The sequence below is a fragment of the Lytechinus variegatus genome, chromosome 3 (assembly GCF_018143015.1).
Source record: "Lytechinus variegatus isolate NC3 chromosome 3, Lvar_3.0, whole genome shotgun sequence".
NCBI lineage: Eukaryota > Metazoa > Echinodermata > Echinoidea > Temnopleuroida > Toxopneustidae > Lytechinus > Lytechinus variegatus.
In genome coordinates this window covers 6793715-6850961 of record NC_054742.1, presented here as the reverse complement: position 1 = coordinate 6850961, position 57247 = coordinate 6793715, and the positions used below count along the sequence as shown (strand labels likewise).

Sequence of the window (57247 nt, the reverse complement as noted above, 5' to 3'; positions counted from 1 at the left end):
TCAGATCAGAAAAAGGGATGTTTTGAGGACTATTTTTCAAGGAATCCATTAAGAGTATACAAATCTCACCATAGTTATCTAATGCGAGTGCAAAGCGCTTGCTGATTTTTTTTAGAATTACATCTAAACACATGAAGCACTTTTTGTAGGCATTGTAACCATGATTATCATATGCATCTCACTAATGAAATCCCAATGAAATATTGCGAGCGAGAAGCGCGAGCTGAAAATATAGGAAATTCACACCTGAAGAGGGGCATTCTAATGCTTGTTTGTAGGAATTCACTAAGACCATACGTATTTTACTAACCAAATGATGCGAGCGCGAAGCACGAGCTGAAAATTTTTGATATTTAAATCAGAAAAAGGGACATTTAAAGACTGATTTTAGGAATTTTATGAACGAAGCAGATATATCTCACCAATCCTTTAATGCGATCATCAGCACGGACAGGAAATGTTGTATATTAAGATCTTAAAATGGGGCGATCACTTTAAGTAGTCATGAAAAAGAAGCATATATATGTCACTACATAAAACAATAATAGCTCGAAGTGCTAGGAAACCTATTTGGTGTATATTGACTTGATTTGACAACGTCACGTCTCTCAAATATACTTGAAAACTATAGTATTCCGAAAAAAAGTATTTGATCTATAGACAATGCGAGCACCAAGAACAATGAAGACATATAGGCCCTGAGCAAATTATGTTTCATAAAATTATTACAAAAAAGTTCATTAATTTTATGTAATATACAGTAATATAACATAATTATTCTTCTTTCCCACTGCGTTTCTCTTCCTTTCTCCCTCTTTTTCTCCCTTTCCCCGTTTTTTTTTTGCCAGCCGATTGGGGGGAGGGCACGTGCCCCCATGCCCCCCGTAGTTACACCACTGATGATACCTAATTAACCATATCCTATTCATGATTTACAAAAATAGAGTGTCCCGTTTTTAGGTCTGAAATCTCAATTTTCTTCCTCTCGCGCTTCTCGCTCGCATCAATTGTTTGGTTACATAATCTATCCCATTTGTGATTACAAAAGTGCTTTAATGAATTATCATTTTTAGGTCGGAATGTCAAATCTTTTTTTTAGCTCGCGCTTCCATTATTGAAATATCTACCGTTTTCGTGGGTAACTGTAAACACAGTCCTAATTGACAGGTCCCTTATCGATCATGCTATAGAACAGTTATCAAAAATTTCTGCTCGCGCTCGGTGTTCGCAGTAATTATCTAGTTCAGGATCACAAATTACATTGCCTAGAATATTAAATTTTCAGGACAAAATACGTGAAATATATAATAAAATAATTCGCTCGCACTTTTTATATAGGGCTAATAAGATTATTTCATATTTATGTTGTTTATACGAATAAAGCCCCGGGGGGGGGGCACTCGACCAAAAAAGTGGTGGGGGTGTGCCGCGGGCGAGACAAAAAACGGGGGCCTTGGAGCGGGCTTATTGTAAAAAGCAGGGTCCTCGGAACGGGCTTCGGAACGACAAATGTTTGTGAAAACGGGGGTCCTTGGAACGGATCGCCAGCGTGTGAGCGCGTATGCATCCCTACGGAACGGTCATGCACGTGCATGATGCAGCTAGCGCGGCCTCCGCCGGGGAGCTCTGCGGCCGCTTTTCACCAAAATTGCAGCTCATTCAACGCGATCGGAGCGGCGTAACGAAAAATATGCGAAGCTTTGGAGCGGATTTCTCTCTTCTTTTTTTGCGATAAGAAGAAAATGCTATGCCTTGGAGCGGCTTTCTTTGTTCTTTTTCTCAACAAGGCAAAAATGCTATGCCTTGGAACGGAAATTTGAGTGTAATAATGGGGGTCCCCTCCGCGGCACATATATACCCACTATGCATTATATACTGAGTGCCCCCCCCCCGGAATAAAGCTAAGAAGTGAGTGATCGGGGGAAATATAGGTGAAGATAATTTTGGGCCTCACCCCCTTTTGGCGAAAGTCGGATCCGCCCCTGTGACACATACACACACACAGAAAAAAAAATGTTGTACCCCCTGAAAAAAATGCGATAAAATATGGGGATAATATTTCATAATTGAAGTACACAGCAAAAACTGTGGTGTTAACCGGTGGACATAGAGGACCACACCAGATATTTTACTCTGGTGTTAAATTGACTGTGTATTAGTTTAACACCTAGGTGTTAACACACGATCGCGGTGTTAAGGGTGTAATTTAACATCTCATGGCGTACAGTACGTGGTCCTAAGGAGACCCCAACCGGTGTCAGTTTTAACACCACAGTGTTTAAAGTGTAGTTGTCAGGGAGCGATTGCCCATGGTCTCTTATTATTTGACCTCTCGATGACATTTTGATCTCACTAAGATCCTGATCATCACACCGCGGGCTATCGGACCCGCGGACTAACGGACCCGCGGATTATCGGGCTGTACCATTTACCAATGTTACATAAGTCCTATACGACTATTGCAACACCGTGCTTTCTTGTTTGTGTATATTTGGGATGTAAATCATCGATATAAATCATCTATTTCTGTCTGGATTCCCCCTGTTATTAAGAATATGAGATGGCAACCTCGACATGTATAAGAAATTTAACGAAGTCGTTTTCGCAACGCAAATTAAAAGAGCTGGGAAAAAGAAGCGTGTGTTCAACTAGTTCATTCTTAGCCGCACCATCAACAAGGGTAGATATAGGTGTGAACAGGACTGGAAAAACTAAGGTGAGTTTTGTGAAGGCAGTCAGAGTGCATGGTCTGACTGACACCCCGGGTCTGACACACACAGTGTCGGATAAGGGGGATTACTCCCTTTATAATGTTATTTCAAATGTCAGGATTACAAAGCTGTAATTACAATTTACATTTGAGAAATGTGCACGTTTATATAATTCACGATGAGTTTACTCGCTCAGCTACAGACTCAACACAGTCTGAATGAATATGGTTAGTAAACATGTGTAGTATCATGCAGAAAATGGTTCCTGGCAATTCGCAGGCTACTCTAATATACTTCTAATGATTTTGTTTCTTTTTACTGTTCTGCAATTGTTGCCTATATTCATAAAATTTTACCACTTTTTATTCACCTTTATCAATTTGTCATATTCTGCTGTTTTGGTTGTATTCAGTTGTGCCTAGATGTAGTACTTCTAGTTTCATTAAGTTAAGGTGAAGAGCAAAAAGCTTTAAAGTGATCTGCATTATCTTTACTCTGTTTCATTAACGAGCTATATCATGCTTGACATGATTATGAAACTTTGCATGGCCTTTCAGAAGAATAAAATGTCTGCTGAGCTGGTAATTGAATAAATAAATGAAACCTTGAGGTAGGCACAGTACTTGAATAAATAAATGAAACCTTTTCTCTTCCAGTTACTTTATTCATGTGTAACAGGTCAGAAAACTATTATTTCTAGTGTTTGCTGGACATAATAAGTTTGTTACGTGTTGAAAAAGGGTATAGGGGAGTGCTAGTTGGGTAAATAAGGCCATGGGGTTAATGAGTTAGTTTTGTTTAGCTCACTGTTCAAGAATGGTATGGCCAAATGGATTACTGTTTGTTCAGTATTTGAGACAGTTCCTTTGCACAGATTTTGAGTATAGAGAACATCTCACAGCCCAATGCACAAACCCAGCAGCACCTCAAAATCAACATTTTGAAAGTAGCATTGCCAGTTTAGAGAGGCGAGTACTGTACCCAGTAATGTGTTTTCTCTGAGCATGTCAGAACTGTAGTAAATTTCACCACTTTTTCTTCTTTTTTCTGACTGGATGCCAATGAAAACAACATGCCTGATGGGGCAAATAAGGCCAACCGGATTAATACTTAACTATATGGTAACATTTGTTCAAACTTTAAAATGCAGTGGAGACATTTTAAATATATATGTCCGCTACCAATAAAACAGGTAGATACATAATAATATATCTGTGACAGTAGAAAACACAATCTGGGAATCTTTTTGTTTTCCATAATACTGGATAGGATTATTAAATTAATCCTAAAATGGGAGTGTTTTGGTATAAATGTTGATGTGATTGTCTCTAGTAAATGTTAAGTGATTGTATCAAACCATCTGAACTATTTTTACTCGAATACAGCAACAAAAAATATAGGTTTTAATCAGGTTGCCTCATTTTGGGCAAATAAGGCCACCAGACAATTCTGACATTGTCAATGGATAATGTTGGTCTTCTCTAGATCTAGTACTAGACATCTGATCATTTTCTGCTGCTTTACATGAAAAAGATACAATCGGAATTATGAAAAAGGTGGCCCTATTTACCCCACTCTCCCCTATACTCTGTAAGACAATAAACTAAGTGGGTAAGGCACAAAGAATGTTCTTCTGAGTTCTGACTTGTGTAGGCTTACTAATTCAAACTCATAGCTACTGCACTGTACAAGAGGGCCTAGTTGGCTCAGCCTACAACTTGTAAACTTAAATCAGGGTTCGACACTTGCAGTGGCCCGGGGCAACCAAAAATGAGAGTCGGGCCACCAAAATTCTGTAAAAACCCACACTTGGTGGCCCGATTGGGCTACCAAAGTTTTGATCAATTGTAATGTTTTCTATTGTTTTAGGGCCACCTAATTTGCTTTGTGGGCCACCAAAAATATGAAATTGATGATTTTGGTGGACTTATCAGGCCACCAAGAAAAAAGCTTAGTGTGGAGCCTTGCTTAAATAACTATAAAACATGAAAGTGTTTTGATTTTGAATTTCACACAGGTACTATACGATGGGGAATGTCCACTTTGCATTCAGGAGATCAAACTTGTGAAGTATCTTAACAAGAACAAAGATGTTATCCACTTTGTTGACATCTCTCAACCAGGGTACAATCAGATGGAACATAACAACATACCTTTAGATGAAGCCTTGGGTATCATGCATGTTATAGGACCAGATAACACAGTAAGACTTACATGTACTCTTTAATTAATTAGCTTCATTGAATCATTTACAGAATCATGAAACATTATGGTAGATATGTTTAGTAATTGCTCATCTTCAATTCTTTGTACGATGTCGAGTTTCAACCTCATCCTTCATGATTTTTATCTTGCTTTCACATTAAATATCTCCTACTCTGTTCTTTTCCTCCCAACAATTTCTATCCCACTATGATAAAAGTCATAAGATGACAGCAATTTGAGCATGACTTATCATATGTTCAAACCTTTTATATGATACCCTTTCCAAATGAGCTTTTGTAAAGTAAAAGTATAAACAAGGTATTTGATTGAATTCATTGCTTTGGGGCAATCATGTTTCAATACTGTGACCCCTTTAATTTTCTGCTGGGGACATGTATAAAATAACAATAGATTTTAATAATGATGTAAAAATGCCTTAAAGGTCAAGTCTACCCCAGAAAAATGTTGATTTGAATAGAGAAAAATCAAACTAGCACAACACTGAAATTTCATCAAAATCAGATGTAAAATAAGAAAGTTATGACATCTTAATATTTCGATTTTTTTTCACAAAACATGAGACAGTTGATGTCCCTCACTCACTGTTTCTGTTTTTTTATACAATATTTCATTTTTTACAGATCTGAAAATAAGGACCACATTGACTGCACCATATAGTATCAAACACTGCAAATTCCATATCTTCAGGGAGAATCAATCGTTGTTTCCCTTGACAATGAGAGAAAATTAGAATATTTCATATAATAAAATACAAAAGAAATAGTGAGTGGATGACGTCATCAGTCTCCGCATTTGCATACAGACCAGGACGTGCATATATATTAACTGTTTTGTGAAATTAAGCGAAACTTTAAAATATCATAACTTTCTTATTCTAAATCCGATTTTGATGAAATTTTCAGTGTTATCCTTGTTGGATTTTTCTCTTTTTATTCAAATAATAAACTTTGTATTGGAGTGGACTTGTCCTTTAATAAAATTATAAATGAAAACAAGAATATATGGATTATGTGTGACTGGAATAAAACTTTGTTGTAAGGCTTATCAGGTGTAAATGTCAATGAATTTTTCAATATAATGTATAATAATAAAGAATAATGAAAATAAGAATAAGAATTATTAAGATAATGAGAATGATATTAATATTATATCATGATGTAACTTCCCTAAGCATAAAGGACTTGCATGAATGCATGTGTGTGTGTGGGGGGGGTGAGAGTGACCATGTTCAATTCATTTCTCATTAATTTTTTTCCTTCCCTTTCTTAGGTGCATAAGAAGATAGATGCTGTTGATGCCATGTACAGAGCTGTAGGTTGGGGTTGGGCAACCGGTTTCATGAAATGGCCAATATTTGCTGGATTATTTGATAGAGGCTACATGTGGTTTGCACGCAACCGACTTCGACTGACTGGTCAGCAGTGTAGGGAAGGGAACTGCAAGATTCCTGACGCATGATCTCTGTCGAATTTATGCTTATTTCACTTCAATTCAAATTAATTTCAAATTGGCTTGACAATAGCAATAATTACCTTTAGACATATTCAAATGATTCAATATGGAAATGGACATTCAATAAATCAAAATGAAATGAATATAAGATTGAAATATATGATCAGTATATACAAGATATCAATATCTGAAATGAATCTTTGTGCACTCTTGCTGCACATTGAAATGTGGGTTTTTAGAATGAAGCCTGTTGCCATATACAGTTTATGCCTTGCAATGCATTTCTGTAGATTTTCTTGATTCCCAAATTGTTTATGTGGGGGGGGGGCACTTACATATATTGGTGGTAAGGGGATGTGCCGCTTTGATGACCCTCCTTTTCAGACCTTATTTTCAGTTCTCTAGATACTCCTAATGACAAAAGTTAATTTCAGAAGCCACCCAGCCCCGCTTGCAAGAACCCCGTTATGAGACATATCAGTTCCCCAGCCCTGCCAAAATCAGCAGCGCATGTGAGAGAGATGCTCCTACCAGCTCCCTACATATAACCCCCATTTCGGAGTTTTGTGAGGCACATCCCCATCAAAAAATAATTTGAGGCCCCCCCCCCCCCCGGTGGTATAGGTAAAAATGATTTTGCAAGAAAAAAAAGATGGTTAAGTAAACTTTCTTGATCTGGTAGATGTAAAGATCCAAATTTCCTGTAGTCACATCTTTTTCCTCGTTCAGACAGTATAAATTGTTTGTATAGGGAATCGAATGAGGCATTAATGCTTGGGGAAAATGAACAAAATGCACAACTTGGCTGAATGTTCATATTAATTAAGCAGAAAAGTAAGGTGAATATTCATCATTACTATTGAATCATCATGCATATATTATCATGCATTATGTTATATATCTCTAGAAAAAAAGGGAAAACTATTCTAGTGCATAAGCAGGAAACATTTGCAAAATAGCCTTTGATGTGGGAAACAATGAACTTTTAATTTTTTTTTTTACTCTAACCATTATATGATCTTTATTTTAAGTGCAATATTAAAGGAGAATGAAACCTTTGGAAGAAGATTGCTTGTGTGAAAACAGGAAAATCAAATAAACAGATCAACAAAAGTTTGAGAAAAATCAGACAAATAATGAGAAAGTTATGAGCATTTGAATATTGCGATCACTAATGCTATGGAGATAGCGAATTGGCAATGCGACAAAGATGTGTGATGTCACTTGTGAACAACTCTCCCCATTACTTTAGTATATATTTCACTAGAATTGCCTCTTTTATCACATCTATCCATAAATCATGTGTTCTGTCTACATGAGGGCATGTAATACATATTTTTTAAGAATACATCATGGATAAAGAGTTTGTATCATCATTAACAAAAAGCAAAGAGACATTTTGAGGGTATTTTATACTTCACCAAAGGGAAAGTTGTTCATCAGTGACATCACACATCCTTGTCGCATTGCCAATATGAGGATCTCCATAGCATTAGTGATTGCAATATTCAAATGCTCATAACTTTCTCACTATTTGTCCGATTTTTCTCAAACTTTCTTTATTCTTATTCTTTGATTTTTCTGTTTCTACACAAGCCTATTTGTTCTAAAGATTTCATTCCCCTTTAAGTTGAAACTGAATACGTTGGATTACAGGATATCATGCTGTTTTTGCATAATATACAAGGATATGATGCTATTCAACATTTCACTCAGACATGGGGTAATGTGGCTATAGCAACTTCATTTTAATATGTTAAATGAAACGAGCTTTACATTTAATTTCATCTTTGTCACAGGGCTGTATAGATAGGGATTGAGAAGGATAATTTTCATATCTTCACTCACCGTCATTAAAGAGCTAGAAGGATGCTCATGATATTAATACAGTGAAGCTGCATATTGCAGGTACGTTTTTATTAGATGTACAAGTATATGCTTCTCATACCAGTGTCTCAAGCCAAGAAAATTTGTTTACTTTTCATGACTAAATTATAATATGCAATGGACACTAAAATTAAAAGCATATTTCTTTCACATTCTTTGTCTGAAATGGAATTAAACTAAGAAAACAAACAGTTACACAAAGAAAAATCTTGATTTGAATTCTAATTGCAATTGATAAAGCCTGGGCAAGTCCAACTTAAATTTATTTGAATGAAGAAAATTAAATCCAACTACATTCTGTATAGGATTGAAAATAAAGTATGAACTTTTTAAATTTTGTTTATATTTACAAAGAAACAATGGTCAGTATTCAAATGAAGATAGAGGTACTATCACACACTCCCTATTTAATTTGTATTTATTACAGGCTATATATGAAATATATATGAAATTGAAATATACATATTTCATACCATACTATACAATGCAAAAAAAATTGCAAGTGTGTGACACAATCAGCTGCTGTATTTATATGTTGAAATGAATTTTGTATCAACCATAAAATTAAGGCTCAACACTGGCCACTAGTCAGACTGTCAAAGACCAGTAAAAATCTTTCTTGGTTACCAGATAAAAATGATTTTGTCACGGACATTAAAAAAAGATGAAAATATAGATTTACATGTTCTTTTAATATTCTTTATATTTGGGATAATTGGACACTAGTAAATTTTAGGCTGGATTATCGAAATAAACATCAGACCTGTTCCTGTCAGATCAGTAGAAAAATATTTGAATATTTTTTGACTGGTTGTGGTGGAATTATCACTAATCATATTTGAATTCTGAACATTCCTGGCGGATTGTCACAAATTGAATATCAAAGAAACATGAGAGCAATTTAGTCTTATTTAATTTATGTACTTAACATACTTATTCCTATAATAGATGCAAAAAAGTACCAAGAAAAATACAGTGTACAAAACAGTTTCTTTGTCTTTAGAAAATGTATGAATTCTGGGGCTTTTCAACCCCATCAGGAAGTTATGTTGATTACACTGTATGCAAAAAAAAAAAAAATTGAAATTGGTCATATTTACACTTATCTTTAAATGAAAGTTCTAAATATGATTTCCTGAACATTTATTGTTATAGCCTCTGGCAGTCTCACCTGCATTACGTGATTCAATATAGCAACAATGCTGATGTGGAAAACAATGAACAATTATTCATAAAAACACCATTAATATGATAATTTATAAGCTCACTGACCCAAAATGACCTTGATCATGTGGCCTGAAACTTGTGCAAAATTATCACTGATAATTGATTGTAACGTTTATGTCCAAGTTTCATGGAATAGTTATGGTGACATTTCAATATATATGAACGTTGGTTAAGATTTTAATGTTGTTGACACTGCACAAAAACATTCTTTGATGAAAATGAATAAATGATGAAGAACACGTTGAGGAATAATGTCTCTATATTCATTCATATTTGTACATGTTTTGTTTATCAGTAGAGAATGTTAGTTGATCCTTCTCTAAATTAACAACTCAAGTCTCATCAGAATCTACATGTATACAGATGCTTAGAACCAGAAGAGTAAATGTACACATAAAAAAAGTGGAACGCCTCTGGCAGTCTCGCCTGCATTTATGCGATTCGATGTAGCAGCAGTGCTGACTTTGAATACAACTATTGAATAATTATTCACATAAGATAACAAAAATTATGTCCATCAACCTAAAAATTACTTTTGACCATGATCATGTGACCTAAGACGTGTGCAAAACATTCATTCATACTTGATTACCCTTATGTCTATGTTTATAAAGTAGATCCATAAACTTTCTAAGTTTTGATGGCAATTCAACAATACCCCAATCACAGCCAAATTTTACTGATCTTCAATGACCTTCAATCTTGGTCATGTGACCTGAAACATGCAGGAGATATTCAGGGATACATGGTTGTTTTTATGTCAAAGTTTCATGAATTAGAGCCATAAACTTTTAAAGTTATGATGACAATTCCACAAATACCTTAACATTACCAAAGTTTGACTCTAAATTACCTTTGACGTTGGTCATGTGACCTGAATCTCACACAGGATGTTCAGGGATACCTGATTACTCTTATGTCCAAGTTTCATGAACTAGATCAATAAAAATTGGAAGTTAGGATGACAATCCACAAATATCCCGAACATGGCCAAAGCTTATGACCCAAAGTGACCTTTGACCTTGGTCATGTGACCTGAAACTCAGGCAGGATCTTATGTGATACACCATTACTCTTATGTCTAAGTTTCATGAACAAGGTCCATTTGATTTTCAAATTATAATGACATAATTTCAAAAACTACCTTGGTTAGATTTCAATGTTTTTCTAAATTAAGAACTCAAGTCTCGTCAGAATCTTCATGTACAACTGCAGATGCTTACAACCAGAAGAGTAAATGTACACATAAAAACAAGTGGAACGCCTCTGGAAGTCTCGCCTGCATTATGCGATTCGATATAGCAGCAGTGCTGACTTTGAAAACAGCTATTAAATAACTATTCACAAAACAAAACATTTATATAATAAAATCTATGTCCACTGACCAAAAAATGACTTTTGACCAAGATCATGTAACCTAAGATGTGTGCAAAACATTAATTCATACTTGATTACCCATATGTCTATGTTACATTAAGTAGATCCATATTAATATAAGGTGACATTTAAAAAAATTAACCCTGGTCAAGGTTTTGACATCGATTCCCCAAACTGTCTAAGTTTATTGACCCTTAAAGGACAAGTCCACCCCAACAAAAACTTGATTTGAATAAAAAGAGAAAAATTCAATGAGCATAACACTGAAAATTTCATCAAAATCGGATGTAAAATAAGAAAGTTATGACATTTTAAAGTTTCGCTTCATTTCACAAAACAGTTATATGAACGAGCCAGTTACATCCAAATGAGTCGATGATGTCACTCACTATTTCTTTTGTTTTTTATTGTTTGAAATATGAAATATTTTTATTTTCTTGTCATTGTCATCTGAAATGAAGTTTCATTCCTCCCTGAACACGTAGAATTCCATTATTTTAAGATTTTGTGCTTCAGGCAAGGAGGTCCTAATCATCAAATTCGTAAAAAATGAAATATTGTATAATTCAAACAATAAAAAACAAAAGAAATTGTGAGTGACATCATCGACTCTCTCATTTAGATGTAACTGGCTCGTTCATATAACTATTTTGTTAAAAATAAGCGAAACTTTGAAATGTCATAACTTCTTATTTTACATCCGATTTTGATGAAATCTTCAGCATTGTGCTTGTCTGATTTTTCTCTATTGATTCAAATCAACATTTTTCCGAGGTGGACTTGACCTTAAATGACCGTTGTCCTTGGACATGTGACCTGAAACTCGGGCAGGATATTCAGTAATGCTTGATTACGGTACCCTTATGTCCAAGTTCCATGAACTAGGTCCGTTTACATTTCAAGTTATGATGACATTTCAAAAACTTAACTTTGGTTAGATTTTTCAATGTTGACGACCCCCCCACCGCCATAAAAGTGGTGCCTATAGTCTCGTTCTGCTATGCATGCAAGACAAAACCACAGGTTTTCTGACACAAAGGTTTTGTGATAACACTCCTGATTAATTCGTGGTCAATGTTTTCAACAAAATACAAATACCACAATCATCTTGATTGGCCATTGTCATTGATTGCAAACCTTGTGTTACAGAGCCAAAGTCTTGTTCTGATATCACAACACCTATCTACATGTATTTGGTTTTCAAGTCAATGGCACAAGACACAAAGTGGTGTCAAGGCATGAGACATGTTTCCATATTTGCCTTACTGCAAATGGCTAAGGGGTCCTACCTACTGTAGACCAAAAAAGATTAATGAAAGTGCAAAGTATGCTATGTCACAAGTTTGAAATTTTGGTTCATTGGACCAAAATCTCAATTCAAAGATGTCATGTTAATGCACATATTCAATACTTGTCCCACTTAATCTTATCAAGACTTTACTATCTAGCATATCATAGTCAGACCAATACCATTTTAAAGGAATTACATTGCGAGCTCCAAAATCTTGATCTTGGCAACATATTTGATTTTATATTCATTTCTTAAAATACATAGGCCTACTGAAAATTAAGCAACAATTAAAAGAAAAAAAATATTTCCACAGGCTACATGTACATGTAAACAATAAAAAACAGAATGCACTTGCAGTATGGAAGTAACATACATGCAACACATTCTAATCCTACAAAGGCTGTGAAATGGCATAATCCAACCTTTAATGGCTCCATTTTATTAACAAAATTGTAAATCTGATCTTTCCTAAAAAATAAATAGGATGATTTCATGATAACTCTTGTTATTCACTTATGATTTATTATGAACACCAATACTGAAAATTAGTTTGTATAGCCTCAAAAGCTGCATGAGACTTTGCATGGAAAAGTAATTAAATCAGTGTTTTCTTTGTGCATTTAATAATAGTGGTACATTAAATGGGGTGGGGGCATCACAACTTAATACCTGCCTTGAAGATAATATTTCAACTAAAATTGATTTTTAATAAATAATCTAAACACAAAGAGGTTCTTCTTAATCCTGTCCATAGAAACTTTTCAACTCAATCTTCTTTCTGAGTAATTCCACATTCTTCATCAAAAAAAAATAATGTAAGTGATATTGTACTCAACATGTCAGTTGGAAATACTATGGAAGTGTCAATTTTGAGGAATTCAGATTAAAAAAGAAATCACACAAAGACGTTAACACTTATTTACTGTTCAGGGCAGTAGCAGATCCTGTGCAAGAACTATGTCTGTGCCATAAAACAGTCAGCTTTAGTGTTCAGTCACTAGCTCAGGTTCCAACTCATCATTCATGACCAGAAGAAATCTTGATTCCCAAGCAAATAGGCACAGCATAGTCAGTGTCGTGTCTAGATGATAATCGTATGAAGATCTACTCATTCTCCTCAGAACACTGCCTTCAATCGGTCTTTCATAAAGTTTCAGTTTCTGTCCTAATTGCAGGTAAAGCAGTCAGGAAGCAGTATTAGTTTATTATTGACAGCTCATGTCAGTGGATGACTGCATTAAGAGGATCAGCTCGGATGTTAGGAAGATCAAGACCAGTATCTACATCATCATCCACCTCACCTATAACAGCTCTGTCAAATTAAATTAGCAACAAAAAAAAGAATAGATAAACATATCTGATACAGACAACTCTCTAGACAAAAAGAATGGCAAAGAACAGAGTATAGAGGTCAATACAGAGCAATCTACAGTGTACAAAATAATAATGATAATATAACAGTTCTTGTATAGCGCATTATACCTTTCAAAGGTCTCAATGCGCATATATGAAAGAGTTATGAACAACATTTCCATCACGTAACATATGACTATATTTGCAACATATCATCAATTGTATAGATTAAGATTACAAGGACTTATAACAAAGGTACATTTAGAATGCACTAAACAAGCTACGGGAGAGAACTGACAGTCGGCAGGTCCTCAAAAAGTAGCTTCATTTATTCCAGCAAGGATTCCAGGGATATTCATGACAAGAGGCCAGAGGGTTTTGCATATTTAATGAGCAGGGTGTGGAACAAACACCTCTTTTAATTCAGTCATTACAGCTCTGAATATGTATCAAATTTCATGATTTTGGTATCATTATAAAGAGGAAGAATCATTCTTTCAGGTCATGTGTTTGTATTTTAATATTAAAATATTATGTAGGTTAAACGTTTAGATCTAAAACCTGCTACAAAATAATCACCTGACAAAAGTTATTTTCACACTTTATTTCTGTTTGAGCCAAAATATATGATAAAGCTGAAGATCTAAGCTTTAATATGATAAAGTATAAAAAGAGGTCTTGGAAATGGGTCAAGATCCACCTATTAATAGGCCAAGTACATTTGCAGCTTAAAAGCAAGAATACTTTACTCTCATTGGTCAAAGAGACTACACACCCACATTCAGCTTCTACTCCAAGATCACACCATGTGGTAATCTCTTCAAATTACCTGTGCATGTTGTTTTGAAACATTATCCAACCAATCAAAACTCAGAAATATTAAAAAATCTTGTCTTGTATCTTATTGTTATTTGCTGGATCCTGTCCCATTTCCAAGGTGCAACATCAAGAGTGACATTGTAAGAAAGTACAGAAAATGAGCTTTACGATAATATAGATATTAATTTTGCTAAAAATAAAAACTTTTTGCACAATGTGCAAGAGAAAACTGAGGAAGAAAATTCCATTCAAGAATTTTTTTTCAGGCCCAAAATTCACCTATTCATCAAATTATTTCATTCAAAACAAAGGACTATTATAAAAGAGTAACATTTACTCTTTCCAATGATGCATGAAAATGTGATTCCACTTGAAGATAAAGTGGATAAATTCTTTGAGAAAGAAAATCTCACAATTCATAAGATTCTACAACAAGGTGAATTCAGCCATGAGAGGGTTAGAATAAATCTTGCTTATTTGATCATTAGCATAGGTTCAATTAAACCAAATAAGTGGAATGCCTCTGGCAGTCTCGCCTGCATTACGCGATTTGATATACATGTAGCAGCAGTGCTGACTTTAAAATAGCTAAATAGATCTATGCTCGGCCGGTCGTGCGGCCGAGCATATGTATCCCCCGAACCCACCGCATCATCCGTCATTGCGATATATAGAGCTCACACAGAAATTTGACAAATCAATACAATTTTTACGGCGACAATGACCCTGGCCACATCTTGCCTGTGGGTACCAAACTTGATAACAATAATATGACGTAGCAGCATGACTCTGCAGAACCGAAAGTATTGTCCAGTATCACCTGTTGGGGAATACAATTATAGAGTAATCTGGAAATATTTTGTAAACCTAAACCCAACCCCACCAAAAATGATAGGCATCATCGCTTCACCTTCTAATATTGCTTTTGGAAAAAAAGCAGAAGTTACAGGTTTTACCAAAAACACAAACAATATTGTTACCATGGCAACCATGTCACCCACTCCAGAATCAATAGGCAGCTTTGCTTTACCATAATGGATCTTCATGACAAATTTGAAGATAATTGGAGAAGAAATGCAGCCAGTAGAGCACTCACAAGGAAATCTCTGCTATTTCCACAAAAACTCTTGTTACCATGTCAACGATGTCTCCGCCCACACCAAAATCAATTGGCTGCTTTGCTTTACCATAATGGACCTTCATGCCACATTTGAAAATGATCGAAGAAATAAAGCTGGTAGAGCACTCACAAGGACATCTCTGCTATTTCCACAAAAATTTGTTACCATGGCAACGGTGTATCCACCCACACTAAAATCAATAGGTGGCTTTGCTTTACCATAATGGACCTTCATGTCATATTTGAAGATGATCGGAGAAGTAATGCAGCTGGTAGAGTGCTCACAAAGACATCTCTGCTATTTCCACAAAAACTTGTTACCATGGCAACGATGTCTCCGCCCACCAAAAGCGATAGGCAGCTACTTTACGACATACTCAACCTTCAATCCAAACTTGAAGATAATCGTTGAAGCAATGCAGCTGAAAGGGCGCTCACAAGGAAATCTCTGCGGCGGCGGCACGACGAGGCCAAATCCATATACTCTTTTTACACAGGATTTTCTTAGCCCCAGACTATCACGAACCCCGGATAAAATGCTTGCTTTTTTTTCACACAAAAAACTCTCTAACTCTGGACTAGTGGTAGCTCATGAATAATCTCAAGCACACTGAGGGGTCATATCCAAAATGTCAATGAGGAAAGTATTAATCAAAACACGAATTCCAACTCGCTGACTTATGGCGCGTGCTTTTTCTCATAGCCTTGTTCACTGTTCATGAATATTCATTATGCTTACCTCTGATTGGACAACAGGGCCGGCTCTGTTGCGGGGCATGAATGGGAGCGCTTAGCCCACTTTCGTTTTACACTAGCGATCTTAACCCCGTACTATTGCTCTTAGCACCGCAATTGCTGGGATAACCCTGCTTTTTTGCAGGGCCAAATAATCCCATACTAAAGGTGGGGTTAGCCCACTTTGCAAATATGCTGTGTAAAAAGAAAGTGGGCTAAGCTTAACCCCGTACTATACATGTAGGTGTGGCTATATGGCAATAGAGCCCCACGGAAAGGACGGGGTTAATGAAATTTTAGTGTGTGTAAAAAGGGTAGGAAAGGGTAATAGTACCCTCCAAACTCTGTTCGGGGATACAATAATTATCCATGTAGAAAACACTCATATGATAATAAAACACTATGTCCACTGACCCAACACGACCTTTGACCATGTGACTCAGGTATGTGCAAAACATGCTTAATGACCCTTATATCTATGTTTCTATAAACTTTTGATGCCAATTCAACAATACCCCCAACATGGTCAAAGTTCATTGACCCTAAGTGATCTTTGACCTTTGTCATGTGACCTGAAACTCAGGTAGGATCTCCAGTGATACACTATTACCCTTATATCAAGTTTCAAGAACTATGTCCATATACTTTCTAAGTAATGACGACATTCCAAAACTTAACCTTGGTTAAGATTTCGATATTGATTCCCCCAAAAGGGTCTAAAGTTCATTGACCCTAATTGACTTTTGACCAGCAACTCAGGCAGGATGTTCAGTAATACTTGATTACCCTTATGTCCAAGTTTCATGAAGTATGTCCACTTACTCTTCAAGTTATGACATTTCAAAAACTTAACCTTTGTTAAGTTTCAATGTTGACGATGCCGCTGCTGTCGGAAAAGCGGCGCCAATAGTCTCGCTGTGCTATGCAGGCAAAACAAAAACCTGTACTGGCCAAACAGAAATGTTTTTAGCCTAACAGAGCACTAACAGTAAGTCCAGATACACATTCCTGATTGTGATGTCAAACGTTCATCCATGATGTAAACAAGAGTGTCGCTAAGGCGAGCACATGATATGTCCGCCTGTAACGTGGAAAATGTAGTTATTGGTCAAACAAGAAAAGTGGAATGTGGAGACTTCACCTTTGACCTTCTGACCTAAAAAATCAACAGAATTCCTGGGATCTATGCTAGTATCATACAGACCAAATTATATGAGCCTAGGTGAAGTTAAACTTAAAGTTATCGCGTTAACAAGGACTTCAGAATGGTAAGATGAAAACGTCACTGTGATCTTGAAATTTAGCCTTTTGACCTAAAAATCTATAGGATTCCTGGGATCCATGCTAGTATCATACACACCGAATTATATGGGCCTTCAGCCTAGGTTAAGTTAAACTAAAGTAATCGTGTTGCAAGGACTGCAAAAAGGGTAAGATGAAAACATGTCACTGTGACCTTGACCTTTAGACCACAATATTAATAGGCTTCCCGAGATCCATGCAAGTATCATACACACCAAATTATATGAGCCTAGGTTAAGTTAAACTGAAGTTATCACGTTGCAAGGACTGCAGAAGGGTAAGATGAAAATTGGCACTGTGACCTTGACCTTTGGACATAAAAATCAACAGGCTTCCTGGGATCCAAGCTAGTATCATACACACCAAATTATATCAGCTTTAATAGGTTAAGTTAAACTGAAGTTATCGCATTTACAAGGAAAAGTTAACCAACGGACACTGAGCATGACATTATACACCCTTTAGGAAGGGCGTATAAAAATGTATTGAGACGTTAGGCATTGCTGCCAAAATACTAGTTGTAACATGGCAAAGAACTATCAATTGCTAAATGAACTGACAAATCAATATCATTACATGCGCACTTGGTTTGAAATACTCACCAGGGACCAATCAGTGCGTTTAATTTGCAATCCATCACAAATCTTTGTGTTACAGAGTGCTGGACTTTAATAGGCTAAGGTCACAACTTCCAAATTTAGCCTGCTCAGTGACCGGGCGGCAAGTTTTTAGCCAATTTTGCCCAGGCACCGACCGGCAGCCGTCCGGGCACCACTGGTTTTGGGGGCACCGCTCAAGATTTAGCTTGCGAGTTAAAACCGTGGTGGCGCCTGCTCACTTTTCACTCGCCACCCGAAATACGCTTGGTGCCCAGTTGGTCGCTGTCCGACATAATCGAGCGGGCGCCTAAATGATTTAGGTTGAAAATTGAACCCTTTTGGATCAACAGCTGTCGAGGTGTCATCGGCCGTTAGCTCGTCGGTCAGAGATCGGTCAATGATCTCGTGGCGAACTCAAGATTGGACGGGCAATTACCTAAAAATAGGCTGGTGGGGTACCACCCAAGATTCGGTGGGTCATCAGCCAATCACCGTTCGGACGATTAACAGATAAGTTCCCCGACTTGACCGAAATTTGGCCTTGAGAAATGGGTAATTGACCTAAATTCCAGCAGCGCCCGAGCAGGCTACTAATTGGTCGGTCGCCGCTCTGAGTTGTGACTTAAGCCTAAGATTTATTTCTCTAATTAATACTTACATGTTATCACCTCTGATGATATAAAGTCCAAGAACCACTTGCTCCACTCCTGCAGTATTGCTGTATACCCTCTCATGGCTCTCATCCAAAATTAAATTGATAGTTTGATCAAACCCTTTCAAAGTTCCCTGAAAGTGAAATAATGTAAAACCAAACTCATATTATATAACAAGAAGTTGATTTGTTCTTCATTAATTTGAGTTTTTTGTTGGAAACAAGTGAAATTATAAGGTCACCGAATTATCTTTTTATAGTTGAGAATCTTTTACTTACATTTTCTGACAATTCTTCAGAGATGAAACTTTTTGACAGAAATAAACTGACAACATTGGAACATGAACTGTCAGAAAAATAAGTGGACGTGGGAGAAGTGAACATACATATTCTAGGTTTATTGCATAAGTGTTCTTATAGACAAAAACATAATAACATGTAAATATCCGTAAAACACAAAATTAAAAAAGGACTTCTTTTTTTTTTTTTACAGAATTGGCACGTTACACCTGCTCTGCTATGAAGGTGAGAAAAAAAAATTGATTTTTCTGTAGCTCCATGTGTTATCATTTTTCTAAAGGTCATGTCATAATGCGAGCATGACTGAGTTAGAACATTGGAAAAAGGAGCTGCCAAACACAAGCAAATCACAATTTAAGATTTTTCTGGCTTTTACTACTGGTCATCTGTTCGGAAAAACAAAGTTAACTTTTTCCTGAACATGCATCATTCATATTTTATGCTTAAGGTCTCATATAGAAGTAGAAAATATTCAAGTTATGTAAATTTATTTTCCAAATAGTAAAAGCCAGTAAAAACTCAATTTAAAATCGTAATTTGCTTATTGCAAATTTTGGGGGGCACCATTTTCCAATGTTCTAACTCAGTCATAAGTGCAATATGATCATTGAGGTGGACAAATTAATGAAATGACATTAAAAAAATCTTCACACAATTATGGTTTAGTTTTTTTCTGGAACACACTTTATTAGTAATAGGATTGTATACTTGATCCGAAAAATATAAGTCAGAAAAAATCTTGGAACTGGCAGCATTCGAACATGTCATGTATTGATTATCAGACAGTGAGTCTGCAACCAGGCCATAGCTGGTTCCATGGCACAGTCATGATGATAAAAGAACAAATACAGCAGTGCCTCTGATATTTAATCTGACTTGCTTTCATAGTCTGTCGTGGACAATGGAGTGAATTGTTATTATTGTACTAAATTTTGGCTTGCATCCAGTAATTTTTTTTAAACTGCAGTATTTGAACGGAACTCTAATTCAAGATACTCACCACAATTTGTCTCCCATCGTTGGTTATTACTGAGACAGTGTCTTTGAATAAAAATGGGTTAAGGATCTATCAAGTTGATGCTGAAATAACACAGGGCTTGTGCCTACACAGTATACCAAGACAAATTACAGGCACATCACATAATACTTGCCAACTCTACTGCCTTTGGCGGTAGTCTACCGCTTTTAAGCATTTTTCCAAAAAAATAAGATCAAGACAATACATATTGCTATATAATTGGAATGAAGTGTTTGAGTGGATTTCGCCATCAAAGCTAGAAATTCACAGGTACTTGTTTTGCTTGGCACGTTCATCTGATTTTAAACATGGCGGATGATGCCAGAAAGCACATTACAACAGTAAACGATGAAAAGTGAGCCAAAGTGCTTACCAACACCAAATTGATATTTTGTGGAGGTTCTGATGCAATTAGAGCACAATTTCCCTATAGCAATGATTTTCCAGTCATGAATGTTTGTCAATTTCAATGAAATCTAACTCCATTTTTATTTTTTTTTCCATTAAAACATTTCAATCTTTACAACTCATAATAAATACAAATAGTTTGGGTATCCAAAGAAAATAAATCAAATACACAGGAAGAAACACAATAGTATTATAGTTAAAGTAAGAATGAAACAGGGTCATTCTCAGAAAAATGCACCAATTGATGTCGAAAATAATTGTAAAAATGAAGTATACAGAATGGATTAAAAGATGCATATTGTGAAAGTAAAAGTACCAGAAAGTTGCAACAGAAAAAAGTCAATTACTGACCGGATTAACTCAAGCACTGTATATCAATGTTACAGAAGTCAATCATTAACATTGACCACAATATGTTACTCAATCATATCACTTTTGAAATGAATAAAATAGAAATGCACAAAATTCAGTTGAAGTGTGGTGTAAAAAATGTTATTTACTGAAGCTGAAATGTTTGCAAGATAGAAAAAATATTCAATACTGTTTTTCAGAACCAGTATACTACCAAATAACATATAACTAAAAGTACCATAAGAATCATTGCACATCTTTCATTCAGTTTAATGTTCATAATTTAAATGAGGCATCTTTAAAATAACTTTTAAGACAAAATACTGGAAAATCGTTTTATACATACTTAAACACCGCTGCGTAATTCGCCATTTTCGGCACCCCTTGTGCCTGCCCAATTGGCCACTCACCACCTCCTAACTCCGCTCACTTGGCGTGCGTATTCATACATGTACGTGAAGTTTTTCTTTTCTACTTTTTCTCGCAATTAGGAGTAAGATAGCTACAGTGTAATTTTCTTATGATTACGGTAAATGTATTAACAAGTTTTATAGACTATACTCTGTGTAAAATGTTCATATTGCAGAGTGTGATTATTTTTAGGGCCTCAAGCTTTTTGTTATTGATCCACGCTTATATCAATTATTCTATTATCCTCCAAAATTATATATTCCGTATTTTTATGAAATACATTTTTTGAAAGCCTTGACAAAATTTTCATTGATTTCCATTGTCTACATATATGAATATCATTTTAATCCATTCATGAATTTCATGAGTATAAAACCTTACCTATAAAGCTCTTTCAGCACATTTGTCATTCAAAATAATAATATTTGCCCCTCGTCCAACTCCTTCATTTTTGGATTCCTTTATGTACTGACATTCATCTAAAATAAGCTCATCATGCAAAACAATATCTATAATTCTTGGCCAAATCACCTAGCAGGTTTAAGTTCATATTCAAACTCCCATCAACAGAATTAGAGGAAAAAATGCACTCAAGAAAATTTAATTTTGTTCAAAACAAATTGGTCAATTTCAATCCTGTTCCGTTTTTAAACTCTAATGAAACATATTTAAAAAAAAGAAATCTTCAGAAAAATGACAAAGTTTCATCTATTTAAAATTAAAATCAATCAGGAATTACATGTAATTAAACTAGGCCTACTGACCGATTTCAAAAGGCCTATCTAGCCCTATCAGCGAGAAACTTTTTATTATTCATTTATTCATTCATAAAATTTTTTATTTCATATAAATTTGAAAAATTAATCAGATACAGGCCTAACGTACAGTATCATTAGGCTCATGAGTTATCACATAACTACCTCTAGTAATCCTTATTTTATCCCAAATTCCTATACCGGTACTTAATATTGGTAATCATCAAAATATGAATAAGAAACATTAAAAAATGCATTATACCAAGCCTTGAAATAAGCGGGCGCTGAGCGCAAATTCGCGCTCATAACGCCATCAATTGCGCCCATGAAGCCCCAAAATCATCAAAATTTTGACGACCGGGCGCAAATATTTTCCAGGTAATTGCGCCCGCCGTGAGTGAGCAGTAAGGCCATATCATACATGTAATTTAAATATCTGTAAAGCCAAAATCAAATAACTTTCAATTTACGATAAACACAGTTTAAAATTGCCAAGTGCGTCTCTTTTTCTGTACCATAAAAAGTGAGCTACGTCCGTCTTTTTTTTCCCTGTAATACATGTGCGCGCGTTCTTCCGGTAGCGGTTTTTCCATACTTCACCATGTGCAATTTCTAATGCACACATTTCCAGTCAGGATATCACAATTCTGTGATATAGTTATTCAAATTGCACAGGAGATAAATCCCTGTTCACAGCACATACGATGTGCAAGTCTTTTATCCTCACAGTCGCCAACCTTGCTTGTCAAAACGGAGCCTTAATAATCCAAAATAACTTAGCTTATAGTTGTGAATTGTAGCTTTTTAATTTCTTTCCTGGAGAGGGGTAAATATCAGACAATAAATGATCTAACAAGGCTCCATCAAAAAAAATAGGAGGACGCCGCATGCACTTGAGTGTGGTGTTATAGCAAGCCAGTTTTGAGCTCATGTCTGCCAGAGCTCTGGGTGAGAAATCTATCAGTAATGGCCTAAGTGATGGTGATTTTCCGTTTGAGATAGAGTTTAGATTTCATGTTAATTATTGAAAACTGCCAAAAAACATTATGATTTCTTCATTGTGATGAATATTTAAGTTATTAATGAATACATTTTCACCGAATTCAGACTCTCCCAGAATGAAAGGCATTTTCTGTGGAGATCTGCGTTTTCAAATAACTTGTGAAAAACTTAAGGTACGTGAACCTACAATACATGTACATAGCCTGTGGCTATGTGCTGGAATTTGAATTGACTGAGTTGTTTGATTTCGTTTCTTAATTTCTTTAACATAATTTATATGCAATCCAAGAGCACCTCACAGCCACAATTACACACAAACACTCACCCACTCCCATGATTCAAACCATAAAAAAACCTTAAAAAATATTTTTTTTTCTAAATTTATTATTTGATCTGAATTCTCTCTTTCTCCATCTCTCTCTCTTTTTTAAATTTTTTATTTCATTCATCTATTTAGATTTTTTTTTTTTTTGGGGGGGGTCATGATCATGGTTCATTAAAGACGAAAAATAAATAAGCCCATGTGTGTGTGGTTGTAAAGGGGATGTGGAGTGAGGGTGTCAAAACACTTAAACATTTAAATCTGATTTCTTAAATGTTTGAATAAGCCTAATACTTAGCATATGTTATTCATTTACTAATTAAAAAATTGCAGGAGCTGCGCTTAATATAAACAAATTTGCGGTGTGGTTCACCGTTATATATATATTTTGTTAAATTGCCCCTGGTTCCAGAAAATTGCCCCCGGTTCCTGTAAAAAGCCCATGAGCCGGGGGCAATTTTTTTTTAAAATTGCCCCCGGCTCACAGGTGCTTATTTCAAGGCTTGCATTATACGATCATTAACAGGCTAGAAAAAAAAGACATGGAGGGGCTGCAGAACCAGGGAGGATTCACCCCCACTTTTTTATGTGAAAAACTCTATACAAAAACATTGTGATTTCGCCTGGTCAGCCTCCAACTTTCAAAACCATTCCATGACCCCTGGAAGAAACATTTCTTTAACCATATTTTTAAACATAACTATCCCTATGACTCCAAGTTGTTTGTGTTGGTACAGTCTTTAATTAGTTTAAATTGATCTATATCGAAGTAACATTTTTTAAGCATTGTTGACACGGTTTGTTATAGAGCAAGATAATTTCTTAAATACTTTTTCTCATACACTTTGGAGACATTAATTATAAACTGAACCTCAAATACCTCTGCTGAACAATGTTGAAATGATTTTATTGCTATTAATAATACAACAGTGTGGTCTAGTGGTTAAGGCACCGGCGTTCAAAGCTGGGGGCCCGGGTTCGATTCCCGGCAGAGACATTTTTTCAGTATCACCAATTTTTCCAAAGGGTAGATAGCTCTGGGGAACCTTGATTTAAGCTACGCCTACCATTGTTCTCTTCATCCATTTCTTTACAATATTTAAATAAAAAAGAGTTGCCAAAAGCTGTTGTACATGTAAAGCTTTACACACATATATATATATATATTTGCTATTTTACAGTAACCCTTTCGTCAGAGTGAATTTCCCCTTCAAGACAGGTCGAAATAATGGTACCTAAGAAACACCTATAAGTTTAAATCCCTGATTCGCTACACAATTCAAAATTCATGCGGTATCCGCCATCCGTCACCATAATTATAGAAACTAGTTAAAGAACCTGATATCCACTTGGACTAGCTGCAATGAAGTAATTACTCTGAAAAAATTAACACTAGTTGTTATTATTATATCATTTACATTAAACTATATATGTATCATATCGATATCTATTCGGATTCATTATGATGTTGAAATATGAAAAATTACTTTTATTACAGAATGTTCTAAATCTGTTATTTTTCTGTTATCCAAGTTACGCATGTGGTTCAAAGAAATCCCGAACTCGTCTATTTCGGTGTGTTAATGGTAGCGCACAATGGTGCTCATATTACATTTCGTTTGGTATGTATGTGATGATGTGCTGTTCTACTACATGTATATACAATCTGGCCAAGATAAATCCATCACTCACTAATTAAAATCATTTTGGCATTAAAATGTTTGTGTTTAATCATATCAACGATAAAGTATAGACCTAAAATGGTGAAAAAATACAAATAATATCTAATCAGTTCATAATACTAATTTTGTCGATAGGAGTCCATTCAAGGTCAATAATTATGACTGATATTATCTGGAAAGGCTATACCTTTCCTTGCTGATCTAGTATGTCATGATCTTCATCTCTGTCATTTTTGCTTCTGCAATTATTACTTTTGCCATTATTACTTCTGTCATTTTTACATCTGCCATTATTACCTCTGCCATTTTCACCTCTGCCATTTTCACCTCTGCCATTTTTACCTTTGCCATTATTACCTCTGCCATTTTTACCTCTGCCATTTTTACCTATGCCATTATTACCTTTGCCATTTTTACCTCTGTCATTTTTACCTTTGCCATATTTACCTCTGCCATTTTTACCCGGCACCGCCTGCTCCATGGTCAACGATCGAGGGGGCTTTACCGTCACCCTCAGCAAAAGGGAGAGTGGGATAGAGAGAAAGGGAGGAGGGTCTGGGAGAGATAGAGAAGAAATTGAAGTGAGAGAGAATGTAAAAGAGTAGGCCTACTAAACAAGGCAAAAGCGATTTTGTGTCTCGCCACTTATGAAAATAACCAGAAATATTGTGATTTGTGGGGCACGCAACAGAATTGTATCAAAACTTCATTGTGAAGTCACTGGGATGGAATAACACTTGTCATAAGAGCCTTGCATATAAACTTTAATGTTGATCTGAAAATTACCTTTGACCTTACCATGTGACCTCCCACTGCAGCAAAACATGCAATTCTCTCCTTCTACTCCAGTCTCAATCGGCCATTTTGTTATGATTCATAACAAAAATGGCCGATCAGGACTTAAACTTATAGTTTTTTTGAGGTTCCAGTCTGTGCCTCGATGTCAGGATTCTACCATCGATAGACCTTCATCCATATAATCGTGGTAAGTGCATAATTTCTGTTTTCAAATTTATCTTGCTAGATATTTTGACCATAATTTTCCTTTGTCCCGAGAGTATAGGCAAATGCACAGTGAGCTCCTGGGCGGCGGCCCAGGCCGGCGCTCCCTGGGTTACAAGTACCGGTACTCCGGGGGGGGGGCCACTTACATTGATGAGTGGATACCATGCGCGACCCAAAAAATACACGTAAAAAGGATGTCTTTTTCACAATAGGGCACGTTACATACGTAACGTGATAAGGGTGTCAAAAACACAAAAATTATAAAAAAGGGTATCTATTTCACTAGGAAAATTATGTGTTTAGGGTCGAATTTGCGGGGCTGATAAAACAAAATTAAAATGTTTTATAAAGGATGTCCTTTTTGCCCCAACACTTCGTGTTTAGAGTCCGATTTGCACGAGGCGTAGAAGGTGGGGTCGTACTAAACCAAATAAGGTAAAGCCGATGACCGAAAGACCCGTTACAATCCGAAAAGAAAATTGGTCTCCCAAACTGGAGACCGTCTCTGAAATTGGATACCCCCACAAAAATCTTCATATAAATCATAGAAGTCTCTGATATTGAAGATAATCTCTCTCTCGGGAGACAGTCTCCAATATTGGCCATGTGCCTCTACTGTTTAGGGGTTCATTTCAAGGAATATTTGCCAAGAACGGTTTTGTTTCCAATACTTGTTAAGGGTAGAGATTCACACGCCCATACTTGTTAAGGGGTGCATTTTCAGAATATGGAAATTACGTGTTTATAGGGTGCTTTTCGAGACCCCATGGTCGCGCATGGTATCCACTCGTGAATGGAAGTGCCCCCCCCGGGGGGGGGAGGGGCACTCGACCAAAAAAGTGGTAGGGGTGTGCCGCGGGCGAGACAAAAAACGGGGGCCTTGGAGCGGGCTTATTGTAAAAAGGAGGGTCCTCGGAACAATTTTGTGAAAACGGGGGTCCTTGGAACGGATCGCCAGCATGTGAGTACGTGCGTATGCACCCCTATGGAACTGGCATGCGTGCATGATGCAGCTATAGCGCGGCCTCCGCCGGGTGCGCTAGTGCAGAGACGATGGTCGGACAGCGCTCGGCGGCCGCTTTTCACCAAAATTGCAGCAAATCAATGCGACCGGAACAGCGTAACGAAAAATATGCGAAGCTTTAGAGCGGATTTCTTTCTTCTTTTTTCTCGATAAGAACAAAATGTTATGCCTTGGAGCGGCTTTCTTTGTTTTGTTTTTTCTCAATAAGACAAATATGCTATGCCTTGGAACGGAAATTTTGGTGTAAAAATGGGGGTCCCCTCCGCGGTACATACCCACTATGCATTATATACTGAGTGCCCCCCCCCCCGACCCGGTACTAAGTAACGTATGGTACCGTACTCGTACTTTTTCGGTCTACCTATCTATACCTATGGATACCTATGGCCTATGGATGCTTCTGAACGCAGTCTAAGACTCTATATTCAGTCCCAAATTCTGTCTCCTTTTTAGGTTGGCCGGATCATGTCCTGGTGGGTCAGCATCAAACTTGAACTTTACAGGTTCACATCTCCAATACTTATCCAATTCATTCTCGAAGCTGTGGACACTGGGTGCATTTACTAATTCATTACTTAGTCTATTCCAAGGTTTCCTCATTCTTATGTAAAAGGAATTCTTACGTTTCTCAGTTAGACAGTTACTGACCTCGGAATGTACAATTTTTTATCATGACCCCTGGTAGGCCCCTGCACCTGTCCCAAATCTGGCACTACTTCCTGGTCATACCTGTGAAATAACTTGTATGTTTCGATCATGTCTCCTCGTGCACGGCGATAAGCTAATGTAGGAAGTTTTAGTTGAATCAATCTTTCTTCATATGGGAGGTTCTTAACCTCAGGTACCAACTTAGTGGCCCTTCTTTGTACATTTTCTATTGCTTGAATATGTTTCTTTAAGTATGGACTCCATACTGCATGAGCATACTCCAAATGAGGTCTAATCAATGCTTTGTATAGGAGCAAGAAGTTCTCCTTGTGAAGATAAACAAATGTTCTCCTAATAAGATTCATTAGCCTATTGGCTTTATTTATCTTTGACTGAAAGTGCTGGTCAAAACTAAGCTTTGTGTCAACAATCACTCTTAAATCTTTACTAGTTTCAACTTGTGATAGATTATGTGAGGCATTATCATGTGTCATTGTATAGACATTGAAATCATCATTTCTTTTACCTATTGTAAGTACACACCATTTATCCGGATGGAACTTTAAAGTGATTGGTTATCATTGGTTTGACTTTTAAAGGACAAGTCCACCCCAACAAAAACTTGATTTGAATAAAAAGAGAAAAATTCAACAAGCTTAACACTGAAAATTTCATCAAAATCGGATGTAAAATAAGAAAGTTATGGCATTTTAAACTTTGCTTATTTTCAACAAAATAGTTATATGAACGAGCCAGTTACATCCAAATGAGTTGATGACATCACTCACTCACTATTTCTTTTGTATTTTATTATATGAAATACGAAATATTTTTATTTTCTCGTCATTGTCATGTGAAATGAGGTTTCATTCATCCCTGAACACGTGGAATTCCATTATTTTAACATTTTGTGCTTCAGGCAATGAGGTCCTAATCATCAAATTTGTAAAAATTGACATATTGTATTTAATTCAAACAATAAAAAAACAAAAGAAACAGTGAGTGAGTGACGTCATCGACTCTCTCATTTGGATGTAACTGGCTCATTCATGTAACTATTTTGTTGAAAATAAGCGAAACTTTGAAATGTCATAACTTTCTTATTTTACATCCGATTTTGATGAAATTTTCAGCATTGTGCTTGTCTGATTTTTCTCTATTGACTTAAATCAACATTTTTCTGAGGTGGACTTCCTAGTGGACTTGACCTTTAAAAAATCTGAGCTAGAAGGTCACACTTGTCACCTGTGTTTGTGATGTTACAAAAATGAAGCCCAGAAAAAATTGCGTTCGAAAATAATTATTTAGTGCTTCAAAAATTGAAATATAAAGTGACCGTAAACACCACCTTAATTTCTTCCCATACAATTATGTGTACTATTTAGGTGTCTATTAGACGCCTATATTTACAAAATAGGGGTTGCCTTGTAGATTTCGCTTTTCATTCTCAATAATGGTTGTTTTCAGGGTTTATTAATTCTAATACATGCAAAGTTCTCTCCTTCTACCCCCGTCTCGATCGGCCATTTTGTTACAATTCATAACAAAAATGGCCGATCGAGACTAGCCTGGGGCGTTTTGGGGAGTGAAAGTTATATACTGTACGTATGGAGTCACTCTAGTCTTGAGGACGCAATGATGATGATTTTTTTTAGATGTCATATATACTTCATCATTGACGTCTTGACACTCTCTCCATAGACTCTTCAGCGAACGACCAAAACAAAGATGGATTCCCCCCAAAAATCCATCTTTTTAAACCGAAGTTACTCGAAGTTTGTTAATTTTATTAATTCTTACACCTTCCTACGCCTAATGCGTAGGAAGGTTTTAAATATTACTTTAAAAAATGTAAAAAAAATGAAGATTTCTTACCTAACTGATGCCGCGTAGACCCCTCGTTCCACATGTAAACAACGGAAATACAATAGCGTCGACCCTTGAACCGCTTATGTATGACGTACTTCCGGAAAGCAATGCCGGCTTAACGAACAATTTAGAGATAAAAAATCTTATTTAACAAATATCAAAATTTATTTTGTGATCATAAATAATTTATATATATTAATATGAATTATTTATGATCACAAAATAAATTTTGATATTTGTTAAATAAGATTTTTTATCTCTAAATTGTTCGTTAAGCCGGCATTGCTTTCCGGAAGTACGTCATACATAAGCGGTTCAAGGGTCGACGCTATTGTATTTCCGTTGTTTACATGTGGAACGAGGGGTCTACGCGGCATCAGTTAGGTAAGAAATCTTCATTTTTTTACATTTTTTAAAGTAATATTTAAAACCTTCCTACGCATTAGGCGTAGGAAGGTGTAAGAATTAATAAAATTAACAAACTTCGAGTAACTTCGGTTTAAAAAGATGGATTTTTGGGGGGAATCCATCTTTGTTTTGGTCGTTCGCTGAAGAGTCTATGGAGAGAGTGTCAAGACGTCAATGATGAAGTATATATGACATCTAAAAAAAATCATCATCATTGCGTCCTCAAGACTAGAGTCACTCCCCACTAACGCCTGGTACTCCTTCCTATACTTCCCCACATACGGGTACAAAACCAGAAACTTTCGCCCCCCAAAAATTCTACTTTCTCTCTAAAAGATCTAGCCCTAAAACATGTACATGGGGTCCAACTTCATTTCCAACATTTCTGCGATTTGCGTGCTGTCGCCAAGCGGAAGACAAAGAAATCAAGATGGCGACGTAAACACGGCCGTAAGCTCTTCCCATCTTTTCATAACAAATCTCTCATTTTTTATGAAATCAATATCGCAGAAATGTTGGAAATGAAGTTGGACCCCATCATGCCCATGTACATGTTTTAGGGCTAGATCTTAGTTTTAGAGGGAAAGTAGAATTCTCGGGGGCGAAAGTTTCTGGTTTTGTACCCGTATGTGGGGAAGTATAGGAAGGAGTACCAGGCGTTAGTGGGGAGTGACTCCATACGTACAGTATTTAACTTTCACTCCCCAAAACGCCCCAGGCTATAAGAGACGGGGGTAGGAGAGCTGAGAGAACTTTTCGTTTTTTGAGGTTCCAGTCTGTGCCCAGATGTCAGAAAAACTGCCACTCGTTAGACCATCATCCCTATAATCGTGGTAAGTGCTTGATTTCTGTTTTAACTATTTATTTGGAGAATTATTTTGACCATACTTCACGCTTGTCAGGTGAGTATGCCAAATTGCACGTACGATCCTGGCCTGGGCTCCCGACCGCTACGCGGCCGGGAGCCCCCTGGCCTGGGTTAGTGAACATCATGACGTGTAACCCCGGCTCAGCCATGTCAGCTCAGCTCCGTCTAACTTTTTTACCGGTAATAAAGGATACGATTAACGTAGCTCTCGAGAGTAGATGCCATATTGATAAAAGATAGTCCTTGACCAGATTCCAGGCAAATTCAATACATTCAACTTTTCTCGTGCTTTATTCACCGTTCTTGTCACGCCGTCCGCGATCCTGCGTCTCGGAAGCTAGCTAAGATATAGCAGCGCTAGCGCAGCTTGCTCGCAGGGCCTAGGGAGCCAGCACGCCACGGGCTGACATGGCCTGGCCGGCGAATATTTTTTCCGTACATGGAAACGCTATGACATGAATTATTCATAAGTTGAGCTAAAAATTTAAAGTGCGCAGGCGCATGGACCCTCGTACCCGCTCAAATTTGTCGATCTAAATAGTGCGGTTTGGTGTGTCATCCCGTAGGACTAGCGTGCCAAAATTGATTTTTTGGTTGTTTTGGCTTCAATAGGGTCCCCTTAGACCAAAAACGATTGGGGTCAAATTTTCAGACCCCTCCTTCCCTTTGTGGGGGGTCCATTTTGGCGCCATATTGGCCTGTACAAAGCCCAATAGGATAATCCATTGTTTTCAACCTTATTTCTCAATTTTCTTCGCCAATTTTATTTTTAAGTTGTCTGAGGTGTACAAGAATGAATATTTGATGATGTTGTGAAGTCAATATTTTTTCACTTTTGCCATACGGGGGGCGGATTTTGCGAAAAATGCCCCCAAATTGTAAAATATTACCCCAAAAATGTAATTTTCCCCCTTTTTTGGCACTAGAATTAGGACAAAAAGATTACAAAATGAAGTGCATATGTCTTTTTGTACAGTCCAATAACAGAGGAATACATCACAAGTAATTTATATGAATATTATTGGTAAATTAATGTAAAAGTCACCCCATTTCAGGATTTTATGCAGTGAAAACCTAACTACAACACTAGAGGGCGCCATAACTTATCATGATGATATTAGTGTGGAACGGTATATCATGACACAGTTCCTGCAGGATTTTTGTGCCAAAATTGTGTTGTTTTTTTTATTCACTTGGGTCCAATCTATCACGATATGATGAGGTTCCAATTTTCCCCCACCCTCACCCACTGCCTGAGGGGGGAAGGTCACCTATATCGAGACCCACTAAAATCAGGAGTATTAGTAATTTTGCGCCCGGTTAAACAATGAATTATTTTATGGTGTTTTATCATCCCTAGACAGCTAAAATGCCTATATCTGAAGGGTTCAAGTTGGACGAGCATCCTACCAACCATATCCCCTACTCCCCCCCCCCTGCCAACTGACTGGCATACAACTGTCACCATTTGGCCACTCGTTCTAGAGTACAATTTACGATTAAAGGACTTTTATTCGAATTGACAATTATGTACTTCTCGGCTAATTTCCAATTACTGATAGACAGAAAAAACACATAGAATATAATTTTAGCCCCCCCGCACACACACACACACGCACATATGCACATATTCATTATTGAAATAACATGTGATGTTTAGAGAACTTCCGAACTTACATTGTTTTTCAACAGTTGTTAGTACTAATTGACCTCAGGAATAATATACTAAAAATCTACCAAAATCTGCATCAGGGAAAGTGGTTATTTTCAAGATAGTATCCAAGATGGCCACCATTTACTTAAAATTAATGAATACGACTCACTCATTATCCACCCTAGAATCCTAATTAGTTTCATACTCCATGGTCTAGGAGTTAAAATAATTTGTTGACACAGGGTAGAGTGAATATAAGGATCCCAGGATACCTGGAAAATATAAGATGGCATCAAAAAAGCCTGCCGTGTGCTAAAAATCCGCAATTTGGTTTTGATTCAGTGATTTTAAGGGTGAAGTAGTAAATTGGAAAAAAAATAGTTACAAGGAAAGTGAGTTGTCTGGTGGTTCCAAAAATCCATGATGGCTTCAAAAAATTTATTCTGAAATGGCTGCTAATATTAAAACAGACATAGCTGATTTCATATCGTCCATGGAAATGTGATTTCGATGTTTAATTTTAAACCACTGGTTTGGGTTAAATAATTATATAAGGATAATTTACAAGGACAGTCAGTGGTCTGGTATGTCCGAAAATCAAAGATGAATTCCAAAAAATGATCTAATGGCTGATGATACTTAAAGCGGACAAAGTTCATTTCATATCGGCCTGGGAGATATCAGGTGGGTGTTTCATAAAGCTGTTCGTAAGATAAGACGACTTTAAGAACGACTGGTGATCCTTTCTTTTTGGTAAATGGTATACACCATCATGACCATAGGGGATGGTTTAGCGCGTAAGACAGGATCACCAGTCGTTCTTAAAGTCACTCTTAACTTACGAACAGCTTTATGAAACGGCCCCCAGTTTGGTGTCTAAACCAATGGCTTCAAGGGTCAAATAAGACATTTGGATAAGTAAATAAGGGCTGTCAGTGGTCTGCTATGTCAAAAAATGCGATATGGCCTCCGAAATGCATGGTCTAAATTGACTGTGGTTCTTAAAAGTAGACATAGTTCATGAGAATGCACATTGTGGATTTGATTTTGGTGTCTACACTAGAGTTTAAAGGATCAAGTATTGTTTCAAGTTGAAATAACAGTCGGATGTCAAGTTTATCAAAAATCCAAGATTGCTTAAATGACTGCTATTACTTTAAAAGTGGACATAGAACATTAAACATACACCTGGGGATATTATTTTGGTGTCTACACTAGTATTTCAAGAGTTGAAATTAAAAATACATTAAGGACTGGCTACAATGACTATGCAATTATCCATTTTGCCTTAAAATCCAAGTGGGCTTTAAAAAAATGGGTTCCAAAATGACTATTTTTACTTAAAAGTGGAGACATTATTCAAACAATACCAACCTGTGAGAAATATTTTGGTGCCTACACTTATATGTATGGGATAAGTTATCATATTGATTCATGAGTTTGTAATAGCACCCACTTGATGATTTTTTTTAATCTACCAAGGATTTTAGACAAAATGGAAAACTAAATATCCTTGTTATTCGTTGAATGTATTATCTAACCCTTTATACCACCATATAGACATCCAAATTATTCCTCACATATTAATATTGTATAAACTCTGACCATTATTAATGAGTTTTAGGAATCATTTTAGATGCCATTTTGAAAACTTTCTTGGATTTTTAGGCAAAATGGACAAGTGCATATCTTTGTAACTAATCGAAAGTATTATTATAATCATGAAACCATTGAGTGGACACCAAAATCATATGTCCTTGGTGAATTTTAAATGAACGATGTCCATTTTTAAGTAACAGCATTCACTTTAGACTCAGATTTCTTCACGACATCTTGGATTTTCCGACATAGACCAATGACTGTCCTTGTTATGATATGGTAATATTTATAATATAGGTATATTTACCTAGGGAAGCTACTTCAGTTCTAAATACTGTTCTCCCAGCGGGCCTTGCCATTATTATTATTACCCTGCCTAAGATGGGCTGCCTAGGCGCTTTAGCATTCAAGGAATTCCTTCGCGCATTCAGAGAATTTCTACCGGGTACCCATTTACCTCACCTGGGTTGAGTGCATCACAATATTGATAAATTTCTTGCAGAATGAAACTATGCCATGGCTGGGATTCGAACCCACGGCCCTTTCAAAGTCAAAAGACCAATCCACTTGGCCACAACACTCGAACGTTTGTAACTAATTTTCTGACTTTAAAAATCATGGTTTAAACATGAAACCATATTCTTGATGGATATTACATGTCCACTTGTAAATAACAGTGGCTACTTTATACTCTATTGTTTAACATACTCGACCAACGACTCTCCTTGTAACTTATTTTAATGTATTATTAGACTCACTTTTCCGTGGTAGTCACACACATTCATATTCCCGGATATTGAACAAACTATATCGGTTTTTCAAGCAGCAACAGCAATTTCAAATTCCATTTTTGGAAGCCATCTTGGATTTTTTAACATACCGGACCACCGACTGTCCCGGTATGTTGAGTCCAAGATGGCCTCCAAAAGTTAAATAAATAAAGGAAACGGTATTCTTGTCCCAATTATGATCGTTGAAACCATGGTCTAGACACCGATTCCATCTATCTCAGGTATATAAAATGTGCTATGTCCATTTAAAGTATCAACAGCCATTTTAAACTCCATTTTTGGAAGCCATCTTGGATTTCTGGGTCCTTGTAACTTTTCCCGATATACTTCTTCACCCTTAAAAATCTTTGAATAGGAACCAAATTAAGGTCACTTAAGTAACAAAAAAATCCAGGATTTTTTATTTCAGCCCAAGGCAGCCATTTTGCCCCCCCCCCCTCCCTGTGGGAGGGGGGGGGCGAGAATCAAAACAAATTAGATGCCCATCAATGAATCGGCATTGGAAATAATTGCTCTTGAAATGTGTCAGCTTTCAAATTTTTTGATAAAATTACAGTGCCTAGAATTTGATTTTTTTTAGAGAAGTGCTTATCATAAGTTATGGCGCCCTCTAGTGTTGTAGTAAGGTTTTCACTGCATAAAATCCTGAAATGGGGATGATTTTTACATCAATTGACCAAAAATAATGATATACATTACATGTGATATATTCCTCTGTTGTTGGATTGTATAACAAGACATATTCATTTCATTTTGTAATCCTTTTGTCCTAATTTTGGTGCCAAAAAAGGGATAAATAATATTTTGGGGGCAATATTTTACAATTTTGGGGCATTTTTCGTAAAGTCCGCCCCGTACGGTAAAAGTTAAAAAACATTGACATCACCACATCATCAAATATTCATTCTCATACACCTCAGACAACTTTAAGATATAATTGGCAAAGAAAAGTGAGAAATAAGGTTGAAAACAATGGATTATCCTATTGGGCTTTGTACAGGCCAATATGGCGCCAAAAAGGACCCCCCACAAAGGGAGAGAGGGGTCTGAAAATTTGACCCCCCTCGTTTTTGGTCTAAGGGGACCCTATTGAAGCAAAAACAACCAAAAAATCAATTTTGGCACGCTAGTCCTACGGGAGCTGTGTCAGTGACATACCGTACCACACTAAAAGGAGAAAGCCACTGGTCTCAAAGGAAACCTTCTCATGCACTCTGAATATCATTTTTCATCGCTATATTGGTTTAAACAATTCCGTTGTTCGAATTTTTTTTCATATTCAATAAAAAGGTTCTTGTGAAAATCTAAACCTATACAATTCGTATAATATTATACGTTTTACTTGCATGCAATCGTGTAATCCTTCCAGGTATAAAGATATTCATTTGCTAATATCATTTTGTCAACCCGAGCTCTAAGTGCTACCATGATATTTTTCTTTTTATTTAAAATTTTAAGTTGTCTTCGTGATTTTTATTTTGTCTTTTTGAAAACTTACAATATGTTTTTATAGGCGTGTTTTTTTTTTGCATCGTTCTATTTTTGTTGACCTTTGCTTTATAAACATGCAGAAAAACAGTCTGCAGGCTATATACCCACGGGACATGATGATACTACTACTACTACTACTCGATAATATTAATAATAATAACGAAAACAATATTAATAATAATAACAATTAAGAAGAAGAACATGATAGCCAAAAAATACTAATAATGCACTAAAATTGTCACTAATTGTAATAGGGATGCATTTTCATTCTTGGGGGCATCCGGGGGATGGTTTCACATGTAATTGAAGAAATTGTTGTTCCCAGTGGAGGCACCAGGATTTTCAAGGGGTGGGGGCAAAGGCGGACATGTTTTTTTTTTCTTGCCTATTTCACAAAATCACGAGCGCGAAGCAAGAGCTATTTCTTACTGACTGGGAAATGGACCTGTTAAGAACTTTAAAGATGACATCTCTCCAATATCGAGTGCAAAGCGCTAGCTAAAACCCCATCCTGATGTAAATTGTATATTTAAGCACTTTTTTTGTAAAATGATCAACAGGATGGGTATCTCACTAAACAATGGATGCGAGTATGCGTAGCTGAAAAGGTTTGACATTCAGCAATTTGTTTTTAATATTATGAATATACATGCGTATTTTGCTGAAAACTCAAATAGTGAAAACTCAGATCTCTAGAAGAAGAATTTGTGAAAATCGTTTTGAAAACGGGATATTAAAAGTCCCATGTGCTCCTATATTGAGCGCTTTTATTCATCTCAATCGACAGCCACTCAGCGCGAAGCGCGACAAAATTTTGAATTTGATATAATGACCTGAAAGATTTGTTGGCCGAGCTAAATGATGACAAAATTTCATTATTTGAATGGTAAAAAATGTTGCTTTGGAGCACTTTATAGCTTGAGTAGGATGTTTATGATAGCATTCTTTCTCCATTGTTCAAAATTTAATGAGGGCCGGGGGGGGGGTAATGATCTTGACTGGGGGCAAATACCCCCACCCCCTTGGTGCCGCCACTGATTGATAGGTAATTGTTAGAACAATTATTGTTCTACTGATAAAGTGGTTGGTTATATCAAAGAGCTAATACCAACACCACCAAACGGTTTAACATCAGGGACAGAGATAGATGGTGAATCACCTGATTGTGGAAAATAAGCAAAACATTAAAATGTCATAACTTTCTTATTTTATCCGATTTCGATGAAATTTTCAGTGTTTTTTTTTTAGTTTCCTCTCCAAATCACCATTTTTCTTACGGTTGGACTTGACTTTTAACGAGATTGCGCATATAGCTTTGACGCTCCACTAAATACCTTGAAATCTTAAAAAGGGTGTTTGGGCGGGAGAAAGATCATTTTAAGTGACATCTTAAGCGGGAGACACAGAGCCTGGGCGGATCTCAAGCGGGAGAACGGGAGAATTTGGGAAAATTGGCTTTCGGCGGGAGAGTTAAGTCTCTGGGATATAGATTTTTTATTTTTGTCCCTTTTGTACATAAATGTGTCCCTCTTCTCTCCCCGCCTCTCTCTTTAGTCATCATATTATATCATATTGCCATTTCTGTGTTGTTTATCTTATGTTCTTTGAATTCGTAATGAGGAACCTTATTACAAACAAGTTGCTTCACTTAGGTCTACTCGTAAGTTCCTTTAATTGAATTTATTCCCTCTTCTCTAAAATTATTAATTTTTTAAAAATTATTTCTTTTCTGTCTTAAGCTGTGTAATGTTTTTCTACATACTCTGTTTATATGTATACTTGTATGTTTTATCATGTACTCTGATTATTGTTTCATATACACTTGTATGTTTGTCATGTATTCAAAGTTGGAAGACAAATAAATGAAATGAAAATGAACGAATATTATGATGTGTGCGAGTCAGCGCCAAACGTGGTACACTGATTATTTATGAACAGAGAGGGCGTGCTTGACATCTTACGCGTCGCGCACGTTTTTGGAAAAGTTAGATTGGAAGAAGGGTTTTTTGCCGAGAAAGCAACAAAAATATACCAGAATGACTACTGTGAGTTCATTTGTTTTATTATGTAGATCTAGATCATAGTGTTATATTGATATTCAAAGCTAAATAATAATCTTGTTCTTTTATCTGGTAGAATCAAGTCCATTCTCAATACATACCGGTATGTGTTCGACTTCGTCTTCGGTCTACCGTACTGTACCGCATGCATGTAGAGAAGTATATAGCCTAGTACGGTATGGTATTTGCGGTCACAGACACAGACAGTGCAGTGCAGTGAGTCACTGCCTGGGATGGATGGGACTGGGTTGGTTGGCCGGTGTTGGAGTTGGTTGACGCTCTTCAATCTAAACTCCTCAAGAGTTTGGAAATCTGACTTTAATCGATAATTCCTCCTTGGTTTTAGCAAATATTAATGTGTAAATTAACACCAACAATGCACATGACCAAAACTTTGTATTTTAATTTTCTTTAAATGATATTACGGTAGGCGTAAGGACACTAGTATTCAACCCGTTTTGAGAGTTTCCTCAAATATAAAGAAATATAGAATTCACCTGAATTTCAGACCCGTCTTATTTCAAAGAGCAAATGCTGGTTATTCTTTTTCCGTTATTTTTTTCTTCAACCAGTCGACTGTGTGCGCGGGCGATCGAATTATACGGCGCCGGTTTTTGGCACTAGTATTCAATCCGTCGGCACTAGTATTCAACCTACCTAGCGATCATGGCGATGAAAGATGGCCCTGTTTCTCAATCTGCCCATGTCCCATCCGAATATGGACTAGACCATTTGAGTTTGAGATGAGACCAAACAGGGAATTAATCGAATCCAGAGACTTACAAAGATCTAGATCTAATTTAGCAATCTAAACCCTTTTGAGATTTGCTATCTATCCTCACTATGTTGAATACTAGTGCCATTCAGTGTAAAAGGCCATCGCCGCATAATTCGATCCTCCGCGCATACAGTCGACAGATTGATAAAGACAATACCGACAACAGATTACCCTTGAAATAACAAAGGTATGAAATTAAGATAGATTCCAATCCATATTTCTACTAAGTATTTTGGGGAATATGTCAAAATCTTTGAATTATGCTGGGTTGAATACTTGTGCCCTTACGGTATGCCTGGTGAGACAGCATTGCAGAGTGCAGGAGGCTTCTAGAGAGTAAAAATCATTTAAGGTTCCTATTAAATACTCTCATACGAAGCCAGGTCTTCCTTTCTCTACATTTGTGTGCAGGGCCTACCACCAAACATGCCAAAAAACCTGAAACTTTTGCCCCCTAGATTTCTACTTTCTTTCTAAAAGATCTAGCCCTGAATCATGTACATGGGATACAACTTCATTTCCGACACTTCTAGTATCTACGCTATGGATTTTATTTTTAAACAAGAATTCATTAAAAAAATGAAAAAATATGAAAAGACGGAAGAGACTTGCCCGATGTTTACGCCACCATCATGTTTCCTATTCTTCCCCAACGTTACGTGACGCGAGCGTCCGTATCGTGGGTGAAGAACAATACTAATATTGAATCGGCTGTGACAAAATCGCTTTTGCCTTGTTTTTGTCTCGCCTGCATAGCAGAGCGAGACTAGTATTGGCGCCGCTTTTCCGACGGCGGCTGCGTCAACATCAAATCTTAATACACCTATCAATTGTAAGACGCACCCCCCGACCCCCGGGAATGGTGCGTCACTTGTCAGATGTGAGTCGGATTTTCATGTACCATGACGCACCTGTGTGTCTCGACTGTGACGGACCTTTTCTTACGATGACTGTGCCTGGACGAAAAAATATGACGCACCAGTGCTAGATTTTGACTGACCATCGACTGTCTCCATGACGCACTCCGTCAAGTAAATCTCCGCGGGCGCGGCGTGGCACGAACGTGCCGCTGTACTGTATGATACGACATCCGCGTACATCTATATCTCTCGCGAAGGAACCTTGCAAAGTACGATGGAATAATACCCATTCAGGGGGCGAATGCACGAGAGGGTCTTTGAAAGGACTGTCTTTGGTATCGCCCATTTTATGAGGCGCATTTTAATCATGAACTACCGTATTTGCCGGCGTATAGGCAGCACTATTTTTGATGAAAAAAAGAAGCAAAGTCCCGCGAACGCTGAATACGTGGTCAAAACAGCACGTATGCGTACGTTTGGGACTACAGTGACGCTTCCATTGTAATGGTAGTTTAAACAGCGCGTTTTAGATGAAATAGTAGAAAGCATGACTTAACTAAGAAAACATTTCAGTACCGGTACGCGATAACTTACTTTTCAAATTAAATTCTATTTGGGTCTAAATTTGTTTCCATATAACGTAGCAGAGCTCAGAGACCGTGCAACTCACTGACTCTGTCTGGGGGTCTGGGGCCGGCATTCCCCGGCAATAGCGTACGTTTGCAATATGTATTGGTATACTTTAGTCAACAACAACCTTTCTAATTGTAATGAATGTCATTACTATTTATGAAATTATGTGGAACATTGATTTAACATGTTATCATTTTTATCTTCCTTGCAGGAGCCAGGAAGATTAGCAGCACCTAGCTCGCTCTACATTTTTAAATTTATTTTTACATCGTCATCGATCGTAATGGAAAATAAAATGAAAATATTTACCTTTCGATCTTTTCTTTTGTTTTGCATCTCCAAGTCTCATCGGCCAATAAATAATATTAAAAACCTACCTTGCGATGTGTGCTGTGGTCTGCTGCGGAAATGGCGGTAGTGGTGATGATCTGATTAGGCTGGTTGGTTGTGAATAATATTTTGGATGAATTATGTGATGATAATGGTGACAATAATGATATAAGTACGATTGTGTCAATGAATTGCTATTTGAAAATGAAAATTAAAGTTACAACATTGAGATGAGTGATTTAGATTTTAACTTGTTAGGCATTCTGGATTATGATGATGATGACGACGAGGATGATGATAGAGCACGTTTATGTTGACAATAGTAAATGATGATGCACGATTTGCGTGCGACGATAAAGATGACAAGGTGATACACGAAGTTTGCATGAAATTTAATATTCTATTGCAGGTGGAAAAATAGCGTAAGTATTAAAAAGAATCATGCCGCCTTCAATATTTTCCCGCTGACAGAGACCGAGGGAACATGACAAGGTATGTCAATTCAAATTGCTTTGTGCGTGAAACAAACGATACTCTTGGCAAATATTCCCTGAAATGAACCCTTAAACAATTAAGTACAGGAATGTTTTATTGTTACGGGTCCTTTGGTCGTCGGCTTTACCTAATTTTGTTTAGTACGACCCCACCTCCTACACCTCGCGCAAATCAGACTCTAAACACGAAGTGTTGGGGCAAAAAGGACATCCTTTACAAATCATTTTAATTTTGTTTTATCATCCCCGCAAATTCGACCCTAAACAAGTAATTTTCCTAGTGAAATAGATACCCTTTTTTTCCTTATTTTTTGTGTTTTTGACACCCTTTTCACGTTACGTACGTAACGTGCCCTATCGTGAAAAAGACATCCTTTTTACGTGTTTTTTTTTTGGTCGCGCATGGTATCCACCCGTCAATGTAAGTGGCCCCCCGGGGTTCATCTTTATTCATAGGGGGGGGAGGTCCCCCCAAAAAATTGAGATGGTGGGACGATCCCCCCTAAATTTTTAGTTGATAACTTTTTTTTTTTACTTGTCAATTTTGTTTCCTGCATCCCCCTCCCCTAAATTCTGGTGGACCCCCCTAAAATGTCTCTTGTCCCCCCCCCTAAAAGTTAGGTTGATGACCTTTTTTTTTGCTTGTCAAATTATTTTACTTACATTTGTCCATCACTAAGGTAGACCCCCTCTAATTCTTTGAGTTCCGCCGCCAATGTCTTTATTTCACTTGGTCTTTACCTCTCTCTCACTCTTTATTTTTTCAATTCAATTCTGGTTTTATTGTGAAAATGGTACATGACAAAAGTCCGAAGACTCATATTATCATATTTACAAAGTGAAAATGTACATGTATATTATTAAAAGATTACAATATATCACAATTCTAGTGCTTGACAAATAACAAATATAGCCAGAAAAAATAATTTGGACAATCTCAAAAAAAGATTATTGATTGAAATTATAACATTGTAAAACTATCCTCAAAATCACATCAGCAAAGTTGCGAGTATTAAAAACATATATAAATTAACATTTACACTTTTAAATTATCATATTTAAAACAAGAAAAATATGTACATGTATATAAAAAAATTGTAAATAGCAAGACAAATTAAATAATATATAAGTCCTATAAAAATATGAACCAAATCAATGTTGTGAATAATTGCAATTTCAAATTAGTTTGAGCCTTTTGTATGACAGTCATAAAACTAAAGCGAAATAAATACGATGTTACAATAGATTGATATGAAGTCTGGAATTAACCATAGGACACCACCAGTCACAATCCCTTGACCACCCGTTTACCTGCCTTAACCAGAGAACAGCATATTCAGTGCACTGAATCCAATGTTCTCCGGCCGAAACAGGCAAATAGGTAGTCTAAGAAATGTGACTGGTACAGTATATGCTTTATAGTAAAAAAAGACATAAATAAACGAAACAAAAAAATATTGAAGTTGGGCAGAATTACATATCGAATAGTCGTATTACATGTAGGTGGAACTCAAGTAAGTAAAAAAAGAACATTGGAATAAAAAGGTGACAAACCTAACATAAAATCAATATGATTAAAGATAAACAATAAAGGGGAGTACAAAAAGTGTTACAGTTGCTAAAAAAAATAAAGCTGCATATGAAATTACAATATATTACAGAGTTCAACAATTGCACAAAGTGGGGGATTAGCGACTGTTGGTATCTTTTTGTTCTAGTCCGAGGAATCTAAAGATGATGTGCATTTCTTAGGGAAAGACCAGTTCTAACCCTACGGGTTTCAGGCAAGAAGTGGTGATGTCGTTTCGATTTTAGCAACGAGCGTGCAAATCCTTCAACAAGTTCACTCCGTCTGTCTTTAAGAGATGACACATTCATACTTTGTAGAAGTTCAATGTATGTCAAGACATTTGGCCAGGCAATGATACGCAGAGCCCTCTCCTGAACCCACTCAATGCTAGCGGATTGTTGGCAGGTAATGCTAAATGTCCAAACAGGCACGGCAAACTCAATCAATGGCCTGATGTACATCTTGTAGATTATTTATCTCATGTGACATCACCGACTTCAATAAAAAAAAAAAACATGGAAACACTGCCCATGCTTGTGTATTTATTTAAAGGACAAGTCCACCCCAACAAAAACTTGATTTGAATAAAAAGAGAAAAATTCAACAAGCATAACCCTGAAAATTTCATCAAAATCGGATGTAAAATAAGAAAGTTAATGACATTTCAAAGTTTCGCTTCATTTCGCAAAAAAGTTATATGAACGAGCCAGCTACATCCAAATGAGAGAGTCGATGGTGTTATTCACTCACTATTTCTTTTTTTTTTTTTTATTGTTTGAAATATGAAATATTTTGATTTTCTCGTCATTGTCATGTGAATAACTTTCTTATTTTACATCCAATTTTGATGAAATCTTCAGCATTGTGCTTGTCTGATTTTTCTCTATTGATTCAAATCAACATTTTCTGAGGTGGACTTGACCTTCAACTTTATTTGTACGAAAAGAAGACGTTAATTGAAAAAAATAAAATATATTCGCCGCGCTTGTTTACTGTCGCAGCGCTTGTTTATCTCCGCCACTCTTGTTTACCTCCGCAGCGCTTGTTTACCTCCGCAGCTCTTGTTTTCATCCGCAGGGCTTGATTACCTCGATCGGCCGTTTCTTCACGTCGATGGTGGATTATTTTCCTTGCGTCGCCTTCCGAAAAAGATGAAATAGTAAGAAGAATTACAGCATGAGTGTTTATTATTTCCCATTCCGCGGCGATAGTTGAACAATATTCCAACCAAGACTTTTTCCGACTTCGCCGGGAATTCTGTCATGCATTTTTTTTTCAAAGATGATTCGCAAAATGGGGGTGCCGCCTTTACGCCGGCAAATACGGTATTATTAAGCAATGGTTTTTGTTCACCAACAAATGAATAAAATATGTTGGCAGGCATTAAAAAAAACAATGTCCTACGGCGCATCATAAATCCGCAACACGAAAGACGTCCTTTGCAAAGAACACCCCCCCCATGAGAATCAGTTTTTGATCTGAGAGCCGGGAACGACGTACGAGACGCGCGCTGCAAGAAAAACTTGTTTTTCATCCTGAGCCTTCGTGCGGGCTTGCGGGCTGGATATATAAAAATGGATGTAAAGAAAAGTGAAATAACTTCTTATGCAAGGTGACAGAAAATTCAAGACAAGATTTTAATCCAAGGATGAGCATGCAGGGTTTGAATATGAACGCCCGACGACGTGAGTAGAGTGCGCGGACAGACCCGTTCGTACCATGCTGAGGCTTTATGACGCACCCCGGTAAAATGACTGACTATGACGCACCTATTCTCCATGCTCTGACTGACCAATTGCCTCCATGACGGTACCCTGAGTCACTAATTTGTTGGTAAATGACCCACCCATGACGCACCATTCCCGGGGGTCGAGGGGTGCGTCTTACAGTTGATAGGTGTATAACCTTAGGTTAAGTTTTTTAAAAGACATCAAAACTTAGAAAGTATATGGAACTAGTTCATGAAACTTGGGGCATAAGGTTAATCAAGTATTAGTAAACATCCTGCTTGAGTTTCGGGTCACATGACCTAGGTCAAAGGTCATTCAGGGTCAATGAACTTTGGTCAAGTTGGGGGTATTTGTTGGATTACTATAATAACTTTGAAAATTTATGGATCTAGTTCATGAAACTTGGACATTAGATTAATCAAGTACCACTGAATATCCTGTGCGAGTTTTTGGTCACATGACCGTGGTCAATGGTCATTTAAAGTCAATGAACTTTGGCCATGTTGGGGGTATTTGTTCAATTACCATACTAACTCTGAAAGTTTATGGATCTAGTTCATAAAACTTGAGATATAAGAGTAATCAAGTATCACTGAACTTCCCCTGTGAGTTTCAGGTCAGAAAACGAAGGTCAAAGGTCATAAAGGTCAATAAACGCAGGCCTTGTAGGGGTAAATTGTTGAATTGCCATCATAAATTTAAAAGTTTATAGATAGAGTGAATGAAATGTGGACATGGGTGTAGTTGACAACTCTTAAATCACCGTTCAAAAGTAATTTATGGTCAATGAACGTGGTATTATGTCATTATATGAATGGTGTTTTTGTGAATGATTATTTTATTGTAGTTTTCAAAGTTAGCACTGCTGCTATGTTAAATCGTGTAACGCAGGTGAGACTGCCAGAGGCGTTCCACTTGTTTCAGAAAAGTAGTCAGTAAGCCACTTTTTTTTCACCTGCCACATCCGGTTTTCCTAATTACTTTCTGAAAAGTGACTTTAAGTAATCGGCAAAACGCAGTTTCTACATTTTGCACAAGATACTAAGAATTAACTTTTTTTATAAGTCGCTCCATACTTTTTATTTCTCAAGTATTCCTTTATCATCAAATTGTAGAATGCCTATTTCAGGCCAAAACCCCCTGTATAAATTTTGTTTTGTTTCGAGATATTGGTGTAAATGTTGAATTTATTAAATACCAGACTTTCATTTTTGAGGAGTGCGATTGCGCTGGCGCTCCTACCGCGCTCCTAAAAAATAGAACAAAAAATCGCACTCAAGAAAAAAATAAGAACAAAAAATCACGCTCCTAAAAAAAAAAAATTGAAAAAAAAAGTAAATTCCAAAATAGTTCATCTTCTCATTTTGCATTGCTGTATGTAGTGTACAAAGAATATAAACAGAGAACTATCCACGAGCTGAATTAAGGTTATGAAATGATTTCACAGAGGTAGAGTGGTGCAAATTTGGTCTCGGAGGCATTTGGAGTTTAACATGCAAACTTGTTGGTTTGCCATCTGCAATAATTGGGCCATATCATGACTGCTGACTCTGGAGTATGTGGTACCTGAAACACACTGAGACCCTTTGATTTTCAATAGATTTAGTAGAGACTTTTCAATTTCTGCCTCAATATTGTTTTATGCGAAACACTTAAAGGAGAATGAAACCATTGGAACAAGATAGCTTGTGTGAAAACAGAAAAATCAAAGAAACAGATCAACGAAAGTTTGAGAAAAATCGGACAAATAATGAGAAAGTTATGAGCATTTGAATATTGCGATCACTAATGCTATGGAGATAGCAAATTGGCAATGCGACAAAGATGTGTGATGTCACTTGTGATCAACTCTCCCCATTACTTTAGTATATATATTTCACTAGAATTGCCTCTTTTATCACATTTATCCATAAATCATGTGTTCTGTTTACATGAGGGCATGTAATACATATTTTTTAAGAATACATCATGGATAAAGAGTTTGTATCATCATAAGAAAAAACAAAAAGAGACATTTTGAGGGTATTTTATAGTCCACCAAAGGGAAAGTTGTTCATCAGTGACATCACACATCCTTGTCGCATTGCCAATATGAGGATCTCCATAGCATTAGTGATTGCAATATATATATGCTCATAACTTTCTCACTATTTGTCCGATTTTTCTCAAACTTTCTTTATTCTTATTCTTTGATTTTTCTGTTTCTACACAAGCCTATTTGTTCCAAAGGTTTCATTCCCCTTTAACTAGCTCTCGCGCTGTTACAATACTCTCGCACATGGAACAATTTGTGTTGACATGACATTTACAATAAATTCTCATGTCATCACCCCCCCCCCATGATAATTTGCTATTCAATTATTTAGCCGTAAATGGTCAATGATGAAGTGTCATTTTCTGAATAAAAGTTAGTGGATAGGCATATACAGTTTCAGGAAGTGAACTTTCCAATAATAACTCTCAAACTTGAAATTTGTTTCTTCATTAATGTGCGGATAGCTTAGTGTGTCGGTATGTATGATTAAATTCTAAAGAAAGAGTCAGGGAATACCCCTAAAGTAACCCCCAAATTGACAAGAATTCATTGACAAACACGGCCATCACGATCGTCTAGGTGGCCATGGCATCAGGAGTAAGTTTGACACTGTAGGTGACTGATGTAATTCCTTGACGATGTGACAGTCAACGTAGAAGTACACCATAGATTTATCTCTGCATGGTCATGGAAATGGTACCGGTATTCTATGCTAATGGTGATATTAGGATTGTGAGGAAAGTTTTTGTCTCACCTGCGAAGCAGAGTGAGACTATAGGCGCCGCTTTTCCGACGGCGGCGGCGGCGTCAACATCAAATCTTAACCTGAGGTTAAGTTTTTGAAATGACATCATAACTTAGAAAGTATATGGACCTAGTTCATGAAACTTGGCCATAAGGTTAATCAAGTATTACTGAACATCCTATTAAAGTTTCATGTCACATGACCAAGGTCAAAGGTCATTTAGGGTCAATGAACTTAGACCATGTTGGAGGAATCAACATTGAAATCTTAACCTGAGGTTAAGTTTTTGAAATGTCATCATAACTTAGAAAATATATGGACCTAGTTCATGAAACTTGGACATAAGGTCAATCAAGTATCACTGAACATCCTGCATGAGTTTCACGTCACATGACCAAGGTCAAAGGTCATTTAGGGTCAATGAACTTTGGCTGAATTGGGGATATCTGTTGAATTCCCATCATAACTTTGAAAGTTTATGGATCTGATTCATGAAACTTGGACATAATAGTAATCAAGCATCACTGAATATTTTGTGCAAGTTTCAGGTCTAATGATTACGGTCAAAGGTCATTTAGGGTCAATGAACTTTGGCCGAATCGGGGGTATCTGTTGAATTACCATCATAACTTTGAAACTTTATTAGTCTAGTTCATTAAACTTGGACATATGAGTAATCAAATATCACTGAACATCCTGTGCGCATTTCAGGTCACATGACCAAGGTCAAAGGTCAATGAACTTTGGCTGAATTGGGTGTATCAGTTGAATTACCATCAAAACTTTGAAAGTTTATGGATCTGATTCATGAAACTTGTACATAAGAGTAATCAAGTATCACTGAACATCCTGTGCGAGTTTCAGGTCACATGATCAAGGTCAAAGGTCATGTAAGGTCAATGAACTTTGTCCATGTTGGGGTTTTTTGTTGAATAACCATAATATCTCTGTAAGTTTATTGGTCTAGTTCATAAAAAGTGGACATAGAGTAACCATGTATCACTGAACATCTTGTGCGAGTTAGAGTAGTATTCAAAGTCAGCACTGCTGCTATATTGAACCGCGTGATGCAGGTGAGACGGCCAGAGGCATTCCACTTGTTTACTTTATGACTTGGGCTTTGATAGTATTTTCTTGTGATTACCATACTTTATGGTGACAGAATGTGCTAACCTGGCTATGATCATATGATAGGTGGGCAAATATTGGGTTTGGTCTAAAGTACATGTGGGTGTGTTACACTCCAAGCAATGGCAAATATTCTTGAGCTTTGAATTTGAATTTTACTACTATATGTTTTCAGGGAATGCCACTGAATCCCAAGCCATTTTTAAATGGACTCACTGGAAAGCCTGTGATGGTTCGTCTCAAATGGGGAATGGAGTACAAGGGCTACTTAGTATCTGTTGATGGTTACATGAATGTTCAGGTAAGTTAAATATATTAATGTTAACTTTAAAACAGATAGCCATAGCCCTAGACATATCTATTGATCAATTGAGTTTGATTTGAGTTTGATTTATTTATTCACGGATAAAACATAAAAGCCTGCAATTCAGCCAAAAAGACTGCTTTTCAGCAAGGCCGTGATTTAGAATAAAATACAAGTTTAAAAACATCAAACATATTAACATATAATTGTAGAAAACGAAGAACATAAATTGAGGGAGGGGGAACAACACAAAAATAAAGGAAAAGAAAAGAGAAAGATAAATCATTTGACAAAACAACTATAGCATTTGAGAAAAGGCATTTAAATTGGCAATTGCTCTGATTTCTTGAGGCAATGAGTTGAAGTAATTTGAGGCACAATACAATGGACTCTGTTTCAAACAATTTGTACGAGGTTTTGGCAACTGGATAAATCTTTCTCTATTTCTTAATCGATACATAGTATCCCTTAATGTTATACGAAAATGTAAAGAGTCAGGTAATACCTGATTTATTGCTTTGAAAATTATATTAATAGCAGATTTTCTCCACCTTTCTTCTAGCCGGTCAACACCAACTGTATTGTATAATGCTTCTCTATTATACCGAGCATCAACTCCAAGTACAACACGAAGAGCTCTATTTTGCAATATTTGAAGTCTTTGCAAATCAGTGGAATTTCCATTCATCCAAATTATTGAACAGTAATCGAAATGTGGTTGAATAATTGTCTTATAAACCAATAGGGCAGTATCATAGTCTATAAACGTTCTTACACGTTTCAGCAATTGAAAATTTCCATTAGCCTTAATCCTGACTTGATTGATTTGAGATTTCCAATTAAGGTTTTCATCAATTTGTACCCCAAGATATTTGCAAGTATTCACCCTTTCAAGCATAATACCATTAATATTAATACTGATATTAGTACATTTACGTAGTGCTGACTTTGTACCAATAAGGATATATTTAGATTTGTTGACATTCAAAAGAAGATGATTATGGAAAAACCACTCATTCAACAGAGATAATTCATGATTTAAAGTTGTTTGTAATTCCATAGGATCTCTAGCAGCAAAGTAGAGACATGTATCGTCTGCATATAATGACACTACTTTTCTTGACAACATTAGGTAAATCATTCATCATCATTATAAATAGCAAAGGGCCAAGTATGCTCCCTTGCGGGACTCCACTATGAATCAGTGATAGTGGAGATATTTTTGAACCAACTGACTGCCATATCATCAAAGCCCATACAAGGTAGTTTCTTCAGTAAAATTTCCTGGGGCATAAGATCAAAAGCTTTTGCAAGGTCTAAAGTAATTATCCCAACTATGAGTCCTTTATCAACGGAATTTTGTGAGTCTTGAATAACATTAATTAAAGCAGTGGAAGTTGAATGTTTGGGTCGAAAACCATGTTGACATTCAGTTAACAATTTATTATTCACCAAATAGCTATACATGTTTAAAACAAGTTTCTCTATAACCTTTGAAAGAACAGGTAGTACCGAAATAGGTCGATAATTTGAAGGATCATTTGCATTACCCCCTTTAAACATAGGCGTAACTCGGGCTATTTTCCATTGATGTGGAAATTTACCCTGGGTTAAAGATAAATTAATTACTTGCAACAATGGCAATAAAATATAATTAACAGAATTTTTAATGATGCATGCTGGAATTTGATCAAATCCTGTAGATAAACATAATGCATTTCCTTAAATCAACATCTGATATTGTATCAAAATAAAAGACACATGAAGCTTGTTTCAGAAATTGTTCCATATCATTTCCAAACTGAGAGTTTCCCCTTTTCCGCATTGCTACAGTAGAGAAAAATGTGTTCAAACAAGTAGCAATGTTTTTATATCCAGTGATCTCACTTCCAAAATCAACAAACTTGTTGATAGTTTTCCTCGTCTTTTTACTCGGCAAAAGATATCTAAGTGATTTCCACAACGCTGATGAATTTCCATGATTCTTGATAATAGCTTTACGGATATAACTGCTTTTGCCTTTCTGATCACTGATGTCACTTGATTACGAAGCTTCCTATACGTGCTCCAATGATCTTCGTTCTTTGTTTCCTTTGCTCTACTTTTCATTTTATCTCTTTCACGCATTTTCTTTAATATATCTGCATTCATCCATGGCGTTTCTCTATTTCGAACTCGTTTCTTTCTAAGTGGAGCGTGTTTGTCAAAAATGCGGTTCAGATTAATTTCAAATGCCTCATATGCAGTATCAACATCATTTTCTACAAGAACATCATTCCAGTTTATTTGACTCAAATCATTTTTAAAATCATTCATATCAATTTGCTTCAGATTTCGACTGTAAATAAACTTATGATTTACTGGAGGAGAGCGACATTTTCCATACACAGATAAAACCATATAGTGATCACTGAGACATATCGGAACAACATCACAATAAATGATCTTACTATGGTTTGATGAATAGAAAACATCAATTAATGTTGTAGTTGTTGACGTAACTCGAGTGGGTTTTTCCACAAACTGTTTTAAATCATAATCATTTGCAATGTGTAACAAGCGACTTGTATGATTCGAAAGTGGCGTTTTCAGTAGATCACAGTTGAAATCACCAAATAAAACATATTCATATGATTTAGCTTCAACACGCTGAATAACATGAAGCCAGACTAGACTGATTCAATTTGACATGAGACAGGAAAAAATATTATTTCATTTACAGTATTTATTGAATGTCTTGTTTATGCTTCTTATAGCCCAAAGTTCTTCCCCAATTTTATACCATTATTTATCATTTTAATGCATTTGAATAACTTTTTAGAAAAGAATTTGAGCAGATATACTCAAACATGTACACAAAAAGTTATGTTTTTCAATTAGCCAGTTATTTAGTCAAGAAGAAGAGTAAAAAATATATTCCATGTCAATACATGTAGCTACTCACCTAACGCAATTTCCTTGTAAAGTGTAATATTCTGCTTGTATTTTATTTTCTTCTGTGTTTTTTCTAGTCATTCTCAATGAAAGACTCTCATGAAAATATAGTGCTGCTAAGTCAGGCAGCATGTTCTGATTTGGTTCTGCAGGGTTCTGCAGTTCAGAACTTTGGTTCGAAACAGATAAAATAATGGATCGCCATTTGCGAACCCTCAGCCAGTTTGTCACAAAGGTCTGTCATATATTTATAATAAATTTTGTTTCTATGAAGAATGGTTATAAGTAGAAAATTTCCTGGTGTGGAAATTTTTTGGATTTGGCTACTAGATCGGCGAGCGCAAATTTATTGGCATCTATTTTAATGTAAGTGTTGAACTGCGGTTCAATTGCGTGTATCGTTTTGGCAAAGAGATCGCATAATTTGATGTATAGAGGGCGACATTTAAGCAAGCAAGCTTAAGCTCCAAAATCATATGTATCACGAGAATTTGTTCCATTTAAGCAATGTGATCATTTTTTTAACAGTCGCAGATCGGTATTTAAATTATGATTTTGGTTGAAATATAATTGGTTTTGCTGTTTGATTGGTAAGTGTTTAGATCTGTTTAGTTTTTAAGAAGACGTTGGGTCGATTGCCTGTGTTTGTTGATTGATCCCATAGTACTTTGAATAGCTATAATCCCTCCCCCGGTCCTTACCCAGTGCACGGCTGTCCATACCAGGCCAGCAGCCCCTCCGTTTTGCCTTCTCCGATGTCCGCCCAGCAAAGAAAAGTTGCGCTAAATATAACAAAAGCTCATGATAGATCAAAACAATGCTGAATTACGCTGCTTTAGAGCTAGAATTATGATCAGAAAATACAAGTTTGTTGCTGAAATGTTAATTAAAACCATTCACAAATGGGGAAGAAGAAAGTTACTTTGTGATTATGGAGTGTGCAGTGCGAATTCAAGAACATGCGATTATGGCTGGGGTGCCGATACTAATACGGAAAAAGAAAATACTGACATTGGAAAAACATTTCAAATTTAGAATTAATCAGATTTTGGGTTTCATTTTCCTTTAAAATCGGCATCTCTCAACATGAAAAAAACAAAAGAAAAGAAAATTCAATGTTTTGAAACATAATCATGAGAGATTTTCTCATGTATGATTTTCATGCATTGTATGGTGTGATGTTTTTTTTTCAAGAAATTGTACATGACATGAATTTTGATAACTTATAACAGAGTGACATCTGACTTATTTCGCAGCTTGCAAGTACAGAGGAATACATTGATGGAACATTTACAGGAAATCTTGGCGAAGTACTAATCAGGTGAGATGAAGTATGGCTGCATCAGTGATCGTGTCATGAGGGACATTGGACAAGTCTTTATTATACGCCCGTCCTGGACGGGACGTATTATGGTATCACGCTCGGTGTCCGTCTGTCCATTAACTTTTCCTTGTAAACGCAGTAACTTCAGTTTGACTTAACCTCGGCTCAAATAATTTGTTGTGTATGATACTAGCATGGATCCCAGGCAGGAAGCCCATTGATTTTGAGGTCAAAGGTCAAGGTCACAGTGACATGTTTTCATCTTACCTTTCTGCAGTCTTCGTAAACACGATAACTTCAGTTTGACTTCACCTAGGCTCATATAATTTGGTGTGTATGATACTAGCATGGATCCCATGAAGCCTATTGATTTTGAGGTCAAAAGGTCAACGGGACATGTTTTCATCTTGCCCTTCTGCAGTCCTTGGAAGCCTAATGATTTTGAGGTAAAAAGGTCAAATGTCAAGGTCACAGCGACATGTTTTCATATTGCCCTTTTGCAGTCCTTGTACACATGAGAACTTCAGTTAGCCTATTGATTTTGTGGTCAAAAGGACCAATGTCAAAGTCACAGCGACATGTTTTCATCTTGCCCTTCTGCAGTCCTTGTAAATGGAGAACTTCAGTTCAACTGAACAAAGTGTCATATAATTTAGTGTGTATGATACTAGCATGGATTCCAGGAAGCCTATTGATTTTGAGGTCAAAGGTCAAGGTCACAGCAATATGTTTTCATCTTACCCTTCTGAAGTCCTTGTAAAGACAATAACTTCAGTTTAACTTAACCTCGGCTCATATAATTTGGTGTGAATGATACTAGTTTGGATTCCAGGAAGCCTATCGATTTTTGGGTCACAAGGTCAAAAGTTACAGAGGTCATTATTTGAAAGGTTCAGAAATTATAGGTTTGTAAATTTTTTTACCTGGAAAGGCTGGAATTAACATTTAAAGCAGTTAAGATTTTCCACCAAAAGACTTCTGAGACCACTACATGAATTGGATACTACAGATTCTGTATCATGAATTATGTAGAGTTGTGTGGTTTATTCACCATGCTGGATATACGTCTGGGCTGTTCTGAGACCACCTTCCATTTCCATGTATCTATCACTCATTTATTTCTCATGCAATGTATATGTCTTTGCCATGATTGAGTTCAAGTACAATTTTGTTTTTAAATGAACAGGATTTGTGGTCATTATATATTTATGGACAGTGAAGCGAGGGTTTCCCCTCGCCCCCTCCACCAAGATTATACCTTAAAGAAAATGCATATATGCCATTTTAAAGAAATTGAGAAAGTATTTTTTTCTCTGAAATGATGGTTTGTAGCGAATGCTATTGAGGAATATTGAGAGCAATGGATTATCACTTTTGTATCTTTCAATTTCTTTGTAGGTGTAACAATGTAATGTACATCCGAGGTGTGGAAGAAGAAGAAGAGGATGGAGAAATGAGGGAATAACAGCAGTACAATGATGAACCTTCAATGGACAATAACTATGTATATTTTGTGTATATTTGTAATAATCATCCAATAACTGGTTTACATCCTGGAAAGTTCATGGAATGTTCTACAAACGAAATTATCGGTAATAGATGGTGGCTTCTCCTGGTTGGTAGTTGTATCAGATGTTCCATGCAGAACCAGTTCATGGTGAAAATGGTGAAAACACTGGGAAGTATGCCTATTTGTGATTTTCCTTCAACATGTTTTCTCCTTTTGTCTTGACATACTCAGACGTACAAGTTTGAAATGTTATTATCTTTAATGGTAATATTTGGCTTGTATGGATCCACAATGGTCTAATGCTCAGTCTGTCTAACACCATCATGGCAAAATCCTCTTGGTCTACTTTCAATTTGGGCCAACATTTGGTCAAATAAATTTTAGTTTATTAACAGTTCATCTAATGGAATAGACTCAGTTGATATTAGACAAAATGAATACAGCCTGTCTGGAAATGACAAATTGATAATTGATTAGACCAAATGGTTACTACAGAGCTGCTAATTAGTACTGATTTTCTGTATGAAGTACTGAAAATAGAGAAGAATACTGATGGTTTCATGCAAAATACTGATTTCTTAAGTTTCAGTTTATGTGATGTCCTTTGGTATTCCTGTGAAAATACTAATTTCCTCACCAAAATAGTGATTTTCAGCCTTGAAATTACTGAAATGTTCTTGTTCAGGTTGGCAGCTCTGTTAATAGTTAAACTAATGATAATGAACAATTATTAAACTAGTTGTGATGAGACTACAAAGAGAAAGTACACAATGTGGATGTAGACTAAGTGTCAATTTCCCAATATTTTGATCATGTGTTTGGACATGGAAGGAATATTATTCATGTAAACTGAAGATGAATAGTGAATACATGTACCAAAAGGAGTCCATTTTTTCAGGTTCACTGATTATAAGATCACCCAGGACTTCTCCATATTGTCTTGTCTATTGCAAAGATATATTTTTTTTGCTTAATTATGGTTGCATTTGATTTATACAAAAGATTACAACTAATTTTAAGGGAGGATAGAATATAGATAGTACTTTTAGTTCTTCTGCAGAACATTTGACTTCACTTTTCTGGGAAATATTGTGTAGTATTGAGTTGAAAATAAATGAGGGAGATTGGCGATTTTGCCCCCATGACAACCTAAAACTCCCCCAAAATTCCTCAAAATGCGTGCTTCGAGGAGGTGCAATAGCTCAGTCGGTAGAGCTGAGGTTTTTGGATTCTGGGGACCTGGGTTCAATTCCCACTAGGTACGCTAGTGCCCTTTGGTATTTAAAAAAGGCATTAATCCTTAAGCCGTTGGTTCCCTGGTTGCTTGCTTACATTCATGCTTTCTTGGCAATCTTGTAAATAAAAATCACCACCACCACCATTTGACCATTTTTATAAGAGCCTCCAAAATTCTTCAAAGGGACCATTCTAATTGATAATTTTTTTCCCTCTTTGTCATTTCCAAGTGGCATAATATGAATATTGGAGGCAAACAGTGATGTACAGGCCATTGAATAAGTCATGTTGAGGTGTTATTTTGTATGTTGAATGTGTTATGCACTGCTGCATGGCAATCTAGACTGTTCATTATAAAAGGAAATTCTGTTATTTTTAGTGATTGATTACGTAAATGCTGATTGTTTTTCATAGTCGTGTCTAGTCATTTTGTAAAATTTTCCCGACCAAGAGTAGGTTTTAAATAAACCATTTTTATAAAGAAATGTATCAAAGTTGAGTTGTGATTGATATTCACCTACTAAACAATGAACAACCCCTGAGGCATGCTCTGGGGTGAAGATATTTATGACTCAATAAATAAAGCAAAATGCTAAAAATTTAATCACAATCGGATAACAAATAACAAAGTTATTGAATTTTAAAGATTTGCATTATTCTGGTGAAACAGTTCTGGGCATGTCTTAATGAATATTAATTGTTAGGTGTTTAGAGGATGTCATATCCCCACTTATTCTTTTGTATTTTTAGTTTATTCATTTCTTTCCTACAAGGAACTAAAACAACTGAATTGACAATTGATTAAGTGGATTAGTTATTTCTTGCTGCAACTTATTTCTTCATAATGGAGACAAATCAGTTACACATTTATGAAAAAATGAAACGATTCAATTTCATGTAATAACATAAGAAAAAGAAAGAGGGGATGTGACATCATCAGTCCTTCTAATGAATATTCATGAAGACATGCCTAGAACTGTTTCACCGGAATAATGCATATCTTTAAAATTCAATAACTTTTTAATTTGTTATCTGATTTTGATGAAATTTTCAGCATATTGCTTTGTGAATGTAAATATAGTTATTGAGATATAGATTTTTTCAGCCCATAGCATCCCTTTAAAAAGTCAAAGTTCTTAATTGAACATCTATTTTGATTATTGCCTATTAGACAAGACCATATGAGGCAAATTTGAGTTCTAGAAGCATTTTGGGGTTA

The 57247-nt window shown here is 36.4% G+C and overlaps 3 protein-coding genes across 4 annotated transcripts; 2 read left to right on the top strand and 1 right to left on the bottom strand.

The window, feature by feature from the left end:
* Positions 1 to 2417: 2417 nt before the first annotated feature.
* On the top strand, positions 2418 to 7290 carry LOC121410096 (uncharacterized protein At5g50100, chloroplastic-like). The gene is made up of 3 exons (XM_041601965.1): positions 2418 to 2716; positions 4729 to 4914; positions 6207 to 7290. The coding sequence occupies exons 1-3, from the start codon at positions 2561 to 2563 to the stop codon at positions 6393 to 6395; spliced, it is 531 nt and encodes a 176-aa protein (XP_041457899.1). The 5' UTR covers positions 2418 to 2560; the 3' UTR covers positions 6396 to 7290.
* A 4858-nt stretch (positions 7291 to 12148) lies between these two features.
* LOC121410095 (U6 snRNA-associated Sm-like protein LSm8) lies at positions 12149 to 31193 on the bottom strand. Of its 2 annotated transcripts, XM_041601964.1 has the most exons (4): positions 31017 to 31193; positions 20052 to 20092; positions 18758 to 18885; positions 12149 to 13483 (listed from the first exon to the last, which is right to left on the bottom strand). In XM_041601964.1, the coding sequence occupies exons 1-4, from the start codon at positions 31045 to 31047 to the stop codon at positions 13393 to 13395; spliced, it is 291 nt and encodes a 96-aa protein (XP_041457898.1). In that variant the 5' UTR covers positions 31048 to 31193; the 3' UTR covers positions 12149 to 13392. The 2 variants fall into 2 exon arrangements, with proteins under 2 accessions (XP_041457898.1, XP_041457897.1); XM_041601963.1 differs by lacking the exons at positions 20052 to 20092; positions 31017 to 31193 and adding an exon at positions 19031 to 19150.
* Positions 31194 to 38287: 7094 nt separating this feature from the next.
* Positions 38288 to 56513, top strand: LOC121410093 (small nuclear ribonucleoprotein F). The gene is made up of 4 exons (XM_041601962.1): positions 38288 to 38402; positions 48896 to 49021; positions 53215 to 53279; positions 54681 to 56513. Exons 1-4 carry the CDS (start codon positions 38394 to 38396, stop codon positions 54745 to 54747), a joined length of 267 nt encoding a protein of 88 aa, XP_041457896.1. The 5' UTR covers positions 38288 to 38393; the 3' UTR covers positions 54748 to 56513.
* Positions 56514 to 57247: the final 734 nt, after the last annotated feature.

Excerpts from the sequence above, each read along its gene's own strand:
- LOC121410096 (XM_041601965.1), top strand. The coding sequence starts at position 2,561 with ATGGCAACCTCGACATGTATAAGAAATTTAACGAAGTCGTTTTCGCAA. Across the intron at positions 2,717-4,728 it reads ACAGGACTGGAAAAACTAAG|GTACTATACGATGGGGAATG; the intron begins GTGAGTTTTGTG and ends AATTTCACACAG. Across the intron at positions 4,915-6,206 it reads TTATAGGACCAGATAACACA|GTGCATAAGAAGATAGATGC; the intron begins GTAAGACTTACA and ends TCCCTTTCTTAG.
- LOC121410093 (XM_041601962.1), top strand. Across the intron at positions 49,022-53,214 it reads ATGGTTACATGAATGTTCAG|CTTGCAAGTACAGAGGAATA; the intron begins GTAAGTTAAATA and ends CTTATTTCGCAG. Across the intron at positions 53,280-54,680 it reads CTTGGCGAAGTACTAATCAG|GTGTAACAATGTAATGTACA; the intron begins GTGAGATGAAGT and ends ATTTCTTTGTAG.
- LOC121410095 (XM_041601963.1), bottom strand. The coding sequence starts at position 19,135 with ATGTTCACTTCTCCCACGTCCACTTATTTTTCTGACAGTTCATGTTCC. Across the intron at positions 18,886-19,030 it reads CTGAAGAATTGTCAGAAAAT|GGAACTTTGAAAGGGTTTGA; the intron begins GTAAGTAAAAGA and ends TTTCACTTTCAG. Across the intron at positions 13,484-18,757 it reads ATCATCAGAGGTGATAACAT|AGCTGTTATAGGTGAGGTGG; the intron begins GTAAGTATTAAT and ends TTAATTTGACAG.